Consider the following 72,089-nt stretch of genomic DNA (forward strand, 5'->3'; position numbering starts at 1 on the left):
CTGTTATGTATTGGGGAGATTGTACTAGCAACAGAGAAGTGTGTTTCAGGTCTTAGTGAAGAAAAAGCATGCCCCCTCATGATTTTTGTAGAAATGAACAGAAAAGCAATACTTAAAGCCATATCTGGGGAACATCTGAAACTCCCATCAGCAGAGCCAATGATAAGTAATGATAGAAATTACAATCCCACAGCATGTTTTCCATGCTTGTTGTAAACTGATACAGCTGGTACAGTGGTACTGCAAATACACTTTAACCTCAGTTAACAAAGTAGATATGTTCCTGGCCACTAGTTCTTTAACAGGGAATTTGGTTCCAAAAGCAGAAATAACATGAAAAGGACAGGGATAGTTTCCTACACCCCAAAAAAAGCAGACTAGTTTAACATATTTTAACATTTTTTTATTCAAAGCAAACAATGTGCACATGAGAAATGAAACAACAAGTTCAGGTAAACCTTGCAGGTAAACCTTGCAAAAGTTAATAAAAATATTTTGAATCTTTTAAAAACTACTTGTAGGCTTCTACCTATCACATCTAGGGATGATTTTTTAATGACTAGTTTCTACCCTTCTTATGATTTCATTTTTAACAGTCTCATCCACACAAACACTTTTTTTTATATGTATGTGGGAGCAAGTGAGGCAGTCTTGTGTGCTCTCTTCCTTCTGTTTTGCTGTTCCTCATATGTTCATAAACAGGAATGGAAAGAATATTCAAAAACATTCAGAAAATTGTAAAAAACATGTTTGTGCATGTGTGTGTTGAGAAACCCTGTTGAGAAGAATCATGGAATGCTGAGAGTCTTCAGAGTTTGTGATTTATTCTGTACAAAAAATGCAGTGTTGTTTTGTGCAGAAATCAGCATGCTCTTCACAGGAAACAGCCTTTTCTACATGGAAAATGATATTGCAATGTAGAAATATGAATTCCCTGTGCAGAAAATTCTGCAGTAAAGGATTTGTTCAGCATAACATTTGCACATGGTTGATTTGCATAGAAAACAGCATATTTTTGAAGATAACAACATTTTCTGTGCAGGGATTTAAAATTCTGTGTTAAATATTATTATTAAATATTAAATATTAAACTGTTTCCATGAAGAAACAGTTGTTTTCTATGCAAAACTACTACATGTAAAATTTGCACAGAACAAGTCCCAAATTGTAAATAGCCTTCAAATGGTGTGGTTCTTGAAGACTTTCTTGCATTGTGATAGAAATTGCTGAAATTACTCATTGCTATCTTTGAGGAGAAATGTAGTGAAGAATTACATCCCTACTCATAAAAGGTTTTATAGGTAGCTGCTGTTAATAAATAATAATAATAAAATTTATTTATATACCGCTTTTCCAAAACTGATCAAAGTGGTGCACAACAAAGAATACAAAATACAATAATCAAAAATAACAACACGATATATACATAACATTAAAATTTGACAATAAAAATTCAATCGCAATTTAAAACCATAAAAACCATATCAAAGCCAGCTGAGTTGATAATAAATGGTACAAGATACATATCAGTGGGGAAACCACACATATCAAGGCACATGGGGGAAAGCTTGATGGAAAAAGAAGGTCTTGAGCCTCTTTTTAAAGAGATCCAGGGAGGTGATGGAGCGGAGCTCATCGAGAAGTGTGTTCCAAATTTGTGGGGCCGAGATGGAAAAGGCCCTTTGCGAGGTCGACGCATATCTCGCAGCTGGCACCCTCAGAAAATTCTTCCCGGCTGACCTGAGTGTGCGGGGCGGATTATATGGGGAGAGGCGGTCCTCCAGGTAACCTGGGCCCAAGCCATTTAGGGCTTTATAGGTAATTACCAACACCTTGTATTGCGCCCAGAAGCGAATGGGCAGCCAATGAAGATCTTGTAAGATGAGCGTTATATGGTCAGCTCTAGAACAACCGGCGACCAATCTTGCTGCCATATTATGCACTAATTGAAGCTTCTGGGATTGGTACAAGGGTTGCCCCATGTAGAGTGTATTACAGAAATCCAATCGAGAGGTTACCAGAGTGTGTACCACAGTTTTAAGGTCCCCCCGGCCCAGATAGGGTCGCAGCTGGCGTATCAGCCGAAGCTGATAACAGGCGCTTCTGACCGTCGCATCCACTTGAGATGTCGATTGGAGTGACGAGTCCAGAAGCACTCCCAAGCTGCGAACTGAGTCCTTCAGGGGGCGCGTGACCCCATTCAGGACAGGTGGAGAAATTTCACTACCTGGGCCCGGGGAGCCTATCACTAGTACTTCCGTTTTCTCTGGATTCAGACTGAGTTTGTTTTCCCTCATCCAGCCCATTACCGACTCCAAGCAGGCATTTAGAGGAGAGATGCCATTCCTAGTCACTGCATCAGTCGGAGACACAGAGAAACATATTTGGGTGTCATCAGCATATTGATAACACCGCACCCCGTGTCTCCGGATGATCTCTCCCAGCGGTTTCATGTAAATGTTAAATAGCATGGGGGACAAAATGGCTCCTTGAGGGACACCAGATGTAAGTTCCCTCTTATCGGAGCAGGAGTCCCCCAGCTGCACCATCTGGAATCTGCCCGAGAGGTAGGAACGGAACCACTGGAGCGCAGTGCCCCCAATATCCAGAAGGATACTATGGTCAATGGTATCGAAAGCCGCTGAGATGTCCAAAAGCACTAACAGGGACACACTTCCCCTGTCCATGCCCAGACGGAGATCATAGACTAAGGCGACCATGGCAGTCTCAACTCCATAGCCCACCCAGAAGCCAGTTTGAAATGGGTCTAGAAAATCTGTTTCATCCAAGATCGCTTGAAGCTGGAAGGCAACTGCTCGCTCAATCACCTTCCTCAAAAAAGGCAGCAGCGAAACAGGTCGATAATTGTTGCAAATCGGGGGTCTAAGGAGGGCTTTTTTAGCAGAGGTTTAACTACTGCTAGTTTTAAACTAGATGGAAAATGCCCCTCACTAAAAGATGAATTGATTATATGGCACAACATAGATGTTATTGCCGTTCCTCCCTGGGCTGTCAGCCATGAGGGGCAGGGATCGAGAGAGCATGTCGTCTCCCTAACGCTTCGAAGAATCTTGTCCACATCCTCGGTATTCACGAACTCAAAATGATCCAGTTTAATAGAGTCCACGGAAGCTCTGGATACCTCTCTTATAGGTTCTGAAGAAGTACTGGCGTCGAGATCAGCCCTTATCTGAGAAATTTTATCCGCGAAGAAGTTATTAAATTCATCACAGGAGGCATTAGATGGTTCTAATATAGGGTTCAGGGAGGGGGGCAGTTGTGTTAGCTCCCTCACTACCCTGAACAGCTCTGCCGGACGCGACTCCGCAGACGCAATACGTGCAGCATAAAACGAATGTTTAGCTTCACTTATTGCCACTCCGTAAGACTTCAAAAGGGTCTCAAGGAGCGTCTTGTTGGATAACTGCTGGTGTCTCCACCAGTTGCGCTCTAGTTGTTGAACGGCCCGCTTCATTTCCCTGAGATCTTCCATATACCAGGGTTGCCTGTTGGAAGCAGGCCGGAAAGGACGCTTAGGAGTGATACTGTGTATAGCCCTGGAGAGATCTTTATCCCAGATGTTAGTCAGGGCATCAATAAAATTGCTGTCAGTTCCAAATATATACCCCTCTAGGGCTTCTTGGAACCTTTTGGGTTCCATCAGCCTTCGAGGGTGGACCATCCTAATAGGTCCTCCACCCCCGGGAGGGATTTGGGTAGAAGCCTTAAGTTGAGCCTCAACCAGGAAGTGATCTGTCCATGATAGGGCAGAGATATTACATACCTCTGCCCACAGAGTGTCTATGTCCGTACTAAAGACAGCATCAAGTGTGTTACCAGCGCAATGCGTAGGCCCTGAGACCAATTGGGACAGGCCCATGGAAGTCATGGTAGCCATGAACTCCCAAGCTGCACCAGTTGGAGTTTGTAAGTTACAGCAGTTTGCCTGCTGTAGGCAGAGGATTGGAGGAGAAAAAAATCCTGTTGTTTTACAGCCCTGGAATGAACTGAAGGAATATCATGGATCTGGATACACCCTGAATCAGAGAGACATGGACGAGATGAGTAGCATTCAAGAAAAAAATGGCCCATTGTCTCTCCTCATGAAACGGAAACCGTTTAGTATGCAAATATCCCAGGATAAATGACTAAAGTTTTTTTTTTTCTGGCTCTCCCTGCAGTAACATTCAGCCAAACTATTTTAAACTGGTTAAGAGCTAAATTTAAGTCTAACAAGGGACATGTATCAATTTCAGTTTCTCTCTCCTTCTCATTTTGCCAACCTTCTATTCCATTTTTGAATGACTTTGTCATTTTTTTCTAGAAAGCCTGAACAATAATTCACACATTCTTTTGTATGTGTTCCCTGCTTAATATGTAATATATGTACAAGACTAATATACACACTTTTGGAAACAGTTTCCCCTTATATAGCACTACTTTGTACTTGCATATCCAGAAAATTGTCTACTCCAAACAATAATTGCATTATTGTTTTCAAATGGATTAAAAAAAAACCACAAATTTAATATATGTTAATGGAAATGCAATCAAAACTCTTGTCCATTCTTACTCAAGTCAAGAGTTTATATAAGGACTTGTTCTTCAGATGTATGGAGAATGTACCCATTCTAAAAGACAAGAATGAAAGGGGACTACCATTAGATAGATTAAAACAATCACCTTGCTGAGAAGCGGCTAACAGTTTATATGAGAGCTGTGTGCTCTGTTTTACTCCATCAGGATAGCCTGCTGCCTTCAGATCCAGTGTAGTATGTTTTCCCATTGTCATTTTTTGAGAGACATTAAATAAACAGTACAATCATCTTTCCAAATGGAATGGAAGACACTACCATAGTGTTCTATTCTCGCCCCAAAAACAGTGAAAAGTTTTAGGCTGGCCTCCTCAGAGGCTTGATATGGTTATAGCATAGACTTCTCCTATATCTAACAATAACAACTTTTCTTGTAAGGAAGTAGCAACTTTAAAAAGTATAGGCTATATTTTAATTTTCCAAAAAGATGACAGTACGTTCGAGCAGTCCGGATGGAACATATTGTGTCATATGTGATTGATGTAGGTACAGTGTAATCACCAAACATGAATACCAGTATAGTATAACTTAAAAAATACCATGGCTATAAAAAGCGCTTCTATGAACTGAGATCAGTCTGTAAATCAAGGGAAAAATATGAAGAAAATTGTTATTTTGACACATTTTTGAGTAAGTAATAAAACAACCGCATATATTTTATTGTTTCTTTGCCTTATATGAAGTCAGAGTCAGAGGTGACATGCAATAAGCCTGTTTCCAAACTCTTGTTCACTGAGTACTCCCTGCACATTGGCGACGAAGTGACAATGACAAAAGACCAATGCCTGTTGATTACATTAGACAAGACAGGACAAAATAGCTCAAGATGTATTAAAGTTGAAGTGAAATTTTAAATCCAGGAACTCAATGAATACAGGCAGTATGAATAAAGCAGAAGGGGAATAAAGGAGAAAATATGTTCACAAAAGACACCAGTAGCTGAAGGACATCTGTTCACATTACAACTTATAAGCCTAAACTTCACAGCCAGCATAACCCACAAAGCCAACTCCAACCTACCAGAAGGAGATCAGTAAACCTGGCAGATATGAAGAGGCTATTTTTCATATCATTTCGAATTGTAGTAAGACTGATAATGAAGAACCACATGGGAACATGAAATTTAACAACAGTTTGATGTTGTGCATTGGAATCCCTGGGATCCTTTTTGCAAATTTGCTTCCTTTCAAGATAATTCATATACATAAGTAATCATATAAAAGTCAGTGATAAGTGATTATATTTCTTCAGAATGTCTGACTCATCAAAACCTCCTCACAGAGGTGCGGTACAGAGCACCCAAAAAGGGCACTCTGCCGGCACCCATGTTTGTTCTGCGAGGGAGCTTCAGCGGACAAACAGTGCAGCTATGTCGCGGAGCAAGAAGAACCCACAAAAAGCGGGTTCTTCTTGCGGCGTGGTTGTGATGCCACAATGCACCAATGACACACTTGTAGCATCACAAAGGCACCAGGATGTGCGGACGCTAAGCGTCCGTCACATCAAAATGGCGGTGCCCATGTGTATAGGGTGCCGCCATTTTTATGCCCCGTCACGTGCTAGGGGTGAGGCTGGAATGGACGCTGTGTCCTCGACCAATCCCTAGCACGTAATGGAGGTGGCGCAAAGGCCCGTCTAGAACAGGCCTAAGATAAAGCTGCCTGGGAATTTTAGTTTAAAGAACTGGGCAGCAGGTGATCTGTAACAGCATCTATAATCTATATTATCTATCAATAATCTATAACAGCTGTTCAGCCTTCAATTCCCAGGATCCATGACCCTTCCCCATTTTGGCTTTGGATTCTGGGAACTACAAAGGATAAAATATCTATGAAAGCAAAGACTAAGAACTACTGAAGTTAAAAGAACTCTGCTTGAAAACCTGGAACACCAATAGCAGTCAGAATAAATAATACTGTGCTAGATGAACAAATAATGCAATATGGCATAAGATAACTTCCTATGTTTCTAGTAACACATATTTCCAAGAAGACTGGTAGCCTCAGTAACATTTCAAACCAACAATTAATGTCTTCACACCCCACCATAATAAATAGAGAAGTTGTAATGTAAAAAACATGTAAAGGAAAGCTACATCATATTACAGAGCAGAGAATTCCCATCAAAATTAAAATAAGTTTGGTGGTGACATAATTTAATATGCTTATTGAGACAATCTACTATCAGGAGGAATAATGCAGAGAGACACTGTGCACCTGTACCAACCCAACACAGGTGTATGTTTATATTTTCCTCACGGATGTACCCAGAAGAATACCAAAGTTTTTTAAAAAAATATGTTTGTGCTGAACAATCAGGAACATCCATGATTTACTCAGTGAAAAAATGATTAAAAAAAGAGAGTCATAACACATTGAAATAGATAACTTATGACATCTTATTGCAAGAAGCCAACATAGCACATCATGTACTGTAAGAATAAAATTCCCCTGAGTCCTTTCTGAGTTTAATAAAAAGATAAACCAATCAATCTGGAAATTGTCTACAAGGCCATAATTTCCATACATGCTTACTTTTTGCATAGCTATAACAATCCTGTTTGGTTTCTTTGAGAGACAACTGCTCATTCTCCTGACTCTTTACATCTTTTCTTTGTAAATGATCTGTCTTTCATCATTGTAACCCTCTAATATTTCTTGCTTCCATTAGATTGTTCCCCTATGCTTAACAAATAAACTGTGGGTTCTACCAGAATAGTGCAAAGAGGCACGCATTCTCTCAATGGAACTCCTCACATATTGCCAATGAAAATTTATTTTTAGTTTTTTTAAAAGGTGGTGGGAGAGGATGAAGTAAGCTATCTGAAATCATAGGCAACTTGGCCAGTTATTATGCAGCACCTTTACTCTTTAGCACCTTTACTTACTTTTGGTTCAGGATGTTGTGAGACTTTCAACATTTTTCAAAGGAACAACGGCTTAAAATCCTTTATGTAAAATACAAGGGGAATGTCCATGGCAGCAATCATGCCTCCTTCTCTCCTTCACAGAGCAAAAAGGAAGAGGAAGAAGGGTGGCCAAAGCAATAAGGTGAAGCACAAGTATTAAACCATTTAATGTAATTGTGAATAAGACTGAAACTGCCACATGTACTAGTATCCATTCAACCTGGATTTATCCTAACTATGTTTTGATCATTGGTCTCTGTCAACACAGAGTTTTGATATATTTGGAATTGTTGCTTTTTGTTAAATGCTTTCCAAGAGTATCACTAAGGGATGCAGGAGTGTGGATGCCATAGGCGATACCCTAAGGAGTGTGTGACACAATTGCTTCCCAAACATCTGACCTTTGGCAGAAACAGGCTGTGGTGTTCAGTTGCATCCCTTTAAAATGATGGAGCTCAGTGGAACAGATGATATGATTGGGGTGAGGCTCATGGGAGGAGAAAAGCAAGGTGTATGTGTGTGTGCATGCGTCCGCGTGTGTATTCTTTTGAAATTTTATTTAAAGAAATCACACCTTACTAAATGTTCACTTTAACCATATGGGACTATGTACATGTAAATACATTTACACTGTGCATATGATATTGCAATTTAAAGGTATTTTTTAAAATTTTGCTAGTTGTTTCAGTGATCTATGGAAATTATGATACATGAGTAACAAAAAAAGATTACTAAGGAATCTGTATGGCATGGTATAAGAGGAGATCAATGGCAGTTGACACCATGAATTATTATACCAGGTGACACCAACTCTAGTGACACCACTGGCACCTTCAATGCATTTCTGATTTTTAGTGACCTGAATATTTGCAAAATTTGTTCAGAGGGATTTTGCCTTTGCCTTCCTCTCAGGCTGAAAGAGTGTCACTTGTCTACTGTCACCTAGTGGGCTTTCATGGCCAAGTGAGGATTCCAAAACAGTTCTTCAGAGTCATAGTCCAATGCTCAAACCACTACACCATGCTGGGGCTTTGGAATACTACAAATAAATATGCTTTTTCAATAAATATTTTCCTTCTTGTAAAAGAAAGTATTTTCCTTCTTGTAAAAGAAATTCAAGAATTGACTGTGGCGTGTTACAGACCGCCCCTTTGGGGAGGCCTGTAGGCACGCCTTTCCCCAATTTATCGGGGCCTCAGTGGCCAGAACGGCAGCCGCTGAGGCCCCGATCCACCGCTTTCCGCACCGCGGGGAAGCGGCAAAAGGCCGCTTCCCCGCAGCCTGGAAAGGGGTGTCCTTGGGGCTTCAAGCCCCAAGGACACCCCACGGCGGCGGGGAGGAGGAGAAAGGGGCCGCTTGGCCCCTTTCTACCTTGCGTTGCTGGGCGCAGCCGTCTGAAGGCTGCGCCCAGTGATGCAAACCAGGAAGGAGCTCCGTTTCGAAGCTCCTTCCTGCTCTGTGGAAAGGGCGTGTTAAGCGCCCTCGCGCAGAGCGATGGCGTCACATCCGCGCCGCCTCGTTTGGAGGCGGCACGTTCGTGATGCCATCATGGTGGCGGCCGTGTGGAACGGGCGCTGCCATTTTGTGTGCGCAGAGCGCATACTAGGGTTAGGGGGTGTGGAAGCACCGTCCCTTCCTAACCCTAGTACGCGCTCCTCGCATACTTTAATGGCGTTCTGTAACCCGCATGTATTTCAGAAAGATTGCTTCATTATTCAGTCATCATAACAGAATGAACATGTGAATACACAGACTGTGCTGTTAGTATCTTTGGGATGTTGGTAAGATTGAAAAGCTACAATCTCTGAAGAGAAAAATAAAAATATATATCAGTGGGGAAAAAGCTGACAAGACTAAACCTAACATCAACACACCTGGTTAACAGATACAGCCTTCATAAAGCAACTATGTGTTTTCTCATGGCAGTTCTAAAGAAATCAGTTTGAAAGTTTCACCAAATTTCATGATAAGATATAACATCCTTTACTTATTCTAATCTTGCAACTGGTTCTGAAAGTGTAAAACCAGTTATACATGCTTGATTGCAGGTAATGAAAAAGTATTTCTTCCCACACCATCCATTTCACCCCCCACCTCAGCATGTAAAAGTATGATTTTTACAACAATGCCATAGTAGCTCTTTCACACAAACTTCACAAATGGTCACTAAACATATGAGAAAGAGAAGGGCTGCTATGACTATTCATGTGCCTCTCATTGTTCTGCCTCTTCCTATAATGTGTCCATCTCTTCCTGATATTTTATTTCCAGATGAATGCGGGAGAGAGCGAGCGAGAAACTAAAGGCTCATATTGTTGTTACACTGACATCCTTGTCAGATGAAAATCCCTACATGTGCATGTATGCACTATGTGTGCCACATATATCTGCATTTTATTGAGCACATGGGTACCAGAGCATGGCCAAAGGGCATGCTAATGCCTGAGGTGTTTGTGACCTTTACATTCTTTCCAGAACTTTTTTAAAAAGTACTGTTCAGAATAGTTTTTTAATGACTGAGTAAACACTTGGCCTGAAAAGAGTGTCATGAGTGAACAGGTATGCTTGGGGCTTCACATATTTCATTGAGTGAGGAGAAAGATTCCCACAAAGGAATGTGAAGAATATGAATTTATTCTTGCCTTCATGATGAAAAAAAGAATGGCCCGTTATAGACCGCCTAAAAGCGACGGTCTGCTGGCACTGCTGGTTGCTCCACGAGGGAGCCGCAGCAGCCAAACCGCGTGACTCCCGCGTGGAGCAAATAAGAAGCCCCAAAATGGCTCTTCTTCCCACAGCACAGTTATGACTCCACGAGGCACCAATCACGCACTTGCGATGTCATAAGCATCGCATGACGTGTGGACGCTATGCGTCCGACACGTAATAATGGCGGCGCCTGTGTGTATAGGGCACCACCATTATTATGCCCCTGTCACGTGATAGGGGTGAACCTGGTGTGGACGCTAGGTCCCCGGCCAACCCCTATCACGTGATGGGGGCGCCTCAAAAGCCCGTGTGTAACGGGCCAGAGTCTCAAAACTCTAGATCCTATGAGGAGAAAACAGAGACCATCCATGTAATCGTTTACATTTTGGGACCTCTGTCAGTGGAAATGTATTTCCCTCAAACTGCTTTTAGTTTTTCTGAGAGGGAAATGGGAGGGGGGGGGTGCAGAACATGTATATTTTATCAAAAATGCACATTCTTGCACAAAAAAAACCCACATCATTTTTGTTTTTGCTATTGATTTGATGCTGAAAACATATGCAAGAAAACAACACACATTTTTTTCTATGTGTGAATTGTATACAATCTAGGAAAATATTTTTTCCTGCATGTATGATCTGTGTAGAAAAGAACCGTTTTGTACAAAACTATGGATGCATGGATGGATGGATGGAATTGAAAGTGGATTACTAGTCGCTTCTATTTGTTTTTGAACATTTTAGTATTTTATTTTTGGAGCATTTCAGAGCCTGATGCAGCCCACAGTGGGAACTGAGATTCAAAAATGCCCTACAGAATGTTTTTAGTTGCCAGATCTTCATTCATCTGGCTGGCACAGGAGAATGAACATTGGATCATCTGCATGCAAAATGTATGCTCTGTTGTTGAAGGTTTTCTCCCTCGTAAGTTAAATACAAACCAGCTGCTTTTCTTTTTTTGTGCTTAGAATTAAAAAAAATGTTTTCTGTTTTCGTTTTCTCTCTCCTTCCCTGTGTGTTTTAATAATATTTTTTAAATACCAGGATGAATGATATGTGATAGTGTTCTAGGAATGATGAGGTGGTTTGGAATAAGGTCACAATCACTGCCTACTGATCTGTGCAAAATTTGATAGAAATTGCATCAGTTAACTTAGTGGAGATGCAAGAGCACAACCATGAGCTGAATTTAGATAAGTGTAATACATCGAGTGTCTCTACACACACACACACACACTCACTCTATAAGCCATAAACCTCTAATATCATGTGGATGACAAGCACTAAGATTGCTTCTTATGCAACCTTCCTCTCTAGTATTTTAAACCCTGTTTAGAAAAGCATGCAAGAAATGCCTGTTTATAATCTCCAAGTCTGTAACTTACATTATGTGGCAAAGCTGAAGTATTTGCTGCTATTTACATCTCTTAAATGCTTGTATAATAACACAGACATCAGAAATGTGCACTGAACTAAATTTTCAGTGTCAGAGGTAGCTATGTGAAATAGCAAACATTTGATAAAAAGAGTCATTTTGAACTATACAAACAAAAAGTGTTTCTTTTACCACTGTAAAAAACAAAGAGTCTTGTGATCAGGGGTGGCAAATCTGCTCTCATTTACCGTACAGACTTTAAAAGAGGTATCCAAGGTGCCAAATTCTGTTCCCAAAATATGTTCAGCATTTTAGATAGAGACTTTACATTTCAGTCTACTGCCCAGAGTACAAACACTGTTCCCCACTGGTGTCAGTACCACCTTCTGCTTGTGGCACATTACAAAGTAATAAATTCTGTTTAGCATAAACTTTCATTGATTACATATTACTTCATTTCTGTTACTTTTCCTTCAGAAGACAAATATGCCTCTCTCAACATTTTTTCCCACTGAGTGACTCATTTTCTCCAGTTTGGTACTTTGGCAGGCCTCCCAAGGTTAGTGTTTCATGTTGTTTTTGTATGGCCTGAAGTCATTTCCAACTTATGGCAACTCTAAGATGGACATATAACAGAGATTTCTTGGTAAAAATTGTTCAAAGGGGCTTTTGCCTTTGCCTTTCTCTGGAGCTGAAAAAATGTGACTTGCCCAAAGTCACCCTACAGGGTTCGATGGCTAAGCAGGGATTTGAACACTGGTCTCTGAAGTCATAATCCTGTGGTCAAACCATTACACCATACTGGATCACAAGTTTCATGACTTTTTTATTAATTAAAATTTAATGTTAAAGTAGCAATGAACCATTGTATATTCATCCCTTTTATACTGTAAAGGTCTTCCCCCATTTCCCCACTCCAAGTGATGTTGGCTTGTGGACCAAGCAGTAAGATGATCCTTCTCCCAGCTTAGCCCACAACTATTTGTGCTAAAAAAGTTTCTGAATGTCACTTATATTACTGCAATACATTTTACCAGGCCCAAACACAAGACTGCTATACAGCTCATGGAGAGAAAATGTGCAGTGTGTGTGTGTGATATCTGAAAGGATTAGTGTCAAATATATTAAACCAAAACTTCATATTAAACTTATTAAACTTCAGAATGGACTACACTTTGGTCTTCCACCGCTTTAAAATCCAGATCAACATTGTTTAGAGAAAACACCCTAAAAATTATACACAAGTGGTATTTGACTCCAGTGAATGGTTAAAATGTTTCCTCCAAATATCGGCGTGGTTGTAACGATAATGGCACATTTCTACTCATGTGGCTAAACTGTCCAAAAATAAAAACATTTGGGCAATTGATCACCAACAAAGAAGTAAAATTATGTCCAGAAATGCTTTTATTATCAATGTATGTGGATATAAACTCAAATTTGAAACATAAGAACCTGATAGATTTCTTCCTTACATCAGCCCATGTAGAAATTGCCATATGTTGGAAAACAGGGGAGGTGTCTTTGGATATGTGGAGGAAGTAGGTATGGGACCTACAGTTACTTGAAAAACTGTCTGACAGAATGGAAAGTGAGGTAGGGTGACCAAAATCAGGACTTCATGGACAAATGGTTCTCACTCATTGATTTTGTAAACAAAGGAGCTTATTTCACAGGCCCCTGGGACGGCATCAGGGCAGAACGAAAGGGGGTGGGATGGGAACAGAATGGGGGCTAACACCCATTTTATCACATGCTGGAATGCAGCTGATGCCACCAAAAATTCCCTTTCCATTCCATCCTACAGGAGACGATTTCAGGAATGCTTCTGAACAGTTTCTGAAAATCGCCTCCTGTGAAATGGATAGGGAATGGAACAGGAACTTCTGGTGGCATTGGTGGTGTACCTGCTCCCTTTCGTTCCACACCAGGAGCATACCAAGGGGCTGTGTGATAAGCTCCAAAGACAGAAACAAGAGAATACAACGTCCATCTCATCTGAATCTTTGGTTGGGCATTCTGGACTAGATTTAAACAAAGACAGCACTGGATTTTAAAATGGCTACTTACATTGAGCAGAAACCAAGAAGGAGACACGCAACATAATTCAAATTATGAGATGAATTGTTTTATTTTGATTAATAATAATAATAATAATAATAATAATAATAATAATACAAAAACATTAAACTAATTACAGATCAATCTTGATAAGAAAGCTTTGCAGTACAGAAAAGTTTAACACAGAGAAACATATCCTAGAGACAAGTATGGTACTTAGGGTAAATGTTACATGAATTAAAATGATTGAGCACAGGAATTTCAAAATGGAAGACAAAAATGGCACATTAGGGAAGGGCAACTTTAACTTTTGTTGAGGGGCATCTTATTAGGGTTATCTCTCAGGGCCCTCTGTCAACATTTGGTGGAATCCAAACCAGTGGAGAGTGGAGTCAGAAGAAAAAAATGGTTATACTCCCCAACCCTCCCCCCCCGCTAATAATGGAATAATCAAATTTTTGCCTGATGAGTTCTGTATACTTCTACATAAATGACTTTCAATCAATATTTGCATAAAATTTAATAAAAGACAACTAGAAAAATTAAGACAATGAACTGTTATTATACATGATTTCTCTTGGGCACATTATGTGAACATTCATTTAGGTTAGTATTTCATTAAGAATGATTGATAGCATGTGTTACTATTTTCTGATTATTGTTTATCCCTACACCTCTTTATCAGGTTGAGACCAAAGGCATGCAATTTCCATCTTTTTTTAATTAAGAAATTTAATAAAATTTTACAAAAGGAAATAGACAATTTCTATTGTTTTAATATCCATAGTATATGTAGGTTTCTTGATCATTGACACTTCCCAATTGTTTGTCAAGGCTTTGGTTTATTGTAATTATTGTAATATTCTACTGGTGAGTTTGCCTTCTTGTTTTCTTCTTCCCCTGGCTTTAAGACAGAACCATGCCATCCAAGTTGTCTTAAATCTTCCTAAACATTCACATGTTTATTTTCTCCATAGACCCCTTCACTTGCTGCCAGTTTGCTCCAAGGCCTGTTTTAAACTTTTGGTTCTTGTATTCATAATTCTGCACACCAATCTTCCCTGGCACCTAGCAGCTCAGCTAGCATGGAATTCTATATGCAAATGATAATGGTCTCTTCTACCAATGTGCAAAGATCTGTCAAAGCTGAGGGTTTTTCAAGATCTGGTTCAGCATCTGTGGAATGGGGGTTTCTACTCAAAAGACAATTAAAAGATAATGTAAGATGTGTCCTTCATATTATAGAACATCATGAGGTACACAATGAAAAGACTAATCCATTTCCATAAAAGCTTGAATACCTTCCATTTTGATTCACCAGATTAAGCTGCTGAATTGTGCCTCAGGTTGCTGAGATGGATAATGGCTGTTCGGATGTTTGAGGTTTTATGTATAATAATGGAATTTTGTTTTATTGTCTGTCTTTGACTCTGTATGTTTGATGTTCCACCCTTTACTGGAAAGAGTACTGTACCTTTTTAAATCTTAATTTGCCTCATTCTTTCTTCATTTATAATTATCGTCGCATTTTTATTTTTATAAATTGCTTGTATCCAGTCTGTTATTTTACTTCCCAAATTCATACTTTTAAAGATTTCCCAGATCGTATTCCAATGTACATTATCAAAAGCTTTCTTGGAGTCAATAAATACTAAAACAATCTTTTTTCATTGTGTACCTCATGATGGTCTATAATATCAAGGACACATCTTACATTATCTTTTAATTGTCTTTTGAGTAGAAACCCCCATTGATCTTTGGCCCCATAAAGTATTTCTGAAGGTCAGCGATTCTCTGAAGCAGCATTCAATGAAGCACAAAAACTATAGCAGAAAAGGAAAGAAAATGCAATTCGCTTGCTGTACTCCCAAAGGTGCACCTTAATCTGTTTCATAGTATACCTTAAATCTAATTCATTATCCTCTATTACCCTTTTTTGCTTTTTGAAAAATATTTCCTGGGCTAATCTCATTCTGGATGTTTAACAATCTTTTATTTCAGTTTCCTTTACTACAATATGTATATAAAGTCAGTTGTGATTTATCATAATGTGTACATAGCCCATCAGCATAGAGTGCAACTGCACTGTAGAGATAATGATATGATATGACTTTGATATGACTTTATGTGCTGTAGCTTCATCCTATGGATTCCTGGGATTTTTGGTTTGGAAAGTTCTTTAGACAAAGAGTGCTGGTGCCTCACAAAATTAAAAACCCCAGGATTCTGTAGGAGGGGGCCATGGGAGTTAAACTGGTGTCAAACTGCATATTTCTACAGTGCAGGATGTAGTGGTGCAGTTCACCTGAGTGTTGAAGAAAATCTCTTCCTTTTCAGCATTTTTGAAAATTATTTATATTTGTTTCTGAAGACTAGGCACTGAAGACAAATAGTATCAATACAAATACTGGGGAAAATAACTACTAATAGTTAATGTTGTGCGTTTAAAGAAAAAGACTGAGTTGTTAACCACCTTATTGGTTCATGCAGCCAAATCACGTAGACTGGATATTAAAGTGGCTGCAATTATACACTGGAGTTTATGCACAATAAATTAAAATAAAATAATGTTTTACCATCAGCAAAGAACTAGTGGGAATATAAACCTGTAAAAGTTGTTTATAATTGTGGTATAAATATGTTTTAGACTTTAAGATTCAAACAAATATTCTGATAAACACCTAGAACATAACATGCCAGGTATAACTGTTGCTGAGAAAAGGAATATTTGGATGATAGACATGACATTCCCTGAGGAAAACAGAACTGAAGACAAAGAGAAGGGGGAAATGATGGAAAACTGAGTCCTACAAATTGATATTCAGCACCTCTCAGAGACAAAAACTGTTCTGGGAGCCATACCAAACAGTCTGACAAACTTCTGAATGACATTGCCAAAGATAGGATCATGACAGCACAATATAAAAAGTGACATTATTTGGAATGTGCTACATTATCTGATGAAACCTCACTGATTCCTATACTGCTGGATAGAACTGAATCTTTAATGGTCCAAAATTCTAGTCAGTAACACCTGCTAGACTGTGAAATTGAGATGTTAACTATTTTTTAATGTTAGTTTTAGTTGTGAATAAAATCATTTAGAATGTTACAACAGTAGAAACAATAGAAACAAAAATAATAAGCTTTTATCTTAGGGATCCAAGCCAGTTCCACAACTTCCTTATCACAAATGTTTGTTGGCATAATGTTCGAACAGACTGAAATATGAGATTGAGGTGATTTCACAATTCGCAATGTATTCACAAATTCAATAAATGGAAACCATGTTTCAAGTGAAGTATCATGCCTTATTAGGCCCTTGTTTACTTTCATATTATCTGACAATTTCTCTAAAAGCCATAGATCCCATACTCTCTTCCACCAGACAGCTAATGAAACATTTCCAGTTTTTCAACAAGTAGTGATTTCCATTCAAGTAACGGTAATGAAGGTAACCAACAAATTTTTATGTCTAACATGTATATTTTCTTTTCAATAAATGGATAACAATAAAAGTCTAGGGCAATATTTAGTATCTTGTTTATTAATTATTGTAATCAGTTTTGAAGCATTAAACCAACCAAGATGTTATTGCTAAATGCTGTCAAATTAGCTTCTATGTATGGTGACCTTACAACCTAGGACAAACCACATGCTCTCAGCCTCAGGGGAAGGCAATGGCAAACATTCTCTGAACAAATCTTGTCAAGAAAACCCATGATATGTTTGCCTGAGGATTGCCAGAAGTCAGAAATGATTTGAAGGCACAAACAGCAAACAACAAATGAAAGAGAGACTTTCAAGATATCCTGTCCTTAACAATCTTGCTAAAATTTTGCAACTTAGGGCCTTAGCTTCCTTTATCATCTATTAACCTGTAATGCAGTTTACCTCTTTTCCAGCTATCTTCCACTTTACCAAGTACTGGCCCGTTACAGACCACCCAAAAGGGGTGGTCTCGGGCCACTGCCGGTTGCAGTGCGGAGGAGTCGCAGCAGCCAAACCACGTGACTCCTCCGCGCTGCAAAAAAGGAGCGTGAAAATCGTGCTCCTTCAGGCAACCCGGAAGAGACACCGCAAGTGGCCATGCGCACACTCGCAGTGTCTCTTCCGGGGTGCGACATCAGGACACTGCGTCCGTGATATCAAAATGGCGGCGCCCATCTGTATAGGGCGCCGCCATTTTGACGCACTCATTACGCGCAAGGGGCAAGGCACGTCAGGAAGTGCCGCCACTCGCGGGTAATCACAGCACGACGACGGCACCTCTTGGGCCCGTCTGTAACGTGCCATTATTGACTTTTCTAATGAGTCACATTGTCTAGTGATATTCCAAAGTATGATAGCCACAACCTAGTCAGTTTGGTTTGTTGTTTTTGTTATTGTTATGTATGCCTTCAAGTCACTTCAGGCAACCATAGAGCAAATTTATCATGGGATTTTCTGGACAAGATTTGTTCAGTAAGGGCTTGCCATTGTTTTCCTCTGAGGCTGAGAGAGTTTGACTTGCCCAATGTTGACCAGTAGGTTTCAATGGTTAAGTGGGATTTAAGCCTTGATCTACAAAGTCCGAGTCCAACACTCAAATCACTACATCACACTGAATCTTATGGATTTGGTTGATAGGGAGAGAATAGAAAAAGCCAGAAGAATTACACTTTTTTAAAGCAGTTTTATAAAAGCACTATGAAGAGAACCATTACAGTCAAAACTAACACAAAGCAACATGAGATCTATTGGTAGAGGTTAAGAAATAAAGTATAGGAGGGGTTTTTCAACTTAGATTGAAACAATGACAAAATTAGCCATGTTCATGGTACTTGAATTTGCTGTTTCAAATGGGGTGCATCCTCAAAACTAGACTTTCTTGTATAAGCAGAATCTATGGGCAGGGAGAAGCAATCACTTCCTAATGAAATTTACTGATATAGTGAGGGAAATGTGGAAAATATTGTGTTATTATGAAAGGGATGCACAATGAATGAAAGAGAAGCAGCATATTTTATGTCTACAAAAATTCACCTTATTAAAAAAAATGCATATTATTCTGCATATTATAGGGACCTGGTAGCTCAACCGTTAACACATTGACTCTGATGATCGCAAGATCAGAAGATCGGTAGTCCAAGGCCCAAGCACAGCATGATGGAGTGAACTCTCATCACTAGTCCCAGCTTCTGCCAACCTAGCAGTTTGAAAGCATGTAAACATGCAAGTAGATAAATAGGTATCACTTTGGTGGGAAGGTAACAACATTCTGGGCAGTCATGCTGGCCACATGATCACATAGTTATCTTTGACAATGCTGGCTTTTTGGCTTAGTAACGGAGTTGAACACCACCCCATATAGTCAGGCATGACTAGACAATCTTGTCAAGGGAAAACCCTTATCTTTACCTTTTTTCTTACTCCAAATCCACTAACATGAAAAATAAATCTGGAAAGAGTATTCTGCTGAGAATACACTGGATGAGAGCTCTTGAACTTTTGAAACATGCAGGATAGATTATATTTGCTCCATGCATCACTAATCAAAATAGGTGCTAGCTAGCCTCCTAGGGAGGGCATTTCACAGCTGAGACAAAATCACTGAAGAGTTCCTTCCCCTGTTAACCACCTGTCACATCTCACTTGACAAAGGTAAACAGAAAAGAACTTCTTCTGAAGACCACTGAATAAAGGCAAACATATATGTAAACATTCTGATCTAATTTACATTATAGCCATCTAAATGCCTGAAGGCACCAGTTACTGTCTGATCTTGGAAGGTAAGCAGCATTGAGCCTGGTTTGTACTTGAAAGAGAAAACTTCAGCAAATACAGGTGTGATAGACTATATTTAGAAGAAAGCACTAGCTTACCATCTCTGAGTATTCTTTGCCTAGGAAAACCTTATGAGATTCCTAGTGCTGCCGTACATCAACAGGCAACTTGAAGCCATCTTTATCTGTCATCTGTATAGTGCCTAGAACACAATTCAAGCACCCCCACTCTTTTTAAGGAAGCTGACATTACTTTTTATGTTCATTTATCAGATGCCACAGCCACAATAATAAAAAATTATACTCCTGTATATCCACATTCTTGGTTAATACATGTGTATCTCAAATCTTCTACATGCAGATTGATATGATTTGTGGTTATGTTAGCTCTCTTCTATGTCCTGCAGGTGTGCAGTGACAAAAACAAAAACTAGAGAAGCCAACTATCTGCACTCTCTGAGATGCTTGACCTCAACAGTCACTATTTACACAGCAGAGTGTGGAAGCACAAACTCAGTTAGTAGTATTCAGTAATATTGCACTGACTAAGCTTGAATGATGCACAGACACAGATGAATTTATCCAAAAGTCCTTGGAGGCTTTTATCGCTGGTTTCAATATGTCCAAGTTATATACAAAGTTATATACAAACTCTCCTGTAACTCTCTCCAACATTCATTGTCTAATATACAGTAAATTTACTTTCCACAAACAATACATCAACTCCTCCTCTCGACCCACACCATCCCTGGGTTTTAGAGCACTTACATACAATCGTAATGACTAAGGGTTGAAACCTGGTGTTACATCTCATTTACAGCCATTCAAACTACTTTACATTGTCTTAAAGAGACTTTGTTCCCAACAGGTTATCCCTTAGTTCAAAATGCCAATTTATGTGGTCAGAACAAAAAAAGAATATTAGCATTGCTGGAGCAGATGGGATGGAAGAGAAGATATGAACACTGGGAAAGTTGCAGTTTGTGTCAAAGGCAGGATGTCTGTGGGAAAAGCAAAAAAGAATTGACTCTTGGTGACCTCTGTACCTGATGCTATGTAAGAAAAACCTGCTCTCTCTCTTTTCACTAGTTCTGATATTTTTCATCCTTCCACATTTTAACATTCTGAAGAGAACCTTTACTTGTTCATGCACTATCATATAAAAACCTGGCAGTTTATTCTCATCAGCTTATGCACTGACAAAATTCATATTGTGTGAGCAAAAGGTCTTTTCCATATGCTGAAATGGTAGACAAAGGCACACAAGGTTTTCAATCAGCACTGCAAATATTTTCATTCATTCATAGATAGATAGATAGATAGATAGATAGATAGATAGATAGATAGAATGGTCTAATATAGTTGGATCTGTCTCGCTGATTTACTCAGTTACACTCATCTGAACGTTGTTCCTTAATTATCTCTTTTACCTCCTGCTCCAATATAGCTTTGATTCTTTTTATGTACCTTCCCATGATTCCTTCCTTTCTTTAATAGTGTATGCTAACCTGGATTGTTATTACTCCAGCAGATATTGTTTAAATTAATTTTGTCCAATCATCACTCTTGCTCCACAACCCATTATAAGACTAGGTGTGAGGATGTTATATTTAAAATTCTACTTAATATATAACTTTAAACATGATGGGCAAAACCTAGTATTATAAGTGTCATTGGGAGCTTTGACTTTATTTCCTTTCTTTATCATTTCTTTCTCTTTCTTTCTTTATCATTTTCAGTTATCCATTTTCACTCATTTGTTACTCTGATCATAATAGAAAATTAAAAGTTAAGCAATACTTTGCAAAATGTCACAGTCTGTTGTGCAATAAAAAATATGTGACGAACAAAGTTTATTCAATTTTTTGAGAGTCATAGGATGTGTATGAAACTCAATATTTTGTGCAGGATTCATAGGTTTTCCATTAAAAGAACTGATTCTATAATCTCAGGGACTGTGAATGTGACAGTGGAAAAAACAGGGGAAAGGGTGACTTTGCCATAGCGGTGGCATTTTTTTGCATTTTCTTTGGTGCAGCATGTTTAAACCCCACGCTGCTGAAATGCCATGGATCCGCTGCACATGCAGTTGGCCATGTGGCTTCCTGGTGGATGGGGGGAGAATGCTGCTGTCTGAATACCACACCCCCAGTCTGCTAGGAAGTTGGCTCTTTTTGATCATCTGTTTCACCCCAGAGTTGAATTCTGCTGATGCATCTTGGCACTGCCTAGCACGTGCCCCAATACACATTAACCCTGTTGTGCTTCATTCTCATGCATTGGTCCCCTTGTGCATTGGTTCCATTGTGCATCAGTTACCTCACTATCTCCCCTACATACAAATGTCCTGACAGCTCCTTGATGAACAAGAACATGGCAAAACTGCCCAGTTCTGTTTCCCAGAGATGTCAGCCCACTTTCAAAGCAGTAAGTTCTTTACTGAATTCTGTCTTATGTAATTTCCAGAAATTTTTATCACCATAGCCAAGTCACCTTAAAAGTGTCACTTTCAGTAGTATGTTAGATGTAGTAGGAGAAAAGTATGCAACTTACCTAACATAAGCCCAGAACAGATGACCCAAATGTGCTGTACTGGTGCTGCTTTTAGGGTTAGGGACCACATACCAATGGCATGGTCCCTAACCCTAGCACTGCACGGCAACGTAGTAATGCGGTGTCCCGTCCATACAGACACTGCCATTTTGATGTAAGTGATGTGTAGCATCCACACATCGCTGCACGTTGCTTACATCGCAAGTGCACCAGGGGCACACTCTTAGCATCACTCCGGCACCACAAAAAGAACTGGAAACACCAGGATCTTTTTACTCCGGGGTGATAGTGCATTGTTTGGGGGCTGCACCATCCCTCTGGAGTAAAAAGGGGTGCATGTAGACCACCGTTTCTCGGCAGTCTGTACCCCCCATTATTAAACTGTTGTCACAATTCAATTGTTGCACAATTCAAAAGTGCAGGTTTTGATCTATAAAACTCAATATGGGTATTGACCTATATAGACCTAGACAGCTTGTGCCCAGGCTATTTGAAGGACTGTATTTCTCTTTATGAGCCAGTGGAATGTTGAGATTGTCTGGAAAGGCCCTTCTCTCTGTCCCTCCACCCCCTCAGGTATGCTTGATGGGAACAAGAGAGAGGGCCTTCTCGGTGGCTGCTTCCAGGCTCTGGAACTCCCTCCCTAGAAAGACCAGGGTGCCCTGCTCTCCTTTTGGCAACAAACAAAAACATTCTTGGACCATCAGACTTTTTCAAGGGTTGGGCTTGTGTAATTCAGATTTTAAGGGTTGGTTTTAAGGTTTGTTTAGAGTTATTAATACATTTAAAATTTCAATGCATGATTGTTTTAACTTTTAACTTTTTTATCTTTTTAATATTGTATATTTATACATTTTAATGCTTTTGTATTGTTTTAAAGCATCTTGTTTTAAATCTGCTTTGGGCTGCTTTGACTTCTTATATTGGAAGAAAGGCAGAATATAAGTAAATAAATAAAAAATAAAGACTTCTATCTCATATGCTTTCCACATACTATGAGTGGATGGCTCACTATTGTGTTAATCATAGAGATACAATATTCAGGAAGTGAATTTAAATACTACAGAACCATCACTTCTATAATGTCATTTGTAATATCACAACTTGAGTGGTAGGACATGATTCTTGAAGAAGGAAGATATTTTACAATGGTCTATTTCCTTTATTTATTTATCTATTTGGTGGAATTACAATGTCAAAATTATTTCATGCTTTAAAATTAAACGTGGAATCTTTTTGATTGCATTCACAATAAGTTTAACTTGGGAGAAGACACACTATCTCTAGTTTTATACTTCAGATAGGATATATCTTCGCACCACTATGAAATCTGACTTATAGATAGAATGCACTGTGAAGCAGAAAAGAACAAAGATATGTTCTCTTTATTTCTACTATGGAAGATATAGCTTTCCAGGTATTAATTAAGATAATATAGGAACAGAGGCTACTGTATTATTTTAAAAACTCATAATAGAAGCTGTACCATTATTAAAAGTCCAACAAATATTACATATCTTCAAACTCTAAAAATAAAACTGGTATTTTTGATAGGTTTGCACATTTGAGAAGAATATCTAATTGATTAAATTAGCATTTATTGACCTAGTGACACCATCAAATTCAGAAGTAAGGATGAAATTTTTTTCCCTGTTTTATTTCTTTATTTTTTTCCATTTCCCTGCTCTATATTCCATACTTCTTGAATTCTTTTCATTGAGAGCAAGGCTCAAAAATGTCTTCCTTTATGTTGAAAGAAAAATTGAGAGGAAGGTAAAATGGGGGTTCCCAGGCTAGCGAACTTCCCTCTTGGGAAAAGTGCAACAGCAGTGTCCTCACTATCTACACATTCTGGAGGTACATGAAGGAATTCTATGTGTAAAATATTCTCTGAATGTTGGGGGGGGGGAATCTGATCTATTAAACCTTTCTTCATGAGAATGAACTCTATGGATGTGCATTGTCTTGCCAATGTGATTAGAATGCTTAAATCATTTAACAGAAAAGATAATTACTAAACACACTCCTAGTTGTTTCACGAGTTTGCAGTTCACCAGGGGTAGGGTATTAATTGCATTAACCTGTGGAATATCTTTCCAACTGGGATCAGGCAGGTGTTCACACTTTTCTCCTTCCAGTTTCCATTCAGGATGTTTCTTTTCAGACTAATATTTCCTGAGTCATAAAACTCAGTGTTTTACTAAGCATTTGGGTTTGGTGAATTATTTTTTTACTTTTTTGTCTGTACACCACTCTGCCCCCCCCCCCCCCAACTATGGAGACATTGATAAATTCAACCAAGTACAATTCCCAGTCTCACAAGCTGATTATGTGCCTAGTGGGGTGCGTCACTGCTGTAGCAGGAGGTGGTGTAGCTAATGGACACAACTGCACCAGCCCCCTCACCATGTCTTACAATGTGTGTTGGTGTGGGCTGACAACCAACATTCATTTAGAGAATTTCTGTTCCTTGATTTTGAACAAGGATGGCCTCGCTGTCCAATTTTGGCCTTTCCAAAGCTCCAGAAGGACATATGGCAGCATAACAGCTATCATTCTGGGTGATCAGAAGTGATTGTTCTAGTATCCTGTTGGATTGTTGGGATTTTTTTTTTTTTTTTTTGGGGGGGGGGTCCAGTTGTTTTGAAAAGGCAGTACCCTGAAACAACATTTAATAATTCTGCAAAAGTTCACTTTGGGGAGGGACTAAAAACTGCTTTGGGCCAAAAACATTGGGGGACACCATAGGATTTAGCTTGGCAGTGAGGATCACATCAGCCATATTTTAGCCTACCTCACAGGCTTCATGATTGTCCACCACAACTCTGATTTTTTTTTCTTTTCAATATGGAGACAATGGAATTAAAACATAGAGTTTTCCAAGACATACATTTCCACTGTTTGCATCATTAATCTTCTTCATGTACATGTCCAAAACATTTCAGAATATAGTATTATTTTCATCAGTGGCATGTTTGTTCTTATTCACATACTGGTACATAATAATAATAATAATAATAATAATAATAATAATAATAATAATAAATGTATCATGTCACATCAAGATACTTTTTTCTTGCAGTGGTGTAACTCTGCCCATAACTGTACTGCTAATGGGTTGCAAATTTCTAATTGAAATCCAGATGAGTCATAAAGAGTTGTAAGCATTATCTCATGTTTGAAGATGCCATTATAAATAATCAGGGTTTGCCAAGGAACTTCAGTAACATCAGTACTTGTCACCATTAAACAGGGATTGAATTGAGGTCCTTATACATAAAAAGTATGTTTTCTCAGCCTTTTGGCTTACTATGTATTTTGCTTTATTCCAACATGAAGTGCTTTGCAATTGACATCATAAAACAAATAAACAAATAAAAAAACTCAAAGAAATCCCAGTCGTATTGTTAATGCTGAGTACAAAAACAAAATACCATGCTTTGCATTTACTTTTTCTTTTATTTTATGGTGAAGCACTGTACTAAGCAATTTATGTTCTTCCTTGGCATGAATGAGTTATTTCTCCTGTGAAATGCCTATTACAGTATACAAAAATAAGAACAAAAAGGAAGAATGGGAAGAGTTAGGATAAAAAATTAAATTGAATCCCAGTTTATCATTTCTGTTCTACAAGATGTCATGAACATGAATTGGAACTATAGTTATTAAAAACTTTCTGCTCTTCAGAGTTCCATAAAATAGACTGAGAAAACACATTGCCATTTGTATCTTAAGACAAAGAAGCACAGAACTGGTTGAGCAGTACTTGGCCAGCTGCATGTTTTTTTTAATGTATTCTTTGAACATACCTTTATGCTAGTGGGACTAGGGAAAAACTAAGTGTAACTCTAGCAGACTTCCAGTATGATATAGTGGACTGAGGAGATGATCACATGGCTATTTCTGCCCGAGCCGTGCACAGGACAGAATCAGGCCGAAAGGGTGATATCACACACAAAATTGTTGCTGCACGGCCACCCGGCCAATGCCTGTCCCCCAGCCATTCTCTGCCAGCCAATTTTGGTAGTATGGAAAGCTTCTGTGCCACCAAAATTGCCGGGAGAAGTGCAGCTGAGAGGCAGACAATGGCTGGGTGACAGTACAGCAGCAGTTTTGTGTGCAATATCACTCGTTCTTTCCCAATCCATCCAGATCCCATCCCGTGCATGGCTCAGGCAAAAATGGCCATGAAGAGATTATCGCATGACCATTTTTGCCCAAGCCGTGCACAGGATGGGATAAAACGGCCCAGGGTACAAGAGATTGAGTGCTGAACTATGACTCTGGAGACAAGTGGGCCACAGGAAGCAGGGGAGATAATCTTGTCTTACTGTTTTACAATTGCTAGCATGACATTGGTTTTAGGCCACTAAATAATTCACATTAACATTAGATAACTGATTATACAACCTTTGAAAGAAATTGAGGATCACATGAGTGTGACTGGGGCCGAAGCATCATATTGTGGGGCCTGGTACAAACTTGTAACACGGGCTCCCTTCCCACACTGAAACCACAATTGCGCAGTCCATACGCACAATTGTATAATCCAAGTCAACGTTTGCTTTAATTCAGAAATTGCTACTATATCACATTCATTTTTGGAAAACCCACACCTTTACTACTTTTACTTAATGATGGAACCTGGACTGAACATTCTATAATAACTATTGTGACCACCATTTTAATTACCACCACTTAGTTTCTTTCAGTGACAGAACCCTGGGTCTTTTTATCCCATCGCTGCCACCAACTTATGTCAAGATGACTTGCTTGTGATCACTAATTTATTTAACCTGTGTTACTGTCACCTTTATTTGACTTTTCAAATCTGTTTGAACCATAAATAGCATGGTAAAAATTCAAACTCCAGATGAGGCTTCCTTGAACCACAACAAAAACTTTTTTTAAACAGTGGTTTGACAATATTTCTCTTGTTGAGATGTTATATACACTTTTTACTTCACAGTCTTATCTTCTTGGTTTCACTTTGTTACAGTTACAGTTTACTTTACAGCCCTCTCTCCAGAGAACAAAAGGTACTTCTATCCAGGACCCACTCAGTCTTTATGTCAAGTTACTTTCCTAAACCTAGCTCTATACAGCTAATGATATCCCTCAGGATATTACACTACAGCAACTCCATTTCCCAGAGTCCCGTATGTGTCCCGTGTCCTTCACTTCTGTACTCTAACTTTATCTGTCCCTCTCGGGACATAGCAGACCCTTCTGGGTCTGAAACCAAATCCTTATCTGGCCTCAACTGTCAGCAACAGAAAACTTTATCTTCATCCAGCCAACATTATTTTGGTTGTCGCCAGCTGACTGCTAGTTGGCTTTTTGTGGGTTTTTTGGGCTATGTAGCCATGTTCTAGATGAGTTTATTCCTGACATTTCACCAGCATCTGTGGCTGGTTTCATTGAAGATGCCAGGCACAGATGCTGGTGAAACGTCAGGAAGAAACTGTTCTAGAACATTGCCACATAGCCCGAAAAACCCACAAAAATATGGATGCGTGCCATGAAAGCCTTCGAATTCCTATTTGGCTGTTGCTAGCTTGGCCTAAATCTGCCTATTCGTCACAACTACTTTGTAACTTTCAGTCAGGAATATCTTGCCAATGTCTTAATTTTTTTAAAAAACTAGATCAATGTGGCTGTAAATGCTGAGGGAGGCGGGTTACAGACGGGCAGGGGAAGACGTCTTGAAGGTGTCTTCCCCTGAATATGGAGCCTTCAGACTGCCCACCCTGGGGGCGTGGCTAAGGTGTATGGAGCTTCCACACTGGGGGTAGTGAAGACGCCTCACCTGGGGCTGTTTCTTACCCGCAGTTTCCATACCGCCGCCTCGCAGGACGCTGCAAAGAGAGAGGCAGCTTCCGCACGGGCGGCCAAAAATGCGGCTTTTTTTTTTCTTTTGCCGGCTGGCGGATGCGCAGCTGCGCAGCTGCGGCACTCAGCACTGGCGGCAGAAAGCATATGTGCACATTTAAAGCGCCCAGACCCCTTTAAACTTTTCCCCCTGCCCTACCCAAGAACAAAGGTGGCCTCCTGCCAGCTGGTGATCAGCTGGTGTTGGCATCCTTGTCCGCTTGCATGTTGCCAGTGTCACCAGCATCATGGATGCCTCCTCTCCTTTGGTCCCCGCGCTCTTGCTGAATCTGCAATGCACAGCCACAGCTGTCGCTGCTGCCACCGCTGTCCTCCTGCCATCCCCCATCACCTCCCTTGTACATATGTAAATATTTAAAGTTTTATTGTTTTTTTATTGTTAGGTGAAAATGGTGCAGGAATGTGTGTAGGGGTTCACTTTAAATTCCAAACTCCACAATTCTAGCAGCGCATGCGTACATGTTGCTCTAGGGTTAGGGTTACAAGCATTAAAATAGAGTGCAGCTGTGCTGCAGCTTCCACATCTGCATGGCATCTGACATTCTAATTAGAGCCTCGGTGCAAACTGCGCATGTTCCAGGACCCCGACTCATTATGCGATGCAGCTGACTCGGAGCCTTTAAATGGGCAACTTAAATTAGCGGCGTAACAATTCTGGCGTACCGGTGCAGCAGCTTACAGACGGAGATGCGCAGCTGCGCAGTATACAGAAAAGAAGCGGAAAAAAGCGGCACCTTTTTAATGCCGCTTCTTCCCGCTTGGGGCGTGCAGGTGGCGTGTTCATGGCGGCATTCAGGTAAGGGCCGTCTAAAGGCTATACTTTCATGACATCATGAGCACACCCCTTTTTGCCCGTCTGTAACCCGCCGTAGTTAATGTTTCAAAACGTTTTATTTTTCCATTAATATTTTCCCATTCATTTCCCAATGTGTCCCAATGAATTCATTTCCAAATGATACACCAAGGCTTACTGCTGTTATAAAAGTTGTCACCATTAAAACTGTGGTCTTTTTTTCTTAACAAAATGTGTTTTCTGTGTGCGTGGTTCCATCTAGTTCCCCTTCCACACTGGAATACACATTTCTGACAATAATCATCTACTGTACTATATTCAAAAATATATGAAATGTTGATCATTCACACTAAAGAGGATATTAAACTCATTTTAATATTGACAATAGTTTGGATGTTTTAAGTGAAGTTCTGAAGGGGCAATGCACACCCTGCAGGCACCTTTACATTGTGTATCCTTTATTTTACTGTTTTTATCAAGACCTGTGTAATACATGTCTAGATACACCAGAAATAATTTTATTACAAAAGCTCTGTTTCACCAGTTTCCATTGCCCATATATAGGTTGAATAGCCTTCCAATATTGACATGATTGGATAGATGGCTCGAGAATATTGTAAATGGATAATTTCTGGGTGTTAATCAAAATAATAGTGATTTCTATAAAGCATTCAAAAGAATTGAATGGACATCTGCTTAATGTGAATCTAAGGGAAAATTTTGCAGTCCTAGATACTGATGATTTAAAAAGGCAACATGACTGATTCACATCTGCACAGGAGACAGGTTCCTTTTATAATTTTTTTTAATGAAACAGTTTTAAAGTTTTGGGTATATTAAGCAGACATGAAAACACTGAGGATTTTTATGTGCTGAAAATTCTGAGGAATGAAACACTGATGGCAGTGGAGAAAAAGCAGGGCCAGAATCCTGTTGTGGACAATTTGGTCACAAGACCTAGGGTTCTATACTATGGCGAAATCCAGCCAAAATGGATTTAAAAGTCAGTAGTAATAGGGATAGGAGTAAAAGGCTTAAATTCTTTCTCCCTCATCGTTTAATCATGACTGGCCATCACACACTCTCCCAAGTTATTTTGAAAACAATGTCACTGTTTCTAATATTCTAGAAGATTATCTTATTGTACAACATCAGTTATTTATAAATTTACCATTGAAGGAAAATACAAGAATCAAAGAGGTCAGCAGTCATACCCCCACCCCTTCTCAAAAAGAAAAGAAAAGAAAAACCTATACAGAAAAGAAGAAAGGAAATTTTGTTCATAAGGTTTGTTGAAGATATGAAAAATAAACACAAAGAAAAGACTGAATGTTTGAGGCATGTAGAAAGATATACATGATATACTGATGAGATCACCAAAACACCAAATCTGATAAATTTTGCATTAGAGGAAAGATTAGGACACTAAAGGGCAAAACATGGGGAAAATAATTTCTTACACTCAAACTAGCAGAGCAGTTTCCTAAAATCATTCTTCATGATTTATGTTTAGCATCAGTAGATAGTTCTCTACTTTATTCATTATTTCGTAAGCATTTTTTTAAAAGAAAAGATATGCTGAGGTTGCCAATGAGTGCCACGTTGTTATATATTAAATCAGCAACACACATTTTAGACCTGAATTCTTTTCAAAAGGAATACATTTGTCAGTCTTAGTGGAAAATCCCAAGAAGTTGACCTGGTCTACTTGTTATCTTTCAAATATAATAAATTATATTAAAGCTTGTTTAGGTGCAAGAACTATAGTCTGGCATTTCAATCCATAAGTACTAAAATTTCCCATGGGGGGCGGGGAGCTTGGGTGATGCAGAAGAACACAATGCCAACCTTGCAGCATCTAAAATAAGCATATCTACATCTATAAGGAGCACATTCATATTTCCATAAAATAATTACAAACATTATTTTTAATATATATATATATATATATAAATATATATATATATATATATATATATATATATATATATATATATATATACACACATACACATATACACATACACATACACACACACACACACACACACACACACACACACACACACACCATTCTGGCCATACTAGCTATGGAAACTGTCGTTCAAAAATAACTTTTCGAATCTATGCTTGCAGTGTGCCATTTTCTCCAACCTCTACTTAATAGTGAATGGAAGAAAGCATAGTTATACATATTAAAAGCCCTAAACAACTTGGGATCTCAATACATGAGAGAGCAGTTTGCCTGATATATTCCTGCCAGAGGAATGAGGTCTGCTGGTGGATGCCTGGTTTATGTCCCATCAATGGGGGCAATACACTGTGGGATGATGTGCACAGTTTTGGTGCCACAGTTATGGTATTGCAATTAAGGAATATCCTCCTCTTAGAGGACTGAATGGCAGCAAAACTATTGTCATTCTTGCACCAAGTCAAAACAGGGCTGTCTTCTAAAGCCTTTGCGGTCTAATTGATTTAATAAAAAACTGCACATGTCCCTGCCTTTAAATCATCTTCAACCATTTCAATGGGTTTGAAACTTTCTTGTCAAATTCTCAGATTATTTAGTATGCTTTTAAGGTTGTTTGTTTTAAACTGGTTGATCTGCTTTTCTTGCCCTCATTCATGTGATCAGTGTTATAAATTAAATATGATTTAATTAATTAATAGAAAATAAATACATTCATTATGATTTAACACTTTATTATTGACCCTTGAGCCAACATCAGTGAGAAATCTCAGGTATCAAGAAACCCTGATGAGCACCACTCTGCCCACTCTCCCCCACTCTTCAACAGGGATGCCAGAGTCATGTTAGTATAGAATGATCCCGCTTCATGGTATTTTATGGCAGTTCATCCTGTTTCTCAATTTTTTTTGTCTTAAAGTTGCAAGGGCTCTGTGCCATATACAACCTAACAACTCTCCAGCACACCAATAGTTGGCATAAAGAGTAAATAGATTGGTAAAGATTCCTGCAAGAATAAGTCCTCAGTAGTTATATTGAGACACCAGTGTCCACTCTAACAAGGTTAGAGACCCACAAAAGGAGGTTCCTAGCTCAGCTCTCAGATGTTTCTAACTCTTAACTCAGTTGAGGGAGACATGGTCTGCTATCATAATGAAATCATGTCATGGATGATAATATGGATCTAGGGCAATTCTTGCTACAGAGAACTAAGGAAGGCATGAAAAGGGATATGGAGGTCATGTTTCATCCAGAGGTTGTGTTCCAAAATCATATGAAGACACCAGGTTCTTTTTTTACTTCTGCCAAGTTAATAAACTGGCTATGTTTATCACCTTATTGAGGAAAAAAAATAATGAAAAGAATGAAAGAGTTCTAAAGCACTAGTTTATTTTGGTATGTTAATCAGGCTGGAACAGAACAAAACTCTTGCGGCGGCATGGATGGTTGCCTTCTAAATGTTGGTTTCACTGCATATTATTACAGTTCTTCCTTTGGGGCATCTGTGGAAGAGAAAACATGCTGATTGTAATAAATATATATGAAACTATTAGATACTTAATGACAGTGTACTACAAATACTGACAGGCAAATACCATTACTGTTGAGCTTTATACAGTATATTAGGTTTTAAATAACATTTGTTGTAAATCACATCAAATGCTATTAAGTTTTGTAATGAAAGGAAAACACTATGATGTTTAAATGCATCCTGTTAAGAATGCACAATCCCAAAAGATTTTTAATCATTTTTAATAAGAAAAAGCCTAATGCTCATTAGCTAGAAAAGTAACTTTTTCAAAGTTTTAATGACTTTCAATTTCTAAGGGCTGACAAACCCTAGCACAGAAAGCATGCAGTGTGTATTTTAGAGGTTAGCAAAAAGAGATTACCTACTTCTGAGTACAGTATTGGCAATTTAAAAAGCCATCTCTATTTGCTGTGCAGACATAAATAGGAGCAGCATAGAAGCCATATTCATATCAAAGCTCGCACTGTTCTGCTTCAGTTTTTCTAATAATGTTAACACAGGTAACTGTGGAAATTTCAGTCCCCTGACAGTTACATTTACATTACTATTTCCGCCCAAAGGCCAAATTCATTTTAAGAAACATTCTTGAATGCTACATTCCAGCTGTGAGCGTAGCCAAAGGCAGAAGAAGGAATCCAAAGATGCAAGTATATTTTAGCATAGAACATTTACTTACAGTAACCAAGCCTTTAGAGACACATTACAACCTATAAGAAAGCTTGTATAATGAATGGGTAGTCAACAAATGATCTGTGGCTGCAGAGGGTGAAACTGGAGGGGACCAGGAGATCAGAATTCAAGCTGATGTTTCTGACCTGTGTCCTAATTGCTACTGCATCATTATGTGACATGAGGAAACATGAGAATTTCATTTCTATCACTCCTGGATGCTTCTACGTATGTCTGAGTACTGCTCAGCACCTTAAAGCAATGGTCCTTCAATGTCACTTGATGGGAGTTATCTTCTCTTGTTTACCATATGTTGAAAGAAAGAAAAATCTATTCTAATTTTTATTTGCTTTATAGCATACCAAAATAATACTTATCCCCCTGCACTACTTGTGTGGAAGGAGGGAGAAGCATTTGATGGCCTCCTATGAGGAGAGGCCATATTAATGGTTGCCTTGGTGTTTCCCACCAAGACTTTGAGAACAGAGAGGCAGAGCTGAGCTCATATAAGGCTCTACCACCCTCCACCCTTTTGAAATTTATGACTCATCCTCCCACCTATAGCATAATGTACGTTCTCTGGTTGCTTTGGGTCTGGGTAGGGATTTCCTCCCCTTTCCACATTTTTTGGCCTAGCCTACACTGTGTTTTGAGGACTTCGAAATTGGCCTAGGGTAGTGTCTTAAATAGGTGATCACTTGGCAGGTAATGGGGGGGGGGGAGTTCAGTGATCACCTATGGTACCCTTTTGGTGAAGGATATGCCTTTTGAACTGCCCCCATTGGCTAGGGGGTTGAGGAAGAAGGCTGTCATTGGGTCTGCCCAGGGGATCTTGCCCTCTGCAGAAACTGTGCACATCCATTGGTAGGTCTTCCAGCAGTTGGCTGGCTAGGGAGCAACCCGGTTTGTGGATTTTCCTCGAGGTTCAAGTGTTTCACTGAAGTGAAGCTGGAGAGGAGGTCTAGGAGACCAACTGCCTCAGTTGGTCCTGTATTAGATTCCTTGAAAAATGATGGGGCCTTGTTGCATTTTTCAAGAAACAGATTTAAAAAGGTAACATTTTAAATAAGTTTGCCCATATTTTATGCTGAATTCTGTGTATGGTCTTTTATTTCGTGGGTTGGTCATCAATAACAATAAATAAACAGAAATGATAAGGAACTTAAAGCCTGTGTCTGGGAATGCTGCCAACACAGATACTCACACGGCTGATAAGACATAAAGATGTTGAGCTGCCAACAGCAATTCCTCCTCAGGGCATAACTGTTGTCCGATAAAATAAGCCACCATCCAGTCCAAGGTTCAGGATTCCAGAGAGCCACACTACCAGTCCACTCTGCAGTCAAGAATACCAGAGGGTTGGTCAAGTGTCCCGTCCGAGGTCAAGGATTCCAAGGCAGTCAAGAGTCTAGAAGTCAGGTCCAGCAGCATTCGCTTAATAGAACAGATAGTCTCTGACAAGAGTTCAGCGTCTCCCAGGTAGCTTATATCTAACTCCCTTTACCCAGCTGCTGCTTGCCTAATGAGCGTTTCTCTACAAGCCTCTTGGAACGACAAAGGCACACCCTTTCTGATCTTCTCTGACTAAATGGAGGAACCTCAATGCTCTGCTGCTCTATGTCTCCCAAGTCTGGCACTTCTACTGGGGCAAGGCTGGACTGCTGAGCCTCAGGCTCCACTGGAGGACATCCCACAGTGCAATGGTCTGGGACCTGTCAGGGCAGAACTGGGATCTGGCACAGTCTCAGGTTCCTCCTACACCTGAGGAACCAAGTCCTCCTTGTCATCTCCCGGTCCTCCTCATGGCTGGCCATGACAGCCTGACACAAATCTTTTTGCCCCTAAACCTTCCCTTTGTATGATGTACATGTACACATATTGTATCAAAATATCAGCATAAAACAATGAAGCATGGTTTTAAAAAGATAGGTGTAGTCTGAACAGTCTTGAAAAATTTTTTAACATTAAAAAATTTCCAGTAACCACAACATGGAGCTATGATGACTTGGGAAACATTGTGACAGATAAACTAGTCCTTCAGTCCTGATGTGCAATTTGTCTGGCATGTGGCAAAGTAATTTGAACTGTAATTTATATACATTTATTAGCCCCTTTATTTGGAGTCTTCTATAATATAATTCTTTGTCATGTTTTGGCATGGATGAAAATAAACCTTTACAGATGCCATGCATTATCAGTACAACATTATTCAGTGACTTGTTTCAAAGGTACTTAGTGAAAAGTTTTTTGCAGCCTTATTATATCCATTTAGACTTGATGTTTTAACCTAAAATGGGAGTGCACCATGGATGCTCTGGATAGTATGTTCTGAAGTTCTACAATATCTTGTGGTTACTGAACTGGGGGAATATGCTGCTAGCTATTTTTTTATTTGATCAGCTCATCATGAATACTGACAATACAAGACTTTTGAAATGTTTGTCTGGCATCTTGTTGGTATATTGTGAAACATAAGTTGTATTTATACCATCACAGTTCACTTTTTTTTTTGGTCATTGTGGAGGTCAGAATTCTCTACCACTCTTGAGGGAGAGAGAGAAAGGCTAGCTCCACCAGGCCTGGCTGGAAGAAGAAAAGCCCTTCCTTCATCCACCATCTTGAGGGAGAGAGAGGCAGGCTAGCTCCACCAGGCCTGCCTGGAAGAAGACAAGCCCTCCCTTCATCCACCATCTTGAGGCACACCCTCCAAGAAGCCAAGCCCACCCTCCAGTCCATCACCCTTGGTCCAGGCCTCGGAGGTAGAGAAGAACTGCTGGACCTCATCCCCTTCCCCACCACCACTCCCGTCTCCTTTTGTGTCATGTCTTTTTAGATTGTAAGCCTGAGGGCAGGGAACCGTCTAATTCAAAAGATTGTATGTACAGCTCTGTGTAAATTTACAACGCTTTCTAAATAAAGGTTAATAATAATAATAATAATAATAATAATAATAATAATAATACAATGACTTTCCCAACACCCACTCAGCCATTTCTCAAGCCTTGTTTATACTGGCCAGGATTTCTCTAGGGACAGCCTGGAATATCTTGTCTCTGCAGCTGCCCTGTTCAGAGGTCCATTACCTTGGCCTCTGTGCTCATGTACAAGCATTTTTCTGGACCACTTGGCACATCTGCTGCTGCCATGGATCACTCACTTCTGAAGTCAGAAGGAAGTACCCAGCAACAACCACATGCTACGTGCTTCCTTCTGACTTCAGAACGAGTGATCTATGATGGCAGACATGTTGACTAGCCCAGCAGGATGCCTGTGTACAGAGCCACTGTGGCTCAGAAATGGAGGCCTCTGGATATTCCTGGAAGACCCAGAGCAACAGGTATTTTTTTAAAAAAATTGTTGGGAAAAAATGAAATAGATAAGATTATTGAAGATGAAGAGCAACAAAATATAGCAAACTATTACAAATTATTAAAACAAAGAGATCTAGAGCAAGAAATGTTTAAGCAAATGATGATTAAGTGGTCACAAGATATCGGTGGACAAATCAATTTGGAAAACTGGGAAAAGACTTGGAATCATATGAATAAATTCACTTTATTTCAGGACATTTAAGAGAACTTCTAAAATATGATGTATTGATGGCAACTATCTTCATCTAAATTGAAAAACAGTAAATGCTGAAAATGCCAAGAACCATATGGTACCTTCTACCTCATGTGGTGGGAATGCCAAAAAAGCAGACAGCTACTGGAGGAGGATAAATAAACTTATATTTGAAATATCATATATAACAGTACCACTTGAACCGGAGATTAGGTTATTAAATATGACACATTTAATAGGAAGTATAAAAGAAAAAAACACAAGAATATTACTTTACATGTTATCATCTGCAAGAATGCTGTATGCTAAATAGTGGAAAAGACAAATGCTTCTCCAACAGATGAGGAATGGTTGAAATTAAGGGAAACAATGAACATGGATATCTTAACTGCTTTGATACAGGAAAAATTACCAGAAGATGTTGGTTTGAAAGACTTTACGTATGTATTATATGTTGTTTGTATGTATGTTTATATATGTATTTTAATCTTGGAAACTTAATAAAAGTTAATTTTAAAAAATTGTTGTAACTTTGTTTTGCCCTGGTTTTGGTGCAAGATACTCTAGGTGTGGTCAGAACTGCCTGCACCAGAAGCTGGGTTGGGTTGCATGTTATCCAAAATTGAAGATGCTAGAACTGGGGGGAAACAAGTCTTTTGTCCCATGTAGGCAAGGCCTTAGTGGTAAAGAGTGAAGGGAGCAGCAGATAACCATCCATCTATCTTCCATTAGCTGGATGGAGAATGATAACACCATCTACAAAGATCTCTGCATGAGCCCTGAAGATCCCTGTGGATGCCTGTCACTGTGCATCCAGTTATAGGAATGCTTGTATAAGAAAGCCCCTCCCACTTTAACAGGTTTGGGAACAAGGGGCTGAGAAAAGGTGAGTTTGGGGGTAGAAACTGTATGACCATTGTCACTACATCTCATAGTTAGGTCTCCCAATTCAAAATTGTGGCCATTTATTTTATTTACATGCTAGTTTAAAAATCATCAAAACTATGAACAGCACAGTCATGTGTCAACCAAACATAAATTAACCGTCTGAACAGATAAAATTGGTTGCAGGAATTCAGCAGATAAGTGGAGGGTCTTGGCGATGTCTCATCCATATGGTTTCCATGAGCTGAGATCAACTTGAGGGCAGTTAACAGCAAAACAACAACAACAAAAACAAACACCACAAAAAACACCAACCCAACCCCCCCAAAAACAACAACAACAACAACCAGATAATATAGCAGATTCTTCTCAGATTGCAGCCAATTTGGGATTAAGGCTCATTGGATACAACCAATCAATAGGTTTTATTTAACATTTAAACCCCAAGTAAAGTTAAATAATGGATTTCATGTTGTGCATAATAGGTAATAGTGATGGCAACAAGTGAATATGACTGGGGCTTGAATCTGCCACCTGTTAAACGCTCACTATCTACCAGTCAGAGACATGCCAATTCTGTGAAGATGGAGGGCACAAAGTGAAGATAATTAAAGATGACCATAGTTGAAGACACATTAATTTGGCAAGACCTCCCTGGTTTCTCCCATAGTGACTATTTGTATTTTTTTAAAAAGTGTACACTAAATTGTATGCCTTCAACTCTACGACAAAGCTATCATGGGGTTTTCTTGTCAACTCTACAGCATCTCCATGACAAACTCTATGGCAACTCTATGACAAAGCTATCACAGGGGTTTCTTGTCATGATTTGTTGCCTACTTCTGAGGCTGAAAGAGGGTGACTTGCTCAAGGTCACTCAGTGGGTTCCTGTTTCCAACTATAGCTTCTAATCCTGTTTTCCAGACTCACAGTCCAATGCTCAAAACTGCTATGCCATGCTGATTCTCTATCTATAACTGTATGACCAGTGAAATAGAGAAGCAACCTAGTTAGAGAAGCACATGGAAATGTCCTTCAAATTATATCCTTATGCCTTCCCCCCACATTTGTGTAGAACATTTACAGCAGCACTCTTCCCTAAATATGCTTAGTGCTGCATAATGTAGCACCAGCTACATTTTATGAACATGATTTGCACATTTTACCATGACCTGTGCTATAAGTGGGTACTTACTGTGAGCAATGAGTGATCTTGCTGCCTTTTGGTCTCTGTGAAAACTGAATATACAGATGACTGTTAGTGTGTGAGAAATGAATGCCATTTTTGAAAACAACAACAATGAGAAAAATATACATATTTGCCAAGAACTGTCTTCTTAGCTGATTTATTCAAAAACAATAAAGTGTTTTTTGTGCCCCTAAAACTATGCACATCACATTTCTTTTTAGTCTGAATGTGTTCTCTACTTTTCTGAGTCAGCAGGGTATTGAAATATAAAAGAGCATAGCTCCCCAGAGAGAACATAGAGCAGGGTTTTGCATACTTAAGCTCACTGCTTGTTCAGAGGGCTGCTGCAGATAGGCAGATGAAGGTTAAAGTGCAATGCACACATATCCATACAAAACAAAGCACAGCTGGTATGTTTAATTTAGACTTGCTGCCCTTAAGAGGATCAAAAGCATTGAATTAATTAAGCTGGTTTTAAAAGTGCTCTAGTGTTGTTGTTATAGATCTGTCTCTTTCCAGTATGCAGTGGTTTTCCGATAGGGCAGAGGTAAGGAAAATGTGGCCCTCCAGATGTTGATATACTGCTACTCCAAACAAACTTCACAATTGGCCAAGCTGGAGAGCACTGATGGGAGTGCAATAATATCTGTACACTATAGTTTCCATAGCTTTACAATGCTCTGATTTGAGAGCTAGCTATGTGTGACATCATAGGCTTAACATTTTACCATTAAACACATTGGTCTAAACTCAGACTTTCAGTGAGATTTTTCTGCTCATAGGAACTCTCACTTCACAAAGGCAAGGAAGTGATTTTCCCTGATTTTCCATTCCCTTTGCAGCCTCCTCTTCGTGCAAAAAACTGGTTCAGAGGTTTGGAAACGTCTGAGATGGTATTTGACATGTCTAGGGGGATGGAAGGAGAGATCAGAAAACATTGTCTTCCTCCACTGGATATCAGCCCTATCAATAAATTGCAGAAGGCATTGCCTTCCCAGAGGACACTGCCTTAAATTTTACTCTAGTATTATCAAGTAGGTATCTTTTTGCAGCTTCCATATCAGTTCCGTGTTTTAGTCCAAACATTAAACAGCTATTCAAAGTGCTTCATTCTGTCTGAGGCTCAGAACCTTGATATCTTATTTAAAGATCAGGCTGCTGCTGCTGCTGCTGATGCTGATGATGATGATGTGTTTTCTTATATGATAGAGGCAACCAGCTGTCACTGTGGGTATCAGATAGAACCTTTGGTATTTTTACTTTTATTTTAGAAGGCTGAATTCACTGGAAAATGTGAAAAAATACTAATGTATGGGAAGCAAGGGGTGCAAGTGTTTTTGCTACATGAGAAAGCACACAGCATCCAAGACACATTGAAAGCAATCTCATGGGAGAAAGTAAGGCCTCAGGGTAAGGCATGAGTGTCAGGTATAGCATACATACTAAATATACTACAGAAAATAAGGCCTTGGTACTACAGACTCTTATCACCTAAGTCCAGTTTACTGATACAAACCTAAATCCCGATGCTAGTCCCAACTTTTGTGTTTGTGTGCCTTTAAGTAAACTCCATTTTATGCCAACCCTATTATAGGGTTTCCCCCTTTGCCTTCCTCTTAGGCTGAGAGAGTGTGACTTGCCCAAGGTCACCCACCAGGTTTCCATGGCTGAACGGGGACTAAAAAGATTATCATACATGCACTTACTGTCAGGGAAAACGCTGGGGAAAAATTAGGGAAGCATGCGTGCATATAACCCCAAAGCGATTGCCTGGTCAGGGAATAGTGAGCTCCCTCTAGCATCCTGAAATCATTATGGGAGAGTGACTGTTCTGTTAATAGGAAAGTCACTCTCCCTTAACAATTCCAGGATACTAGAGGGAGCTCACCATTCCCTGACACAAGGGAAATTGCTTTAGGGTTACACACACAGGTTCTTTCCTAACCTTTCCCCAGCATGTCCCTGACGGTAAATGCATGTGTGATAATCTTCTAGGATCTTCCAGAGAAGACAGACAAGTCCCCAACTGGAGTAGAACAACTGAATCAACTGGATTTACATACATGTTGACTCACCATTCAACAACTGATTGAATAGGTCTGTTCAAGCTGGAACTAACCAAGAGGATTCCAGATAGCCATGTCTCCAGCCACAGTTATCCTTGTGGTAGAATTCAAAGATAAAACCGTGTTAGTCTGTAAATAGTATGTAGAGAGTCCTTGTAGCACCTTTGAGATTAACTAAAGAAAGAAGTTGGCAGCATGAGTTTTCATAAACTAAAGTCTTCTTTCTCAGATGCAGTTGAATGCATTCCATGGTTGCATCCCATGGAATCATGGGATTTGTAGTTTGTTAAGGTACTATAGCTCTCTGCCTAAGAATTCTAAATACCTCTCTCTAAACTGTAAATCCCATGATTCCATAGGCTGGATTCATGGCAGTTAAAATGGAATCAAACTGGAACATTTGGCATTATGCTGTTTCATCCTAAAAAGCTCCACCATGCTCCTGTATTAATCTTGTGAGCAAGGGAGTAGTGTTTGTCAGCTTTTAATAATCCATCCCAAACTCTGTTCTTTTTTTTCTTTTTGTTCTTTCCATTTACAACAAATTCTAACACATCACTAAGACAATGGCTCTCTCAGAAGTTTCCTGAGTATTGTAAAATTAAAGGGGATTAGGGCTTAACAAGACATTTTTCATTAACATCTTCATTATATTTTTCAGAAGAAGTCATTTGGATTTGAAATGCATTACTCTTTATTTAATGAATGAACAGTGTAATTTGCAACCTTTTTTCTTTTTAAAAAACATGCAGGTTATTTAAAAAAATAGCTCTTGCATTTCAAGTAACAACCATTCCTTCATCTTTGAGATTTTTTAAAAATATGTACTTTCCCACTACTCAGTCTTTTACTATATCTCTACATCTCTCTCTTCCTACCCAACTTTTTCTCTCTTCCATCTTTCATTGTTCCTATATTGATTATTTACTTTTTTTAAAAAAAAGTTTACTTTTTCTGGATTTTGTGTGTAGGCCATATATATTTGTTCAGTATTTATGTAAGCTTTGTGGTTCCCAGTATTTGCATAGAAACTCTGTATTCTGCTCATATTTCCATAGGGACTATAACTTCATCTCTAAAGAGGAATCCATTTAAATGAAATGCAGAAAGCTCAGAGCACCTTGTTTCCTTGGCTAGAAACAAGCATGGCAGGCCATCATTGTGATTTCTTTTCACAACTTGTTGACAGAAGTCACAGGGAGAAAAAACAATGATTCTCAGTTTGGGTAGGTAGATTCAGCGAAAATAATTTTGTCAGTTCAGCACCCCTTAAATGGCATGATACTATTAGACTAATTTATTGTCAAACCAGCAAGACATTTATTAAAGAATTAATGGGATGATCTGGCAATGGGCAAAGTTAAAGTAACATAAAAAGGGTTACACAGAGATTAAATTACCATGTTTCTAACCAACCATGTAAACAGTTACTCTTATGAGGTTAGTTTGATCATGATTATGATGATTATGGCTCCAGAAATGGGCATGCCATTTTACACAGGTTTTCAAGCAAAATTTCTGTGAGCAAAACACTTGAGGTGAGAGACAAGGTTAGTAAGGGATGAACATGAAAAAATGAAATATGAGGCCTAAGTGAACTCAATCCATGCACTCATGACTTTTGAAGAGGGCTATATTTTGTTTCTGATGTGGGTTGTGAATATCCTCCAAGTGTTAATGCACATGGTGTCTTATAGAAATCCTTGTCATGAAGCTTTTCCCTGTTGATGTGTCTATATAGGTGTCTATGCCCTTTGTGTAGGGAAAAATCGTAAAACCAAAACTATGAAGACCTATTTCCCATGTGCAAAATCTTTCTCCAAATTTGTTCTTAATTATGGATATAGAACTAGACAGAGCACAGCTCTGCTGAGAAAATACAGCTTCATTGAGACAGAATTACAAGGTAAAGTACTAGTATGAGTACTAGTCTTGAAGAAAGAGACTAGTACTCATATTACTGTAAAACTGGTATGATTCAAGAAGAGGAAGGAACAGGTGATCACTGCTTTTATAGTCCTCAAACTTTTCTGGGTTGTAGACTAAACTGATGGAACCCCTCAGAAAAAATACAACAAATGTGCAAAAAATGCATACAATTTATTTTAATGGATTGGTCAAATGCATCTGAAGAAGTAGACTTTACAAAGGCTGATGCTGCCAACTTCTTTCTTTAGGCATGGTACATACCTTCTTGAAGGTCTGGGCTGGCATTGGTGGTTTTTCCATGGCTTTCTGCTGGTGAAAAAAGAACCTGCAAAAAGTGTGTGTGAGGGGTTTCGCCGTGGTGGCGGTGTAACAAGTGCACCACTGGTGCACTAGTTATGTAAGTGCCACACGGTACCGTGCAGATGCCGTGCAGCACTTACGTAACAATGGCATACACAGGGGCGCCGCCATTGTTACATTGCCATGACGTATTAGGGTTAGGGAGCGTGTACATGATGTGTGCTCCCTAACCCTAATGCCAGTACTGGTATACCACTTGTTGGTGGTTTGTACTGCATCTTAGTTAGTCTCAAAGATGCTACAAGATATATATACTACATGCTATTCAACAGCATGGCTATATCTATGAATAGGGTGACAATGACACTGGCATAAAAAAAATAGCAATAATCCAAATAAAAGCATTACAGAAAAAAATAACAACAGTTATGACAACTTAAAAGTTCCTTAGGAGGGGTGACATATTCAGCCTGTCTGCATTTGGGCTACTAATCCTGCCAGACTAATAGCTGGCTCCTACAGGTGCAGAGCTTCCAAAGCAGAAAATATGGCTGCTAGGAAGGCCTCAACCACAGAACCTGTCTTTTAAGAATTAATGGAATAATTTTGATCCAAATATGCCAGGCCTTAGTATGGGTATTTTACAAACAGCAGGTCATGAATTCACACCTGCTCTCCTACAATGTGTAGAAGTTCACATTTAGATGTCTAATAATAATAATAATAATAATAATAATAATAATAATAATTTATATTCTGCTTTTTCTCAAGGAATCATAGACATAAATCAATATGCATGTAAACTGAGCTCGTGTGGAGGACCTTTCCTACCATGAGCCAAAGTGAGGCCTACTCCTTTAGAAAGTGGATACTACAGGCACATCTCTAGTGTCTATCTATTTCCAGCTATTTGTTATCTGTTATCTATTTAAATCCTTGTCTAGATTCCCATTATCCACTATCCAGTGTTGACAACCACCCACTTCTGTCCTCATGACAGTGTGGTGATAGCTGCCCCTGCATGTCCTAGCATGATGACAATGGACAAGCAAACGACGAGCAGCACAGATTGCTATCTTCCTATCAAATTCCCCCCTGTGCAACAAGGCAACCTTTATGCCATTGTGCTCCCTTCTCCCATGATATTGAAACTATCTTTCCCCTCTGGATGTCCCCCTCCTTTCTAGGGCTCCTATGGCTGCTTCTCAAGTATGTTCACCACCTCTCTTCTGTGGAAAACACATCCTTCCTTTACTGGGTTCTTAAAAACAACTTAAAACAATACACTAAGAGGAAGATATTAAAAGTGCATAGCAAACTCTCTCCTTTGTCTGACAGAGAGATGGGCCGTCACCCTTATATATCACAAATGTGGCTGTGTCAAAAGGGTGATCCCACCAGTGTCAGGCCACCTCCTACAAGGATCCTGCTTTTATCATTGACAGGCAAGGTGACTGAGATGGATAGTTTGCAGTACCATCTTAGTTAGGGCATCAGTCTTGCAAAGAGCAGAGTCCCGCTGATGAAGCAGAAGTCTATGGAAGCAACACCAAACCATAAACTCTTTCTTCCTATGGCCTCTTGATGGTCTCTGTGGTCCCCCTCCCTTCCTCAACTGCTTTATCACATCAAAATATAATTAAACTGTTCTTAACGTTAAAAGCCACTAAAAGCTTGCCCATTGACAGGAATATTATTAAAAGTTCTTTTATCTCAGTTCTTAAAGGCCTGCAGAAAAAATAAAAATTGCTGGCATACAAAATAGCCAGGATGGTGCCAGTCTTAGCCTTTGTACTATTTCCAGCACCTGGGAGAAACGAGTGACAAGGCCCTCTTCTATGTTGCAACCAGCTATATCTATGAGTTTATAGTGGCACAAAGAGGAGGACCTCATGTTAACAATCCTCATATTTTAAAGTTTTCCAAGTATGTATTAAAATATATAATAACTCAACAGGGTTGTATCTCCATATTTGGGGAAAGGGATGCCCCACTATGAACTACAGTTTTAAAAAGTGGTGGAGATAAATCTAACAGTAAAACAGATAATCACTGTCACTCAAGACCAGTTCAGTCTGTTAAGACAGTGTTTTTGTGCTACTCTAGAGAACAAAAGGTCATGCTTATTTCTTTAGTGCGATATAGCTACAAACTCCAAATGAGCTGAATTTTGACAGCAGTATCAAAATGAGAAGTATATGTGAAAAACTCAAGAGATATATTAAACTGAAATTCTTAAACTTTTTAAAAAGAATTATACTGATAAGGGAGCATAAAAGGAAAAGCAATGCACAGCATTTACTTCCTACTTTGGACATCTTCATTTTACTACTTCAGATTGGAATGGAGAGGAAAAAATGGGGGAGGGATTTGCATTTTAAAATGAACTAATTTGGCTGGAATCCCAAAGATTTATTTTAAACTTCGATGATAAACCTCTTTACCAGTGTGTAAGTACCATGGAATTCAGTTAAACTTCTGTATAAATATGGTAAAGATTTCACAGGATGACTTCCCCACCCTTTGATCAATAGGTCCCAGTGTCATATCCTGATGTGCTTACAAAATGTAGTTTCCCTTAGTTTTGATATATAGATAGAGAGAACCCTATGAAATTCATGGGATCACTGTAATTGGTCGGTGACTTGAAGGCATACACACATACACAATTCCACCCTGCTCCTAATTTTAAAACAAAATGCAAAACAAAAAATAATCTTTATAATACCAACAGTTTTTTGTAAAAAGAACATTAAATGAGCCAGCATATTAAACAGTAATAATTTAAAATTTTGAAAACATATAAAACACAACTATGAGGATCAAAGAACAGCCATCCCTCAATTAACAAAACCTCTGACAGTGAAGCTCCTTTTTTCAAAGTCCTTTTAATCTGCCCATACCCCTTCTCTTTACTTTCTCATCTTCTATCTAGCTAGAAGGTTGTTGTTGTTTTTTAGCAGCATCAGTTTTGGGAGGTGGTGAAGGAGGGCTGGACAAATACAGATTTTATTTATTTATTTACTGTATTTATACCCCACACAAAGACTTTGAATGTTTGGTTTAGCTGGATAAAAAAAGGATTCTGCTTTACCTGATGCTACTGTAGCTGTGTGCCTACCCACAACAGGCAAAGTAAGCAGCAAATCACTCCAGAATCATGAATAGCAAAACAGCTAGAAAGAGGTAGAAGATAAGCCTGTTACACCAGATCCTTACAACATATTAAAAAGGCAGAGATCTAGATGTCTAATTACTAAAATGAAAATTGAAGAAAACTGGAGGCTGTTGAAAGACAAATACATCACTGAATGTATTTAGAAGAAGCACTCAAGTGATCCCTATCAGTTCAACGTGTTTTATATGCTTATGCAAGACTTACCTGACTTTTTTTTTTAAAAAAAATTATACATCTATTTTGTAGTTTAGAATTTAAAAAGTTTGCAGAAACTTATTGCTTTCCATGTTATTTCTGCCTCTGGAACCAAATTTGTTGTTACAGATGTAATGTCCAGGAACACATCAACTTTATTAACTGAAGCACACCCGTACAGCAGCCCTGAAGAAAGTACTTTTCCAAAGGGTTGTGTGTGTGTGTGTGTGTGTGTGTATATAGTATGTCTAGGTTTCTGCTTTTAGTCTCTTGATGCCAGTGGAAGAAGAGCACAGGGGGAGCTTCCCTCTTACCCAAGGAATACTGTATGCACAGTTCATTGCACCTAGTCCATAAGAAGAGATAAGGTAGCACTAACATTACACTTACTTGTGCTATAATGTATCATCAATTTTGATTGTTTATTCATGCATGGCAAGGGGTTGGACTTGATGGCACTTGAAGTCTCTTCCAACTCTATGATTCTATGAACTTGCACCATGAATGGGCATCTTGTGACTGATTGTTGTAATTAAATTTAGGCAAAGTATCCACAGTGAATAATTTATCTGCTGACTTTTAGTCCCCTTTCAGTTAGAAATTATTTATGAACCTTTCTTAATTATGATGATTTGTCTTTTCATTTGTAACAAAGAACTTCATTCTATCTGGCTCCTCCCTTTCTGCTACTTGGAGACTTTGGCGTCCAGATAACATATTCTCTGTATTATTCTGGAGCCTAAATCCCAACCTTGGACATGCTCAAGGCAAACTTGGACATTCCTTTTGAGATAAATTGAAGGCTAAAATGTTGCTTTGTTAGCATTGAAAGAGACTTTGTTTTGCTTCACTTATTCACAAGGCTTTGGGGAAAAGACAGCTCATTTTGGAGGACAGGCAGCTGATCAAGCTATGCAGTACCAGAACTTGGAAATAATTACATGGCCAGTTGGTTAAGTTGTGTCTTGAATGGGAACAGCTGCAAGAGGAGTAGCAGTGAAATCCACAGTAGATTCACCCCCAAATAACTATTCAGGGATAACTAGTCATGATCCTTAATTCTTTTTCTAATAATGGAGATACAATTATATTACATTATACTTGTGATTTAGCAAGGGCTAAACAGCACACATATTGCATTATGATTGTAACTTTTTAGTTAATTTTAAATTTAAAGGGTGTGACGTCACTTAATGGGTCAGAAAGACTATCGCGTAATCATTGATGCTGACAATCACATGATGATCTTTGAAGCTCAGGCTCATGTGCTGCCACATGCTGCTGCAAACATGTAGTTTCCTGCTAATTCTAGGAAAGTAATAGCAAAAGTAACTATTATAAATTGAAATTATAACTGCAACCAATTAATTTTAATGCTAACTTCCAGGACCTCAGAGTCATAGAAGAAACTAATTACATTTAAAAAGGTAACTTCTCATGCATTGGCAAAGACTATACAATTTCCCCTCTATTATTTACAAAATTTGCAGGACATTTAAATGTTCTAATGCATATCTATGGGAGGAGAAGCACAGTATCAGCCCCCCCCCCCCCCAATCTATACAGATTCATGAAAAAGGCTCTAGACAGTTCCCACAGGGTTGTTGATTATGGGGAGAGGCCTCTACATGCTCACATGCATATATGTTCAGAATGTCTACAGTTTTTCAAATGATTATCTGTATGTTTTATTCTCCATTAGCATTTGTCCAACAGTATTTATATTCCTACATGTCTTGAACATCTTCAGTGAGCAAGTGTAGATATTTTGTATTATTCATCAGTGCATATCTTATCATAAAAAATAATGGGAAGCACATTGGAATTTGGGAATGTGATGTTTGTCTGCATTCCAGCACCACTAATTCAGAACAATAATGCCAAGATGACAATTTAAGAGATTTGAATTTGCTTGTTTGCGAAAACAACGTTCAGTGCCAACAAATTCCATGTTTGCACTTCACAAGTGCATATTTGGAGATAATGAAATTTGGCATCATGAGATTCTCTGCTTTAATGAAAAGAAGGCATTTCTAGCTCCTGCCTTGGACTGATAGATTTGAAAGTGTTGAGCTATACCTGATGCAATATCCAAATTCTGAAGAATTTTTAGGAATTGCTGTATGCCTACAGTCTAATTAATATACAATAGAAATAAAAGAAATTACATAATATGTTATGTCCATGGCAGACCAAAGGTGTATATGTGGGGGTTATCCTTACATTCCTTCACCATTGCCAATACTGAGTAGAGCCCCCATCACCACATTTCATGTGGAAATGAGGCTTCTGTCTGCACCCACCTGGCCAGGTGCCCCATTTCCATGGCAGACACAGTGATGGGGTCTAGTCTATAGTGGCAATGGTGGAGGAAGGTTAGGAGCATGTTGGGTCATATAGGCGGGTTATAGACTGCCCATTTGGGGCGGTCTGGACCCGCCCCTTTCCCCGGAGTATCGGGGCTTCAGCGGCTACACCGGCAGCCGCTGAGGCCCCGATCCGCCGCTTTTCAGGCTGTGGGGAAGCAGCAAAACGCCGCTTCCCTGCAGCCTGAAAAGGGGTGTCCTTGGGCTTCAAGCCCCAAGGACACCCCACGGCGGCGGGGAGGGGGAGAAAGGGGGAGAAAGGAGTCTGAAGGCTGCGCCCAGCGAAGCAAAGTGGCGCCGCGGACCAGGAAGGAGCTCCGAAATGGAGCTCCTTCCTGGTCCGCGGAAAGGGTGCCCTAGGCGCCCTGCTGCGGATTGAGGACATTACGTCCGTGCTGCCCCGTCTAGAGGCGGCGCGGCCGTGATGTCCTCACGGCGGCGGCCGTATGGAAGGGCCGTCGCCGTTTAGTGCATGACGAGCTCCAACTGCCTGCCTGTAAGAAGAAAAGCCCTCCCTTCAGCCACCATGTTGGGGGGAGAGAGGCAGGCAAGCTCCAACTGCCTGCCTGTAAGAAGAAAAGCCCTCCCTTCAGCCACCATGTTGGGGGGAGAGAGGCAGGCAAGCTCCAACTGCCTGCCTGTAAGAAGAAAAGCCCTCCCTTCAGCCACCATCTTGGGGGGAGAGAGGCAGGCTAGCTCCAACTGCCTGCCTGAAAGAAGAAAAAGCCCTCCTTCCAACCACCATCTTGAGGGGGAGAGAGGCCTGTTATGTTTTATTTTGACTTTGTATTGTACTTCCTGTTGTACACCGCTTTGATCTAATTTGGAAAAGCGGTATATAAATAAAAATTATTATTATTATTATTATTATTATTATTATTATTATTATTATTATTAAAGTGCCGGTGTGTAACCGGCCAATAGTCTGCTAGGGGTTGCCATTGAGTTTTTGACAAACTCTCTAGCAAATAGCAGGTCATTTTGATCCGTGCTAAGACCTATTTGTGCCAGGATCAGATCGTGACTATAGACCATTGTCTGGTCTGTCCTATCCTGGCTCAAGGGTATTGGCCTGCATCAACAGGACAGCATGAGGCCAACGATAATATGTCCCATTTGGCCCATGAGGACAGGCCCTAAATCTATATCTATATTTATCTATCATTTATTTTACCTTTGACTAATTCTGTAGGCATTATTATCATGTACTTGGCATATTTGCAATTCAGTTGAATGCAGTCATTTCCCTATCTAAATAGGACCAAGTTCAATTTTCATTCTGATTAACTCATTGATATAAAACCTTTTTTTTTTTGAGAGAGAGAGAGGGGGGGGAAGTATATTGGATACATTTAATAATTGAATAGAGGTGAATATTCACAGGGAAAGCAAAGAAAAGCATAATATATATAGTCAAATAACATAAATGAATTGATAAACATTAAATAGCAAATTTAAAAAGAAGTAAACTTGCATCCTTGAATTATAAGCTAACATAAAGAAACTCCACAAGCCTGCTGATATTTAAGAAATCACAGTTAATCCACCATGTTCTTTTTGCTCTGTGAAATTTATTATAATCTGCTGGAATTGTAACAACCCATGGCAAAGATGGGCGTGGGGAGTGCAGACAACATCAGATGATACCTCAGAGGAGTGGACACCCAGTGGGATGGTACACTCAGAGGGACTGGCACAGCTTTGGAAGGGATGAGAAAGAGACTTGTCCCTTTCTTGCTCACATAGAAGATGTCCCAGACCACGAACAGGTGCTCTGGAAGCTGCAGCACTTCTCCCCTCAGCAACAACTGCTGCTGCAGGAGTTGCCTTCCATTCAGAGTTCAGTGCAGCTGCTCCTGTAGCAGCTATGCTGGACTCTGAAGGCCTCTGCTGGGAGTGTCCAGTGCCTTCAAAGTCCAATATGGCTGCTTGTGCAGCAGCCATGTCAGGCTCAAATGGGCCTCTGTTGGGAGGGGGGGCTTCAGAGTCTGGAGCACTGCTGAGCACTCTTCCATGCCCCCACTGGCTGGCCTGGGAGGCAGGGAGGGAAGGAGGGTAGGGCAGTCCACCCCTTGCACGGGGTGACACCAATTACAGTGACACCAATGATCCATGAAATATTATTATAATAATCCAAAACAGATATCTCCTTCTGGTCATTCTTTCCAGTCTCTTATTACCCAGCTTTTCCATAGTTCACATCAACTGTTCAGTTTTAACTGCCATTTCCCAAAGTCCTATATATTACTAAGATGCAACTTCCCACCCAGAAAGAGTGAAGTAATTACTGCAGATGTTACACCTCTATAAACAACTTCTACTACTAGACATTTTCAGTGTATAGTCACCCTTCAGAATCCATGGATTCTGCATCCATGGCTTCAAAGATCCATGGCTTGAAAAAACATATAGTTTTTAAAAATCCCCAAAAGCAAAATTTATTTTTTTTTTCCATTTTATATAAGGGGTATCATTTTACTTCACCATGGTGTATAATAGGACATCCACAGATTTCGGTATCTATGGGGGCAGGTTCCTTGGAACCAAACCCAGTGGATGCCAAGGGCCCAATGTATAGTTGTTAAGCTTCCCCCTTCCCACATGGTAACTGTGGATAACTTAAAACAGGACAGATTGCCTTGTGAAAAATACAATCACTAAATCCACACTTGTTACATGATCATGTTGCTCTGACTATAAATATTATAAATCCTAAGCATACATATAATATTGCACTTCACACCCATCATGATTGAATGCTCCTCCCAACACCATTCAAAGGAAATGGACCCTGTTGTTTGATTCTGACACTGTTTTCACCTCCACATGGGAAGCTGACATAAGAAGGACCACTATGGAGGCTTGCTGGTCTTTGGGGGCATGGAGCACGAAAGAACCACTTTGTCTTGCAGTATTGTTTGAAACTGAACTGTTTTGAATAGCATTTTATCTTTTAAAATTGTATTTCACTCTTTTATTCATTTCATTTTATTCTTTTCACTGGAAGTTTGAATTGTTTTCAGACTGTGAATAGTTTAATTTTATTTTTATGTTCACTTTTTGAAAGTTTTAAATTGTATTCTTTTGAAATGAAAGCTGCTTTGAACTCCAATTTTGGGAGAAAAGCAGGAAAGAAATAATAATAATCAACATCATTATAATGAACAACAACAACTCTGGGGTGATAGCACCATGGAAGATCCTGTCTGCATGATGCTCATTAATTGCAGTACCATGTGATGAAGCCACAAAAGAAGCCACAGTCATTGTTTATGGAATCTACATCTGCCTAGAAATGACCCCATTTTAAGGTGATCTTTTATGCGTTCTGTCTCTAAGCTCTCAGAGTCTCATGAGACCTTACTTCCTTCGTTGTTCTACAGTACCCATGATGATTTTGGGGGGAGTGTTTTGTGCAAGGGGACACAGTCATGCAGTTGATTTTAGTGTAAGGAGTAGTTATTCAAATGCCGCATATTTAAGCAGAGCCTGACTTTGAAAGTTTTTTTTTTTGTAGTTCTGAGACCCCCCCCCCAAAAAAAGTTAACAATTCAGTTCAAAAAAACACAATCCTTTAACTTCCCTATTACTCACAAGTAATTGAGACTATTACTTGTAGCTTACAGTTTTAAAAAGCTATAGCTACAATCTGTTGGTTTGTGATAGTTACAGCTTGCAAGATGACACTTGGTGGAATACTGTTATGTGATCTTCCTCCACCACCAATTAGTGAGGCAGTAATCACACCACCATAAAAATAACTAAATAGTACAGCTATACCACCAAAAGGGTTATGCTATTCCTTAAATTTTAATTTTAATGTTATACTTTCTGTGGCCTAAATATAATTGCTAATCAACAGTTACATAGATCCAATCAGATTCAGTGGGTCTACTCTACTAGCAATGGATATAGGCTATGGTGCAAAACTATATAGGATATAGGCTATTAGTACAAAACAAACAAACAAACATGGGGGAGTTACTTCCAGATACTGAATTTAATACAGGATTATTGTAATTCTGTGCCAGTCTGCTACACTGATTCAACATACCCGAAATGATCATTTCTTATAAGAAAAAAGGAAGTATTTAAAATGTTAAACTACGGAGCCTTAAAAGTTAACAAACGAGAAAGAAAAATCCCTGCTAAATTGCTAGAAATGGCAAACCTGCTTCTTAAATTAAACAAACAACCAAAAAAAACTCCAGTGCACTGCTTAGTTAAAAGTGACCTTTGCAGGACATCCTAATCATATTTCAAGTATTAATTTTTCACAACAAACCAGATCATCCAGCAGTGTGTGTCTCCCTTTGTGTCTTCAAGGCAATTAATTTTTCCCATTTCACACTTTAACAAGAATCTTTGTGCACTTAAGAAACCTATACTTAGGTCTTTTTTTAAAAAAAAATATGTGTCAGTATTCTCTTCTTTGTGTATTACAATTTATTTTTGACCTCAAATAAACAACTTGGATTTGATTTTTTTTCTGGATTCCCCCCTCCCCTCCACAAGTAGTGAATCATTATTTTAATGGACAGTGTCTTTATTCTTAGAGACCTGTTTGTTTCAAATAATTGAGGGGTTGGAAATCATAGAGGTCAAATAGGTGGCAAAGACAATCATCTGGAGTGAATATATAATAGGCAACAAAGTTATTCATATTCAATGTCTAATACAGGGGTCGGCAACCTCTGGCCCGCGGGCCAGATGCAGCCCGCGGAGGCCTTTCGGCTGGCCCCCGCCTGCCCCTGCCACCGCCGCTGATTGCGGCTTTTCCCAGCTCCTGGGCGCCACCATTTTGTTTTTCAAAATGGCGGCGAAGTCTCACGTGACCTTCCCCAAGGACGCGCGAGACTTCGCCGCCATTTTGAAAAACAAAATGGTGGTGACCTATAGGCGAAGTTTCGCGCGACCAAAAGAAAGGTTGCGTGAGACTTTGCCGCCATTGGCGGTGGCCTCTGGGAGGCCCGATGCCATCGCTGGTGCCCTCCAAGAAGGCTCCGGCAGCGGCAGCAGGCCTCCCAGAGGCCCGTTGCCTTCGCTGGGGCCCTCCAACAAGGCTCCGGTGGCGGCAGCGGGCCTTGGAAGGCCCGTTGCCTTTGCTGGGGCCCTCCAAGAGGGCTCCGGCGGCAGCAGCGGGCCTCCGAGAGGCCCAATGCCATTGCCGGGGGCCTCCAAGAGGCCAGTTGCCATCGCTGGGGCCCTCCAAGAGGACTCCTGTGGTGGCAGCAACCCTCTGGGAGGCCCGTTGCCGCCGCTGGGGCCCTCCAAGAGGGCCCCAGCAATGGCAAAAGGGCCTCCCAGAGGCCCGCTGCCACCACCAGAACCCTCTTGGAGGGCCCCAGCGACGGCAAAAGGGACGGCAAAGAGGAGGAGGCCTCCAGTGCTGTTTGCCCCCGCTGGCTTTTTTGCCGGCCTCTGACGGGGCCTGGGGCCCCGTCAGGGGCCGGCAAAGAGGGGGAGGCCTCCAGCGCTGGAAGTGTTCCATATTTTAGATTTTTTATTTTATTTTGTAATACCTGTATTTGCATATTCATAATGAAACATAATGAGGCTGGAGAGAGATGGAGGATCTGTAAAATGGTGGGAGCCATGAGTTGCCACCATGTCACAAATCCTTGCATTACTCTCCAGCAATGTCTTTCATTTCATTTTTTCATGCTTTTCCAGCCACACCTCTCTCCAGCCTCACAAATACAGTACATTTATGTCATATACTACTTGTTCTATAGTTCAAAAGGTCTTGGATTTTGGGGTATTCTGAATTTTGGAATTCCAGATAAGGAATGTGTGCCTTCAAGTTGTTTCCGACGTATTAGTTTCTGCATGACAGGGAATTGGACTGGATTGCCCTTGGGGTCTCTTCCAAATCAACGATTCTGTGATTCTATGTTTCTATGATGATGGCCACCCTAAGGTGAACCTATCATGGCAACATTTGTTCCAAGGAGGTTTGCCATTGCCTTGAGGCTGAGAGCCCCAGTAGGTTTTATGACCATGCGGGAATTCAACCCTGGTCTCTAAATTCAAAGTTCAACTCTCAAACTGCTATGCCGCTGGATCTCAATATTCAACCTGTATTGCACATACTATTTTCTATTATTTTAAAAATTGTATTTGTTTTTCTTTTGTTTTTTGGTGGTGGGGGGGGACCCTTGAAATGCTAAAATGGTTCCAAATCCACAGATAACCCCCCATCAAAAGTAACATTTTACATATAACGAGTGAGCATTACTCATCATATTAAAGGCAATGATATTACTAATCAGCATAATACTTTTTAAAAAATCAGTGCCATAAATATAACATGTTACATCCAGTTCCAGATACAACTTGAAATGGGAAGTTGAACATTTATGGGGATAGATAAGCATTAAATACTTTATTATTAGTGGAGGATAGCTTCCTTTTAGAATGGGAGAAATGTAGACAAGTTGGGAACCAGCAAATGATGGTGTCTGGTGATGGGTTTTTTGTTTTTGTTTGTTTGTTGTTTTTGGCTTTCTCAGGTACTTCAGAAGCCTAGATTTGGTCCTTGTCCATTAGATTCTGCACCCCTATTATACAACAAAGCCAGTTCCCTAGATTCTTTTTGTTGTTTTAAAGTAATTTCGTGCAGTTCTTCATGTATATATCTTTCTCAGTATTAAAATTATTTAACATTTATTGTTATTTCTTTGTCTGTACTTCATCTCTCCATACTTAAACATATTAAAATTATTAAAACAAATACCCTGAAATTAATTAGAGAATTCCCCCCCCCCCAAGGCATTTAATTTAATAAGAGACAAGGTTCTCTTTTAAAGTCCACATGCAATTAATCATTACCATGATAAAATAGTCAATGCTTTATAATCTTTGGACAGTTCACAATAAAGTGAAATGATGTACAACTTTTATGGAGATTTATTGTCCTCATTTAGGAAGAATATATGCAGTATTTTTTACCTGATTCAACTAAACTAATGGAATGAACCTGAAACATAGGTTAATTAAGTTAGAGACATTTTTTCACTGGCATATGGTTTCTGTGCGGTTTAGGAAACTAGGTATAGAGTCAGCAGTTTGTATCTGTGTGTGTGTGTGCACGCACACACACCTGCAGATGTGTGTGTCATTAAAATGAGTTTTTCAAAACTAAGATAAACAATACCTTATAGAAACAAATTGTCACTATCGTTACCTTGCATGATTTCTTCTAATAGTAAAATGCAAATAGAAATAATTCATAAATATACGTTCTAGACTACTGTATGCTACTTACCTACTATTACTTACTGCTTTCAGAATCTATAATATGTGCACTCAGGCCTTCAGCATTAGAGTTAAGTAAACAAACATGGATGTCATGCATGTTAACCCTCTTCCTTCTGTTGCTACTTTGATCCTACCCAACTGATGTGTCTGAAAAGAAAAGATTCCTCTATGGATAGACATTCTCCATGTGAGCCAAGCTCTAGAAAATTAACATGTTCCATCCATACAGGATTCTCTCCTCTTCATACTTGTCAGTTTGCACACTGGAAAAGCAACAGTGGTGATGGTGGTGGTTCCTTTATTACATATACACCACAAATGGGGAAGCCTGAAGTTCTTCTTGATCCGTCATCTGAATACCTCAATGGTCCAATATAGTATTAAGTGACCACATTTCTAACAGTTACCTATTTTTTGTTATATTAACTACTTCTTTATTTTATTTTATTTTTATTTTTGCTGTTATGTTCTTTCAAGTCATTTCTGACTAATGATGACCCAAATCTATCTTGGTTTTTTTAAAATAAGTAATATTTGTTTGGGGAAGGTTTCCATTGTCTACCTCTGAATGAATGTGACTTGTCCAAGGTCACCTGATAGGTTTCCATGGCTGAAGTGGAATTTCAGCCCTAGCCTCCCAAAGTTCTAATGCAAACCACTACATTATGCTTGTATGTGAGTGAAACAGTAGTAATTCACTTCAGAACATCCCAGCCTGATCCCCTAGGTGTATGGAGACTATAGTATAGCCAGCGGCTTAAAAGACTGAAAAAACACTGGACCAGGAAAGCATATCTACTCAACTCACTAACGTTCCTGCTATGCTGCAGAGACACAGATTCCATACCACACCTTTTCACAGCAAAAAGGATTTTAAAAACCCCACAGGCCAACCGTATCTACAACAGGATGAAATATGCATGGTTATGGGAGAAAATACCCACCACCTGCGAAGAACTGGCTAACACAGACAAGGAATACTATCACTCCATCTCAGCATCAGTCAAAATATGAACATCCAAGACTGGGACAAAATTGACAGCCTCATCTACAGGAACATGGAAAAAAGATATGGTAGACCACACTGAAAGGCCCATTACAAATGGGCAGGAAAGTATGCGCTGAGTGCGTACTAGGGTTAGAAAGGGGCGGTGCTTCCACACACCCCTAACCCTCAAAATGGTAGCAGCCGTTCCACACGGCTGCCACCATGAGGACATCACGACCGCGCCGCCTCTATATGGGGCGGCACGGACATGACGTCCTTGCTCCATGCCAGGGTGCTTAGTGCGCCCTTAGCGCGGAGCAGGAAGGAGCTCCGTTTCGGAGCTCCTTCCTGGTTTGGTCCGCTCGGCGCAGCCTTCACACAACTGCGCCCAGCGGACCAAAGGAGAAAAGGGCCAAGCGGGCCCTTTCTCCTCCTCCCCGCTGCCGCGGGGTGTCCTTGAGGCTTGAAGCCCCAAGGACAGCCCTTTCCAGGCTGCAGGGAAGCGGCCTGTTGCCGCTTCCCCGCAGCCTGGAAAGCGGCGGATCGGGGCCTCAGCGGCTGCCGGTCTAGCCACTGAGGCCCCGATACCCCGGGGAAAGGGGCGGGTGCAGCCCGCCCCAAACAGGCGGTCTGTAACCCGCCAATGACAAAGACAAATGCCACAAGCACTTGCTGAAACCCTCACTGGATACACATCATGAACCATCATAAATCTCACACAGTGGCAACTTTCGAAAGCAGAAACATCCATCCTGGCCAAACAAAGCAACTTTGCAGTAACCACCACCACAATCCCAGTTGAAGACGTCATTGCCCAGGTTGAATCAGCCCTCCACCATCTCCCAGAGGAGGAAGCAGAAGAGAGGAGATATGGCATGGATTCTGCACAAGGCAAAACCATCTCCCAGTAACATAACCAAAAAGAAACAAAAGTCATCAAGGACCTCAGTTCCAACCCAGAAATCATCATTCTCCCAGCGGACAAAGGCAATGCCACAGTAATCATGGAAACAGAACAACAGAAACAAAAAATCAAGGAACTCCAGTATACAAAAACTGAAACAAGACCCAACCAACAAAATCACCAGAAAAATGAACACCCTGATCAAAAACTCTTCAATTCAGCCAACTACACACCAAGGTTTGTGCAAATCTGAGGCTCTCCCACCAAGACTATATGGACTTCCCAAGATCCACAAGGATTTCATTCCACTCCAACCCATAGTGAGTGCCACTGAATGACTTGGCCAAGTTTCTTGCCACACAGTTACAAACCCATATAGGGCAAACCCCCCACTACATCAAGAACACAGATCACTTCATAGGAAAAATCAACAATGTCAAACTTAAATCCAGAGACATACTAATCAGCTTTGATGTGGTTTCCTTGTTGACCAAAGTCCCCATAATGGACACCATGGCACTTATCCGACAATTTTTTCTAGAAGATATCACAGCCCTGTTCAAACATTGCCTCACTACAAACTATTTCCAGTGGGACAATGAATTCTATGAATTGTATGAGCAGAGAGATGGGGTAGCCATGTAAAGCTCTCTGAGCCCTGTGAGAGCAAACTTTTACATGGAACACTTTGAAAAGCAAAACCCTGGAAAAAGCACCAAAACAGCCCATGACTTGGTTCTAATATGTGGATGACACTTTCACCATTTGGATTCACAGAGAAGACGATCTGACTGTGTTTCTGAACCATCTGAAAAACATCCACCCTAACATTTAATTCACAATAAAAAAAAAGAGGATGGAACATTGCCACCCACAAACTGAACCAATGTTTGGACCACACACTATATAGAAAACCTACACAGAGAGACAGATATCTGCACAAGAACTCCAACCATCACCCAGGACAAAAAAGAAGCACAATAAAACATTGGTGGGTTGGGCAAAAAGGACTTTGAACCCCACTTCCTGGAAGATGAATTGAAGCACCTAGACTGGGCTCTACGGGCTAATGGTTGTTCCAGCTCAGACATTGGAAGGGCTGCCAGAGCCAGGAAAACCCTGAGGAGTCAAAACAAACAGCCACCCAAAGGCAAGGTATTTTTACCATATATCAGAGGAGTCACAAACAGAATGGGGAAACCCGAAAGGAAACACAACCTCCAAATGGTTTACAAACTGACCAAGAAAATCCAGCAAATGCTGTGCTCCCTGGACAGGAGTGACCTTTTCACAGCTGCAGGAATTTACCACATACCATGCAGCTATGGGCAAGTCTGCATAGGGACCATCAAATGTAGTCTTCAAACAAGAATGTAAAAACATGAGAGACACTGCAGACTGGGTCAGCGAGAAAAATCAGTAGTAGCATAATACGTTATAAACCATCGTAGGCATAAAATGCTGTTTTAAAACACTGAAATTCTGGACCATGCCAACAACTATGAGGTCAGAATGCCCAGGGAAGCCATTGAAATCCACAAGCAGCTGGACAACTCCAGCAGAAAAGAAGAAACCCTTAAAGTTAGCAAAGTTTGGCTACCAGTCCTGAAAGACACTAAAATCAAGACCCAGCAAATTCAAATGAAAACCACCCAGATGCCAGCCACAGATGCTGGCAAAACATCAGAAACACCCTTCTAGAACATGGCCACATAGCCCAAAAAAACCCACAAAAAACTATGGATGCCAGCCATGAGAGCCTTCATCTTCACATTAGCTTAAAAGTTATTTGCACATGATCACATAAAGGCTTATGCTAAGACAGCCTACATGATGGCCTAATTGTAGATACTAGAACTTTTGCTTAAAGACTTTGCCAATTTACAACATTTAAATAAAATAGGTGTCATGCACAGAAAATTCTTTCCATTAACTCTGACAGAAGAAATTAAGCATGTCTTGCCTAAATTTTATAATGCCAACGATGAGACAAGGGAGGCACTTGTGACAAAGAACTCCAATATTCAATAGAAGAATGAAAAAATAGTGTGACTTATGTGGCTGAGATTTGTTTTTTTGGTAATTTTTGGAAAACCCAAGTCACTGTATCAGAAATTAAAACAAATTAATGGTGACCTTAGAAAAGTGGTGTGGGAATGTTTTATAATCACTACTTTCTCAAGGATGAAGGCCTTGAGTTTTGATGTAAAAAAACATGTCCTCACAATATACAGTTTGGTTTATTTTCTTGGAAGAGGGCTGAATATCTTGTCTCCCCCCCCACCCCAAATTTTATAGAAATTGAATACAAATATGTGCCTTGACACATCCCTACAATGGGACTGTCATTGCTACCTGCTATTGAATGCATACTAAAATATTGGCCTGCTTTGAAGACATACTTTTTTCATGAGAGGTTGAAGAAGAATGACTGAAGATTGTGAGGGCAGTTTTCAGTGAGAAAGAATACACAGCTGTCCCTCTTTGTTATGTTTTCTGTGTTATGGTAATCTTTCAAGATGCTCTGAAGAAACTGTAGCATAAAAATGTCAGATGCACAGAAGTCTGTAGTGTCATCCAAGATTTCCATTCAAAGCTAAAGAAAAGAAGAGAGGACAAATTCTACAGAAGATTTTTCCAAGTCATTTTGGACAATGCTTTTTCCTTCTGACAACAGATCATTCATAAAGAATACACATTGACACAGTGCACTAAATACCTGGAGAAGTGATGTGATAGTGAAAAATCACTTTTTAACACACAAATGTCAGTGCTTTCACTTTACAGTGATATCAAATTGATGTATAGTTGCCCCTCTGTTTTCTCAGGGGATCCATTCTGGACCCCCCTCCCCAGTGAAGATAGAAAATTGCCGCTATTCAAGCCCCATTGGCTTGAATGGTGGCATGCGTCCATGGCCACATTCCCCATTTTGTCCCCCTCAATTTGCCACCTGCGAACAGGTGACAGACACAGATTCCAAGCCTGTGAAAATGGAGGGGCAATTGTATTTGTAGCCTGCACTACAACACTTCACACTAAGATTGACTGACAAGAAATATAATGATTATATTTTACAACAAAGTGATTTATTCCAAGGAGAAATCCAATGATGATGGTGATGATGATTTGTAAACACTTTTTTCACCAAAGGGTGAAACAACAGACATATCTAATCCCGGACAAAACAATAAAACACTATCATATACTAAAGGTAAAATCCCACCAGTTGCTACTCATCTCGGCAGTCTTAGGCACACTCAGAAGATACTTCAGGTTTTCATAGAAATTTCAGAGGTGGCTGCTGAATGAAGGAAATAGTCTCATTTGCATTTTCTGTTATATACCATTGCCCATGCTGGCAGGAGTTCTCTAAACCATTACATGTAAGGAACAACTTAGGGAGCTGGGTATACTTACCTTAGTCAAGAGAAGATTAAGTGGTAGCATGATAATTATGTTTAAATATTTGAAATGATGTCATATGTAGGATGGAACAATCTTGTTTTCTGCAGTTTCAAAGACTAGGAGAAGAAGCAGATGGTTGATAAACAGCAGCCTCTGGCTGCTCCAAGCTGTGATCAGGCCAGGACCACAGTACCACATGGCCTACTCCCAAAGTGGGCACCCACTGCAGGGCCCAAGCTGCACTGATCAGGAGTCAGTTTTAATTTACTCATTTTCAATCCCATCCTTTGGGCTGGAGCACAGTCTTCGAGGACTTCCAGCTGCTTTGGGGGCATGAGTCATGTAAACGTCATGCCTCCAAAGTGGCCAGAAGCTGCTTTATTTGGCCCATATGTTTCAGGCTTGAAACATACGGGCCTGAGCTTGAGCAATGGATTCAGACTACAGGAAAAGAGTTTCATCTGAATATTAGGAAGAACTGTTCCACAGTGAAATATGTTGCCTTGGAGGGTGGTGGACTTTCCTTCTTTGGAGGTTTTTAAAGAGTGGCTGGATTACTATGTGTGAGGAGTGCTTTCATAGTGTTATCCTGCATGGTGAGAAGTTGGGCTGGATGGCCCTTGAGGGCTCTTCCAACTCTATGATTCCATGGTTCTCTTATTCTTTTCCTAATCACACACTTGTGGATCAAGGGGGAAAAAACCTGGATCACTACTAGCTTTGTGAAGACTGAGTTGGACATGAAACTGAACATTGATGTGATTTGCACAGAATATTTAGACTTCTCTTAAAAAGAACTCAGTCCTGCTAAAAACAGCAGGAAACCTGTTCACATAGAAATTAAAAAAGCAGGAAGCTGAGGATAAGCCAAAACAGATTTAAGATAAAAATAGTTCACTAAATTCCACGTATTTTAGTATGAAGGTGTCATGCTGGTCACCTCCCTACAGAGAGGGAAAATAGAATAAGGTTATGACAGAAATGGCCTCTGCTGATAGTTGACTTAAGGGTCTTTATCTTTTTCTTTTAAAAAAGATTTTTATTTTAAAAAATACTCACACTTTTTACAGCTTTACAGCAAATGACTTGATGTAAGAGAAGTAAGTTAAGAATTTTTTTAAAAAAAGAATAAAATAATATTGAATAAATTAACAAAATAAACAAAAGGATACATGCTATCTGATCTCAAAATAAATAAAGTCCAACCAGACCTCCATCCCTCTTTAAGGGCAAGAGGATCGGCTAACGGGGCTTTTAGTTATGTTATTTTATTTTTATTGTATGTATTTTTACTAATGTATGTTGTTCATTGTATTTTATTGTGAACCGCCCTGATCTTTGGAAGGAGCGGTATAAAAATAAAAATTTTATTTATTATTATTATTATTATTATTTAAAAATGTTTTTTTCCACTTTGGGTTGAACAAAAACAACAACAACTAAAGGAAGAATTAAAGAGATGAATCTGGGTCCATTAATTTGGAAAAGTAAAGCAATGTTTAGAAATTCATTTTGGGGGGAGGATGGATTAGGGTTCTTGGAATTTCCTAAGACAATATAGGATGCCATTTTACCCATAATATCTTATTGGAAGGACACCTATATTTCAAACTGCACAAGTATAGTGCTATGATTCTGTGTTAATTTGCATGGTTCCATCCTATAGAATGCTGGGATCTGAAGTTTAGAGAGACCCTTTTAGAATTCCCAGCCAGAGGGTGCTTGTGCCATACTAGCTATAGCAGTTAAAATGGAACCATAGTGCTATAAATGTGTAATGTGAAAGGCCTCATAGTGTCACTCCAGAGGGATTGTAGGAAGAAAAAGAGTTCTGACTGTACAGTCTTTGTCATTGCAGATTGTTATAGCTCTATTACTAAGTTTAAAAAAGAAGGTACTTGCTAGTGATCAGGGCTGTGGGGAAGGTAGTTCTGCTGCTGCCCTCTGAGCTGCTTTTCTTCTGAATTTTCCTCACTCTCTGGATTGTACTATATTATGAGTGGCACTGTTTTGCATTTTATTTTATTTTGTTTTCAATTTTAGCATTTTGTATTTTCTATGTGCTTTTCTAATGACTGTAATAAACTTCATTCATTCAATCATGTGAGTCCTCATTTGCTCTCTGCAGTTGTAGTATATAAACACAGTTTCGTGTGTTTTTCTGTTGTTTGCAAGAACAATGCATAAGACGTTACAAAGATATGGAGTTGAGATGGCCATGGTCGCCTTGGTCGATGATCTCCATCAGGGCATCGACAGGGGAAGTGTGACCCTGTTGGTGCACTTGGACATCTCAGCAGCCTTTGATACCATAGATCATGGTATCCTAGAACGCCTGAGGGAGTTAGGCATTCGGGCACTGCACTCCAGTGGTTCCGTTCCTACCTCTCGGGCAGATTCCAGATGGGGAGGCTGGGGGATAGTTGCTCCTCTAAGAGAGAGCTGACATCTGGCACTCCCCAGGGTGCCATTCTATCCCCCATGCTATTTAACATTTACATGAAGCCGCTGGGAGACATCATCCAGAGACATGGGATGTGGTGTTATCAGTATGCTGATGACAGCCAGATTTATTTCTCTGTGTCTCCGGCTGCTGCATTGACTAGGGATGGCATCTCTCCTCTAGATGCCTGTTTGGGGTCAGTAATGGGCTGGATGAGGGAAAACAAACTCAGGTTGAATCCAGAGAAAACGGAGGTACTAGCAATAGGTTCCCTAGGTCCTGGGAAGGAAATTAGTCAACCTGTCCTGGACGGGGTCACACTTCCCCTAAAGGACAAAGATCGCAGTTTGGGAGTACTCTTGGACTCATCGCTACAATTGTCATCTCAAGTAGATGCGACATCCAGGAGTGCTTGGTACCAACTTCAGTTGATACGCCAACTGTGTCCCTACCTGGACCGAAAGGACCTTGAAGCAGTGTTACTTGCACTGGTAATCTCTAGCTTTGATTTCTGTAATGCGCTGTACATGGGGCTACCCTTGTACCAAGTTTGGAAGCTTCAGTTGGTACAAAACGAGGCAGCCAGATTGGTCACTGGTTCTTTGAAATTTGACCATATAACACCTATTTTAAAAGATCTTCATTGGCTACCTATTATCTTCTGGGCGCAATACAAGGTGTTGGTTATCACCTATAAAGCCCTATATGGCTCGGGCCTGACTTACTTAAAGGAACGCCTCTCTCTGTATAATCCGCCCCACTCTCTCAGAACCTCTGGGGAAAATCTGCTGGAAGCACATCCAACCAAACTGGTCTCAACTTCGCAAAGAACCTTTACCTCAGTGTCTCCTAAACTATGGAACAACCTCCCAGAAGATATCCATCTTATTACCTCCTTGGAGGGTTTCAGTAGGGCGATTAAGACGGATCTCATCCGACAAGCCTATCCACCCAATCTTCTGTGAGGACATCATTTACTCTTCTATCCAGGCTCAGAACATTTTATCTTATAAAAGTTGACTGCACTGTTTTTAACTGTTTTAATGTTTGAAATTATATGTTTTATTTCTGTATTTTGTTTTACTGTTGGGCTGTAATCCTGCCTCGATCCACCTGGGAGAGGTGGGAAATATAAATAAATTTTATCATTATTATTTATTATTATAGACCAGTTATACAGAATATGTCATTAGAAGATGTAGTAAAGTGATTGATAGTGAAGTTATTTGCAGTGATTATAGTAAAGTGATTGATCATTCTAGATAGATCATACTAGATAGTAGTTCTGGGTAGTTCTTTTTATATAGACTTCAAATGGAACAGGATCAGATGTGAGGGAATATGAATGGAGTCCAACTCCCTGTTTCAATTTCACTTTCTAGCTTTTGGTTGTATATGTTTTTAAGTTTCCTTATGAGAATTAGGCCATCTATGACTTCTTAATACTTTGAGATCTGTAGTAGTCCCACTTATTTCCATATTCACAGACTTGAGCCATCACATTTTGTTTCACTAATTTTAATATTTTTTGCACCATATTTCTAATATAGTATAATACCCAAGGCAGTTACAACAAAACAACAGTATCTTACAAGTAACTCTAAATTATATATATATATATATATATACACACACACACACACACACACACACACACACACACACACAATACATTAAGTATTGCAAACTGGCTCAGTTTTGTTGTTTGTTTGTAGTCTATTTGAAAGGAAATGGTCTGTTGATTTATATTCTTTATCTCCTGCGGGAGAGGGGCAAATACCAAGTTCCAGAGGCATCATACTATGAGTGCTTCTAAGCAGAGAATACTGGAGGCATATGGTGTCTACAGTAATGAACTGCCTACTTGCAAATGTAGAGGCAAAGCAGATGTGAAATGAGCATATATTCAGCCAATACTAGTCTCTCAGCAACATGATTTCACTTTCCTAGCCATGTGATCCTGGCAAACAGTCTCTGCTAGCCAGAAATTTGTTTGCAGATTCAAAATTTACACTGTTCTCTGATCACATCCAGAACTAAACTCAATGGAAAGTGAGTTCCCATTAGTAAACTTTAATAAGATTGCTGTGATATTGGTCCCACACTAACTCAAGAAAGTCGGATGTGAGCCAGATTTAAATGCCCAGCAATAGCATTGGAAGCCATTCTTTGGTAGTGCTCCACTTATTTCTGAGGAAGACTTCTATTCTCTGTACTTCAAGAGCAATTATTTATCTCAGCTATGTTGCATTATTTCTGAAGTTATAGGGCTATGTTCTTAGGTGGTAGAAGGACTTACTTGAATTGCAGTTGCAATGCAGCTCTTCATAACAGGCCAGAACAGAACCCAGAGAAAACTTTGTTCATGAACATTGCAAGTCCATCCATATTGGCACCCCTATTCGCACATTTCTCTATGAAAAACACTGAGGTCATGGATGTTGAGTGACTGACAGGGAGTGAGGTTGAGTGGCTGACAGGTCCAGATTCTAACATTTGGGAATATTTTGTAAGAGATTCTACAACTGCTGTGCTCTGTGGAAGAGACTGCAGTTTTATCAGTTGCTTCCTCCTTCCAAATGCTACCACACTTCACTTTATAAAGAATAACAACAGCTTTTCAAACTGCACCACTTCCTACTTTCTTCATTCATCTTTATGAAACTTTGCTGCTTTAGATCCTAGGGACACTTCTGTGATACATGATTTCTATGATGCTTCTCAAAACATGGCAGAAATTTTCTCTCGACATGTAATCTTAAAGGTAAAGTTAAATGCAGTCCTTGACATGAATGTCTAATCGTGACCCACTGTAGTGGGCAGTGCTCATCTCAATTTCTAAGCCAAAGAGCCAGTGTTATCCAAGGACTGCTCTGGTGGTAATGTGGCCAGCATGACTGCATGGAACACTGTTACCTTTCCTTTGAGAAGTGATACTCATCTATCTACTTGCATGTGCATGCTTTCAAACTGCTAGGTTGGCAGAAGCTGGGACTAGTGACAGGAGCTCACCCCATCATGCAGCACTTGAACCTGGAACTGCCAACTTTCTGATCTTCTGACCATCAGAACTGGCATCTTAACCACTAAACCACCACATCTCCTTATGTAACCTTAGGGCTTCCCTTCCACATGAACTGAGGCACTTCTCCTTCTTCAGCTTTGCCACTTTATTGCCAGTGGTCACATCCTTTTAATGCAAAATTGTACATGTTAACATCAATTGTTATTTTTTAGAAGGAAGTTGCAATGTATTCCCAGACTAATACACGGGCCCTCTCCACTGTCTCACAACTGTGCCTCCCTGGCTCTCCATTAAATCATCTCATTGAAATGGGGATTAAATTTTATTGTAATTTTCAATAACTGATTTTTATGGTGTTGTATTTTAATTGTGGGTTAGGCATTGTGTTGTTATTTTACTATATTTTATCCTCGATTGTAACCCGCCCCGATCCTTCAGGGAGAGGAGGGCTATAAATTACTATTATCATTATTATTATTGAAAAATATGTATAGACACTTTTATCTTACAAAAGAAGGCTTTCAAATTTTTATAAAGTAATGTGCACAATAAAACCTGTAAGCTAATCATTTATCATGAAAAGGTAGGAAGCACATACATTTTGCAACACCTTAGGTTTCACAAAAACTACCCCATCTTCAGTGACATTCTATGATAGCCACATGTATGAAGATCATATACATTCACCTGATGATAGTATGATAGGATTGACAATGATATAAGTTGGCACATTAAAAAAAGAAAGAAAATTGTGCAAGGGAGCAGTGTATAACGAATCTGGTCTCTCAGCCCAGACTCTCTGATGATATTTAATTAGCTCATTAATTAAATTTTAATAAATGCACCGATCAAAGGAGTCTCAGAGCATATAGAAATAGTGGAGCAAAACAAAATAGTTTTAATTAACCTTTCCCAAAATAACCTGTTTGAGATGGCATGTTCATCATCTGCAATTTGATAAATCCTCACTCTAGCACAATCGCTCATATGAGTGGTAGTGTAAACACTTAAGATAAACTATACTAGATCCAATCAATACTTGCCTCACTTTGTAAACCATGCTCTTCCATGACAGTTTAGAGGGTAGGGCAGGCCACTGTTTGACTGCATGAAGTTCAGAAGTTAATTCTTCAGAGACCAGACTGGAATATACGGTAAACTGGGTTATCTGAATATCTTTCGTGAGGTACTTACCACCATAAAGCAGCATACCAGCGTCAGTTCTAGGGTTAGGGACCGTGCGGCAACCGCACTGTCCCTAACCCTAGAATGGACAGACAACGTAACAATAGCAGTGCCCTGTGTACACGGGTGGTGCCATTGTTAGGTAAGCACCACGTGGCATCCGCACATTGCCACACAACACTTACATAACGAGTGTGACAGTGGCACACTCATTATGCCACCCCTGTAGCTTAAAAAGAACCCACTTTTCTCAGGTTCTTTTTCCTCCACAGGAAAGTCACGCAGTTTGGTGCTGTGGCTTACCTCTGGAAGAAAAAAGGCCGCCCTTTTTGTGCGATCTGTCCCAGGCCTTAGTTACAGTAAGAGACTCCACTCCCAGAACATCTCTTACTTATGCTTTGAATGGGAATAGATTCTAACATTTTTTGGAGGGAGTGAAAAAATATAAGTAGGATTTCAGGTTACTGATAGTACATGCAAAGCACATCTCCCCCCTAAAAAAACAAAACCAATTAAAGATGCATGATTGAAACAATAATAGCAACAATTGTAGCAAAAAGCAACCACATGCCTCAAGTGAACTGAAATGGTGTATCACTGATGTGGTTACTACCATTGCATGTAATCCATTCAATTCATGGGGAAAGCCAACAGGAAAAAAAAGAACTACACCAAAGTGGTCGGTGCAATGTAATTCCCTCAGTGTTATTCATAGAGATTGACAAATATTTTGTCTACATAACAGAATGATACAGAGGTTGTTATTCCATGTTGTTTGGTTGTTGCTGATTTGCTGCTTCTGGTGGTTTATTACATTTATCATGATTTTATTTATTTTTTTCTTTATCATTATATTATTGTGACGAGAACTCCCCAAACTGTTTATTATTCCTTTTTAGAATTCACTTTCAGTTGGTATCTAGTAGCATGGTTACTTATTTCAGACCCAGACAAGCTTGTAAGTAATTAATAATAAAACTTTATTTGAAAAACAGTTTAACAATGTTTCACTTGTTCAGTTGGTACATTCACTTATTCCACTTTGTTGCACTTAGTTACACTTGACTACTCTAAATACTCTTGTATTTAGACTTGGATCCCATCTCCAAGATATCTTATTACGTATCTATATAAAAATACTGCTATTCCAAAATCTAACCAAAAAACTGAAGTTGAAAACTCCTCTGGTCCCAGACATTTTGGATAAGGGTGACTCGACCCAGAATTAGGGATGCAAAGATCATTCCTTGCAATTTGGTAAACATGGAGACTTTTGTTTTCTTGCCCCCTTTATATTTTTATTAAGGAGCCAAGAGATTTGCCACCTCCTTGGCTAGGTGTGAGAATCTTCAGATGGTTCATTTGCAAATGAACTGGCAAGACAAGAAAGTTTATTTAAAATTCATTCTGAATGGTTTTATGGTCTCAGTACTATGATAACCACTTAAGGAAAGAGAGTGGAATTGACACACTCTTCTTCTTCTTGTATGCTTTCAAGTCATTTCTAACTGATGGCAACCCTAAAGTAAACCTATTGCAGGGTTTTCTTGGCAATATAATATTTGTTCAGAGGGGGTTTGCCTTTGCCTTCCACTGAGGCTAGGAGAGTGTAACTTGTCCAAGGTCACTCAGTGGGTTTCTTTGGTCTAACCTGCTGGATGCTTTTTAGGGCCATCTTAGATCATAAACTCCAGAGATTGCAAAATGTATTCATGTCCTCAGGTAGCACAGCTTTCATGATCGAGATGTTGTTGACTGCAGCTCCCAGGCTTTCTCAGCATTGGCTATACCAGCTAGGGGATGCTGGAACTTGTAGTTCAATAATAGCTAGAGGGCCATATGTTATGATAAAATAACACTGTGGCCCAAAAGTAGCCTGAAAATGGAATAGCTGCATAATGCCTTCTAAAAAGATGCCTACTAGAGAGGTTGGCTAGCTCCAACAGGCCTCCCTGGAAGAAGATTAACCATCCATTAAGAAGCCAAGCCCTCCCTCCAGTCCATCTCCCCTGATCCAGGCCTCGGAGGTAGAGAAGAACTGCTGGCCCTCATCCTGTTCCCCACCACCACTCCCTTCTCCTTTTGTGTCATGTCTTTTTAGATTGTAAGCCTGAAGGCAGGGAACCATCCAATTAAAAAGATTGTATGTACAGCGCTGTGTAAATTTACAGCACTTTATAAATAAAGGTTAATAATAATAATAATAATAATAATAATAATAATAATAATAATAAGCAGAGCCCTCCCTCCAGTTCATCTGGTGCCATCCGGCCATGGAGGGAGAGATGCAGGCCCAGCTCCATCAGGCCTGGTCTAGATTAAGAAGCAGAACCCTCCTTCCAATCCTTGGGAGAGAAGAACTGCCAGACCTGATCCCCTTCTCAACCACCATTCCCATCTCCTTTTGTGTCGTGTCTTTTTAGATTGTAAGCCTGAGGGCAGGGAACTGTCTAATTAAAAATAATAATTGTAAGCCACTCCGAGAGCCTTTAGGGCTGAAGGGTGGGGTATAAATACTGTAACTAAATACATACATAAATAATTGATTGGGACATCTGTATTCTCTGTTGAGTTCAGAGAGAACTATATGGTGTGGATTAAGTCCCTTTATACTGTAAATTAGTCTTTATACTCTGACACTGACTGCCATAAAGCCACAAAGTAAATTTAAGTTGTATCAAGGATAGGAATCCAGATGTTTCCACTTAAAATACAACATGCAACTGAATTAATATTCAGTCTCTTCAGGGAACTAACTCTGAAGATCACAGTGTGTGTGTGTGTGTGTGTTTCCTGAGCTACGCAAAGTGTTTCTTCAACAGATTGTTTTGGTTGGAATGCAACACATAAGGAGCCAAAATAGAAAACTGATCCCAGCTTGTCTTTATTATATTCTTAAAATCTATACTTTCCCATAAAAGATACCTTCATCTCCCTTTGTGTGACATTTTCTGTTTTAGGGTTGGATCCAGTCATTAGCAAAAATGACAATACAGAATTTCAGCATTTCATACTCAATATGTATGTATGTACTAGTCTGCATTTATTTATTATGATCTATGACCCCAAAAGCACAGAAACCCACTGGGAGACCTTTGCCAAGTCACATTCTTTCAGCCTCTGAGGAAGGCAATGAAAAAGTCTCTGTGAACAAACCCTGTAATAGGTTTGCATTAGGGGTACCAAAAATGACTTGAAGGCATACAACAAGAAAAGCCATTTCAACTTCAGATGTTTTATTGCTCAGCTTAGAACTGGGGGCATGGAGCCACCCAGAACATCAAATTTCAAATGGTAATTCCCACCCCACCCTCTGTGAGAGACAAAGCATTTTAATTTTCTCATATTTCACCTGCGAGGAGAACAGTAAATATATTTCCAACCCTTCTCGGGGGACGAGAAGAATTATTCCTACCTGTAATACTCATTGTGTCCTGTGAGCTCTGACCTTAAGTATAGAAATGTTCAGCTTCAAAAATTGGTTTGCAAGACTACTGTGTGTTATCTACAGCATATGTACCATTTATACTCATCTATAAGTCAAAAAATGTATGACAAAATATTGGTTGCAAAATCCTGGGTCAACTTCTATATGAGTCAGTAAGATAATCCTGCTCAGAATGTTCCTGTTCTCCTTACTTAGACAGTGCTGCCTAAGCAAGAAGACAGGCTGTGTGGCATTTGTTCCTGGTTTGCTAGGGAGATTCCAAAGCCCTGCTCCATTTGCAAGGAAAGGGGGGGGTGTGTTTCTCTCTCTCTCTCTCTCTCTCTCTCTCTCTCTGTGTGTGTGTTTGCTCCTGGTTTGCTAGGGAGATTGCAAAGCCCCTCTGCATTTGGAAGGGAAGGGCATCTGTTTTTGTGTGTGTGTGCCTGTTTGTTCTTGCTTTGCTAGTTAGATTCCAAGGGCCCACTGCATTTGCAAGGAGAGAGAGTGTGTGTGGTGACTGGTGCTTTGTTGATGTCCTTGCTTTGTCCTTTGTTACATGCCTCTAAATTGCACCCTCGCCTTATCTATGGGTCATATCAAAATCCATAATTTTGGCCCTAAAACCTGACCTCAACTTATACATGAGGTCGACTTATACACACTAGTATATACGGTAGTTGTAATAAAATCAGCATGTCAAACACATATTTAGATATGTGTGCAAAAGAGAGATGGGGGCAGGGGGTTGATTGTGAATTCTTTTAAACAACTGTGTTCTTTAATGCAATGGTTGTGCTCAGTATGCACATAATATTCTCTTTGTGCTTTTCAATCATTATACTTGATCTGTAACCCTGTAAGAAAGGCAAACTATGGTGTTTTACAGACCGCCCAAAAGGGCTGTCTGCTGCCGCCCTTGTTTGCTGCGCAAGGGAGCCGCAGCAGACAAACCGTGCGG

At 39.8% G+C, this 72,089-nt stretch overlaps 1 long non-coding RNA gene across 1 annotated transcript; it reads right to left on the minus strand.

The window, feature by feature from the left end:
- Nucleotides 1–32,023: 32,023 nt before the first annotated feature.
- LOC149312969 (uncharacterized) lies at nt 32,024–38,509 on the minus strand. Its single transcript, XR_016281445.1, has 3 exons — nt 38,464–38,509; nt 34,024–34,155; nt 32,024–32,121 (listed from the first exon to the last, which is right to left on the minus strand). It is a non-coding gene; the product is annotated as an uncharacterized LOC149312969 (long non-coding RNA).
- Between the last annotated feature and the right edge of the window lie 33,580 nt (nt 38,510–72,089).

The sequence above is a fragment of the Sceloporus occidentalis genome, unplaced genomic scaffold (assembly GCF_023333645.1).
Source record: "Sceloporus occidentalis isolate IW3139 unplaced genomic scaffold, rSceOcc1.0.p SCAF_5, whole genome shotgun sequence".
Classification (NCBI taxonomy): Eukaryota; Metazoa; Chordata; class Lepidosauria; order Squamata; family Phrynosomatidae; genus Sceloporus; species Sceloporus occidentalis.